Source organism: Arachis hypogaea, chromosome 2 (assembly GCF_003086295.3).
Source record: "Arachis hypogaea cultivar Tifrunner chromosome 2, arahy.Tifrunner.gnm2.J5K5, whole genome shotgun sequence".
Lineage (NCBI taxonomy): Eukaryota > Viridiplantae > Streptophyta > Magnoliopsida > Fabales > Fabaceae > Arachis > Arachis hypogaea.
The window spans coordinates 69,710,346-69,771,293 of NC_092037.1; the positions used below are offsets into that span (position 1 = coordinate 69,710,346).

The window sequence follows — 60,948 nt, forward strand, 5'->3', positions numbered from 1 at the left end:
ATATACTAACAATAATAATGATAATAAAAATAAGGGTTAAGTACTTTTTTCGTCCTTAATGTTGGAGGTGAAAATCAAAATTGTCTCCGACCTTTTTTCTTATTAAAATTATTTTCAAAATTACAAAACGTTATAAAATTGTCATTTTTACCTCAATTTTATTTTTTTAACCAAATTACCTTCAACAATTTTTTTTTTACCAAATTACCTTTACGTTGCATCTAAATTACCTTTACGTTGCATCCAAGTGCGCGGCACACTGGTACACTGTCAATTACCGCGAGGCCTACAGAATCTTCGCCTACAACGGCATCCTCTTCAATCACGAGTCTCCTTGCAGAGGTGAGAATTTCGGGATGCGCAAGATCACACGGGCCGGATCAAGATTGGCATCGAGCTCCATCACCCACAGCTGCAACAGTGCCAGCAGCAGTAGGTTCCCATACCGTCACTTCCTTCCTCTTCTTTTCGTTCTTCTTTTTTTATTTTTTTTATTTTTGAAGAACAAAAACATCATTTTTTAAAAATTTTTTTAATTTCTGTTGTTGCTGATTTTAGATCTGAAGTTACAGTTGATGATTGTTAAATTATTGTTAAATGTAAAATTTCTGTTAATTTATTTTGTGGTTGTTGTTGAAATTATTGAATTTGTTGTTGCTGAATTTGGTTATTGCTGTTGTTGAATTTAGTTTGTGGGTGGGTAATAGTGATTTAGGATGATGAATAAGTAATAGAGATAAAGAAGGTGTGATGGTTATGGGGACAGTGATGATGGTTATGGTGGACGTGGTGATAGCGATGAGGAAAGGAAGAGAAAGAGAAATACGTAGCGATAATGATGATGATACAGAAGTTAATGGTGAGGGGTAAGGAACATTTTTGGTTCAAGGAGGAAAGAAGAATTGAGATTTTGAAAACGGAGAACGGGATGAGAAGGGAACAGGAAAGAGATATCAGGGTAGGGGTGGGGGTTGGAGGGGTTTTTTGTTTTTGTTTTTTAGTATTATTTTTATTATATATTAAGGGTAATTTGGTCAAAAAATAAAATTGAGGTAAAAAAGATGATTTTATAACGTTCTATAACGTTGAGGATGATTTTAATAAGAAAAAAAGGTCAGAAACGATTTTAATTTTCACATCAGATCTTAGAAACGAAAAAAGTACTTAACCCTAATAATAATCATGATAATAACGATGACAGTAATAATAATACTATAGTTCTACTTACCAATAAAAATAATAACATTCTACTAAATAATAATAATAATAATAGCTAACTGTGAAATTATATATAAAAAATCTACTAATAACTTTAATAGCAACACAAATAAATAATTACTCTGCCATTCATACAGGACATAGTATAGTCCAAATAATATTACTAATTTTTTTTGTAAAATTTAAAAAAAAATTTACAAACACTTAGTAGTGTTCAAAGCATAATTTGCCATTTATAATTTTACATGAAATTTAAAACAAAAAACAGATACAGCATATTTTCTATAAAAAAAGATTAATTACAAGAAATCAAATACTAAACTTAGTCTAAGCTTTATTCAAATGAAAATTTAAGTTGAAAAAAAAACTAGTAGAACAAAACAAACAATTAGTTATAAACATGAACCTGATAATTTTTCGCATTGTACTTCTTTAGTTTTGTCACTTTTACTGCAACGTCAACATAAATTCAATCTGCAACATCTTTCACCCGTTTGAAGCAAGAATGTCTCAAATTCTTCTTCAGAAACAAGACCCCCAATAACTCCCTAAAACCTAATTGCAAAGCCAACTGCAACTACAAAATAAAATTTCCATTTTTTTCAACGTATTCTGATGTCATTTTCTTCATCAAATCATCCAGTACCAGAAATTTGAGTTGAACTATTACTATAACAATTTTTTGGAAGAAAAAATCCACAGAAATATGGATTGCCAACATAAGATGATGGTTCAAAAGTTGAAAACAGATTATTTGTTGGGATTGAACCTGACAAGTTATTATGTGATAAGTTCAAATGGCTCAATGAAGTTATAGCTGACATACTGTTAGAAATTGTGCCTGAAAGTTGGTTATTAGAAACATCAAAGGATTCAAGTGACTTCATATCACCCATCATCTCAGGAATCTTCGCTTCCAAATGATTGTATCATAGATATAAGCCATGCACAACTAGAAAATGAATTAATACAGACAGATTTAGTCTTTATTACAGACGAATTTTTGGTTACCAACGAAATTATCGATGGATTTTGTCCCTCTGTAAAAGCCCCGTCGGAAATTATTTACCGACAGATTTTTTTCTGTCAGAAAATTACCGACGGATTTTTACCAGTTACCGACGGATTTTTCTTCTGTAAATTCTCCATCCATTTCCCGAAGACGACGAACTTTCCGACGGATTTTCTATCTGTAATTACAGACGGATTTACCGACGGATTTTCCGTCTGTAATTACAGACGGATTTTTCGAAGGATTTTTCGTCTGTAATTTGAACTTTGAAAAATCATTTCACACTCTGATTACAGACAGAAAATCCGTCTGTAAATCCGTCAGTAAGTTAAAATATAATTTTTTTAGATTTTTTCATTGCAAAATAAAATTGTTTTCATACAAAATAAATATAAATTTAATACAAATTTTTATCGAATTTGTATTTGAATATTTATATTATTTCAAAAAATAAACAAATTCATCGTATTATCAAATTAAAAGAAAAGTATTATAAACAAACAAGTCAATATAATTCAAAATACAAACAAATTGATACATCAACTATAATTCAAAACAAATACCATTGAAAAAAAAGAAAATCTGTAAAATCTGTACCGTGACATACACTAAAGGTGTATAAAACAATCTGCTCTTGTAGCTAACCACTATCAGAATTGCCTAAATATAAACATAAACCTAGTCTAAAATTAAGGCCAAACTGAGTTAAAGTTGTTCAATTCTTCTAAGATCCATTCAATGTTTTCTCTTTCTCCTGGCGACTTGTTCAATTCTTCTAAGATCCAAACTGCATAAGTGATGAGTGGATAATTTATACGCTTTTTGGTATTGTTTTTAGTATGTTTTTAGTATATTTTAGTTAGTTTTTAGTATATTTTTGTTAGTTTTTAGTTAAAATTCATTTTTCTGGACTTTACTATGAGTTTGTGTGTTTTTCTGTGATTTCAGGTATTTTCTGGCTGAAATTGAGGGTCCTGAGCAAAAATCTGATTCAGAGACTGAAAAGGACTGCAGATGCTGTTGGATTCTGACCTCCCTGCACTCGAAGTGGATTTTCTGGAGCTACAGAAGCCCAATTGGCGCGCTCTCAACGGCGTTGGAAAGTAGACATCCTGGGCTTTCCAGAAATGTATAATAGTCCATACTTTGCCCGAGATTTGATGGCCCAAACCGGCGTTGCAAATCAGCCTCAGAATTTCCAGCGTTTAACGCTGGAACTGGCATAAAAATTGGAGTTAAACGCCCAAACTGGCATGAAAGCTGGCGTTTAACTCCAGAAAAAGTCTCTACACATGAAAGCTTCAATGCTCAGCCCAAGCACACACCAAGTGGGTCCGGAAGTGGATTTTTATGTCATTTACTCATCTCTGTAAACCCTAGGCTACTAGTTCACTATTAATAGGATCTTTTGACATTGTATCTGTACCTCATGACACTCTACACGTTTCTTTGTGTATTTTCCACAGCATGAGTCTCTAAACCCCATGGTTGGGGGTGAGGAGCTCTGCTGTGTCTTGATGGATTAATGCAATTACTACTGTTTTTCATTCAATCATGCTTGCTTCTATTCTAAGATACTACTTGTTCTTAAACCGGATGAATGTGATGATCCGTGACACTCATCATCATTCTCAACTATGAACGTGTGCCTGACAACCACCTCCGTTCTACCTTAGATTAAGTAGATATCTCTTGGATTCTTTAATCAAAATCTTCGTGGTATAAGCTAGAACTGATGGCGGCATTCAAGAGAATCCGGAAGGTCTAAACCTTGTCTGTGGTATTCTGAGTAGGATTCAATGATTGAATGACTGTGACGAGCTTCAAACTCCTGAAGGCGGGGCGTTAGTGACAGACGCAAAAGAATCACTGGATTCTATTCCGGCCTGATTGAGAACCGACAAATGGATAGCCGTGCCGTGACAGGGTGCGTTGAACATTTCCACTGAGAGGATGGGAGGTAGCCACTGACAACGGTGAAACCCTTGCATACAGCTTGCCATGGAAGGAGCCTTGCGTGCTTGAAGAAGAAGACAGTAGGAAAGCAGAGATTCAGAAGATGGAGCATCTCCAAAACCTCAACCTGTTCCCCATTACTACAAAACAAGTACTTATTTCATGTTCTTTTACTTTTCACAATCAACCTTGATAATTATTGATATCCTGACTAAGATTTACAAGATAACCATAGCTTGCTTCAAGCCGACAATCTCCGTGGGATCGACCCTTACTCACGTAAGGTATTACTTGGACGACCCAGTGCACTTGCTGGTTAGTTGTGCGGGGTTGCAAAAAGTGTGATTGCAATTTCGTGCACCAATAAGCCAAACAATTTTCAATTAAAAATCATAATCCATTTGCAGGAGATCAGATAAACATATTATAAAAAGAGAAACAGGTTCAAATTTTGAAAGTCAAATAATTTCCAAGACAATTGCAATTCACAATAATTCAACCTATGTAAAAACAGTGTTATAACTAAGGCAGTAAAGTACCACAAATAAAATAATTAAAAAAATGAATAAACATATTACAATAAATTCTTACACATTGTGCAATAACTGTGACATGTTCCATTTGTAGTTCTCTTACAATGCCTGTCTGTGCTAAATGATATTTACTAGATTAAACAAGGGTATTAAATTTAGTAATCATGATTTGGAATTGAGGAGCTATAGACATTACCTAATGGATAAAACGAATCGGTTAGATTAGAGCTTGCCTCAGATATGGTAACTTTGTTAGGCCTATTGTGAAATCCAAAACAAACATTAGGATCTTCATTTTCCTGCCAAAACTCCATGTCATCAGTCATAACATTTAACCAAGAAACAAAAAGAGTAAAAGAAATTAAACACTTTACTAAGAAAATAAATAAATAGATAAATTAATATATAAAAAGAATTATTGTAGATTTGAATGAGCAAATATTCTGCTAATATACTTGCAGATATTCTCAATACTCTGCCATAATATCCAACCAATTATGTTCACAGCTACACATTTTACAACAAGTAATTAATTGTTATCCATCCAATAATACAAAATGAAATGGGATCTTCAATATGAACTTTACTTTCAAATACATCTTATGGAATCCAGTTTCAAAATATCTTAAAACTTCTTTTCTAGCTTCTACCTCCTTTGACCACCATAGCATAACCACTCTCTTACATTGAACATAGACATACTAAGTCAGAAACATTTGGCAGCAGAAAGTTTCAAAAGAAAGCACTCACTTTTTTGACATACCTCCTTATTTGTGAACCATAAAATCCAACTCAATATTCTCGGGACAACATCAATCAAGGTTTTTCGAACATCACTTTCATTTACTGCAATGTTCACATGCAGAGGAATTAATACTCCCCATGAAGTATTTGAGTGGAAAATCTCAATAACTACATCAAATAAAATTTCCTCCTGATATATTCTACACTTAAGGTGCATAATGTAATACATGATACATATATAGACATAATACTACAAATTCACACCTCCACAAGCATACAGACTCTCAATGTTCCTAAGTAATACCACTTCTGTGTAACCTTCCAAGAAGTCAATAGATGGATTGTCTTCTGTGAGCCCAGCCTACACCAATGAACCAAAAAGCATCACTCAAAGAAGAAATATAAATGTGAAGAAGAAAAAAAAAAGAACCAGAATCTTTATAATTTAATCATTAGGATGAGAAAACAGATAGATAAAAATGATACAATATGAATTTTAGAGACCTGAAAAATTTGGTGAAGCAAGGTTCTAGTCAATGCTGCAGTAGAGTACTCATTGCATTTTAGCCTCTCATCTAAGATAGTTCTCCTAAGGCAACCAAAACTGCCAGCAACCTGGAAGTTAGCAATAAACACAAATATGAGCAAGCACACAAATATTTCTCTGAATATAGGGGAATTCACCTCAGATAATTAAAACTGAAAGGGCTTTAAATACGCCATAGGATAAAATAAATAAATAAATACACCAGAAAAATTGAACATGGAAATAAATTGATAGACCCAGAATATAAGGATCAATAATTTCTTATATGAAGGAAAATCTTGTAACATGAGAGTTGCTTAATTGGAGATTGTAAGACACAAAATAAATTTTGACTAAATAATAATATGGCATAGTAAATTTAGGAGAAAATTAAAAGATAACTACCCTTGTTCCAGACAGCAGAATGTTTAGGTGCACAATCAAGAAATTATTTTCATGGCCTATATCACAACTTCAGAGTAGCTCAGAGTAATTGGATTGGTGTCGAAATCCACACTTTGTTCTGGATTTATCCTTTTCAAGCCTAATTTACTCATTGAAGGTAGAGCTTTTGCAGAAGTCTTGGGAGTTGGTGAAGTAAGCAATTCGTCAACCTTGTCATCTTTATCCCAAAAAGTCTGCAAACTTCATTGTGTCTTGGGGCTGGATGCTGACAGGAGTCTGCTTCTTCATAGGAGCATGTTTTTTGTTTCCCACCTTGACATCATTGGAGTTGGAGTTTTGACCCGTCTGTCCCAACTTCCTACTTGAACCAAGTACATTCTTCTGCTGTCTTGAATCTTAAACTAAGTACATTTTTCCAAAGCATTGCCTCTAGCCTGAAATGAAAGAACAACTCCATTAAGATAAAAACAACTATAAAATACTGCACAAAATGAACCACTCTCTATGTGACGTTAAGATGAGTAAGTTTAGTGCAGAATGAGTCAAACTTAAAGCTGATATCAAAATCTCTTTTCTGAAATTCTGTGTTTTGTTTCTGGTAACAGTCTCAAGAACAAAAATCAGAGATAGAAATACACTGATTCGAAACTTGAACCACTCTCACAAGCCAAGAAAGGATAAAAGAAAACACAGCTGATTAAGTTTAAAGCATACCTTATCAAACACAAGCTTATCAAACAAAGATGCTGCTTTGTATTGTTAGAGTCAATATTAGTTTACATATGAATTGGTAATTAAAACTGTCAAAGAGATTAATTAGTGATAAAAAAATACTAGTTATATGCATAATGAAACAATGGTAGTTTGGAATATATATATATATATATATATTAACTAGTGATAAAACATACTAGTTATATGCATAATGAAACAATGTGGTAGGAACAGGTTGAATATGGTGGGAGGTATGAAACATGCTAAAAGGGTAAAGAGTAGAGTTCTGAAACCAGATTGCTAATGGACACACACGTCAGAATGCCAATAATAAAACAATTTTACGGCTTTTTTGCAACCAATTTTGCTATGCAATGAAACCATACACTTACCATCAAACTGCTCAAAGAGATCCTTGCTGTTCTTTGCCACATCTTCCTCTGCTGCAACACGAGCTGAAATCCATGAAATATTTTTCATTAGCCAAAAAGAAAAAAAAAGAACCGATAACAAAATTACCTAGCTGCAGCATGTGCTGTGTCAAATTCACCTGACAAAGGGCATGATTATCATTATTACTACTAATGCATAATGGCAAAGGGCCTTCTTTATGGAGTCAATTCTGGTAATAGGCTGTGTTTATGTTTGTATTATTATATCATATTATTATTACTACTAATACTACCACCAATATTTCTATTGCTAGTACTATTTGGGAAACAAAAACTAGGACATATTATTTGAAAACAATTAAAGATATTTAAGTGAATAAAAAAAACAAATAAACAAAATTTCATGTTCACAGCCTCACACTCACTCCACACACATAGATGAGTAGAGATTATAGAAGTTTCTGCACAGACACAAGAATCCAGTGTGACTTTGAAGTAAGAAACCTTCTCATAAGATAATAGTTTCTTAATTCTGGCATTCTAATGATCATATGAGATACCTAACATGATTCCTTACATTGGGAGAACCCTTTAATTTGTTTGGTTCATAGAAACCACCATACATCATTGTCAGCAATGACTACTAAGTCTTTTGGTGATTAATAGTTGTAAATAATCATACAGCTAAGAAGGTTCTGAGTATAGACATTTTTAAATGTATCAAACAGTAAGGGTTTTGCAAGTTGATGTGGACTCATTATCTCAATTGGTAAAAATATGGTTTTAGAAGAAACTAGTATGATTTTACTCCTTATAAATCAGATTACAAAGAAATAATTTCAAATACAAATACAGTAGTTCAGAGAGTGAAAATTTAGAGAGAGAACCAACCCAGGCTACAAGCAAGCAGAAGGCAACAGGATTATTACTCAACAGCTGATAGAGCTTATTTGTCTGCATAAATAGGATTATTACTCAACAGCTCAGAAAGACAAAAATATACAACTGAACAATGACAATAGCCAAACAAAGAACCAAACTTGCAAAATTTCCATTCAATTAAACCATCAGTGCCATTTTTACTAATGCAAAAAGTTAATTACCTCAACTTCCTTCATGCAAGAAGTAGCCTTCTAAACCTGCTCACTCTCCCAGCCTTCGATGACAGCATTGACGTTAAGATTTTTGCCAGTAAAGAATTTCATAAAAATAGTCGCGTTGTAGATATAGTCTCTAAACTGACAGAAATCCCTTCGTACAAACGTTTTGGTTGTCACAAGTAACAAACCCCTTTAAAATTGATAACCGAGTATTTAAACCTCGGGTCGTCTTCTCAAGAAATTGCAGGGAAGTATGTTCTTATTATTGGTTATGAGTTTGTAAATTGGGGTTTTGGAAGTTGGGCAATGGGCACAGGTATATTTTCAAAGCAATAAAAATAAATAAATAACTATAAAATAAACTCTTGGCAAGGTATAAAGATTGGAAGTCTTATCCTGGTTATTCTTATCAATTATGAAGAGAATTGAATTCTTCTCCCACTTTGTCAACCTCTAACTATGAAGGTAAGTTAAGTGGATGAATTAATTCAAATCATCAAGTCCTAGTCTTTCCTTGGAAAAGGCTAGAGTTATTGGAATATGAATTAATGAAATGAAGAAATCCAATTTTCAATCAATAATGAGTTTGATAACTCTAGAGTCACCAATTATTTAACCAAAACCAAAAGAAAAGAAAATTGCATCTACTGGAATAAGAATGTCTTCAGATTGAGAACAACAATAACATAAATAAAAGGAAGCAATATTAAACTAAAATATCTTAAATAACATTAATTTAAAAGAGTAATCTGTAACATGGAACAGTTCATAAATTAAATTGTGATGAATAAAAATAAAGAACCTGGGATTGAGAGTCACTCCTAAAACTAAGAGAAGTCCTAAATCATAATCCTAAGAGAGAGAGAGAGAGGAGAGAACCTCTCTCAAAACTAAATCTAAATCATGGAAAGTAACAGAAAATTCGGAGTCTCCTTCGATGGATGCATTCCTCCACTTCATAACCTCTGGTCTCTGACTTCTGGACTTGGATTTGGGCCAAAAAGGCTTCAGAATCCGCTATGAGCGTTTCTGCAATTTCTGGTGCGTCGCCTCTATCACGCATCCGCATGGGTCACGCGGTCGCGTCATTCGGAGTTCTCCTAGTCACGTGGTCGCGTCATTCACGCGTCCGCATCGTATGCGATTTGCTCAAGTCGTGCGGTCGCGTCAGTCATGCGGCCGCATCGATGCCTCTTCGCTATTGGCACGCGATTGCGTCGTCCATGCGAGCGGCGGCGACAGCGGCGGAGAGAAGAAGTAGCTCGTTGATGCCTTGACAGAGAGAGGAGAAGCTCGTTTGATAATGTGTGGTGTGAATAGAGCTCGATAGGGTGGGGATGTAACTCAATATTATCGACGGAAAATTTTAAATTATAGACGGATTTTTTGTCTGTAATAATTTAATAAACTGGAGTGTTTTGTCTATTTAATTACAGACGAATTTTCTGTCTGTAATTATTTTCTACGAAAAAAATTAATTTTTTCGACAGAATTACAGACAGATTCTTTTTTTTGTCTGTAATTTATGCTAATTCATTTTTTTCGACAAAAAATCCCTCTGAAATTCCGTCTGTATTTCCATAGGATAAAATCCGTCGGAAATATCCGTCTGTAATAACTAATTTTCTAGTAGTGATGCAAGCTAGTGAGCAAAGTAATTCCTTCTGGAATAGTTCTAAACAATTTGTTCTCAGATAAGTTTATGATGTCTACAAACTTCAAAAATATGATGTACTCAAGTTCTCTTTCTTTCATGATTCATTTACATCCTGAGTTTGTCATTGTTCTTCTATAGGAGGATCTACATATTTGTCAACCACAGTTGAATGGTATTTTAATATGTTGAGAATCATTTCTCACATATTGCCTATGCACCGAGGTATTAAACCTCCTAAATTATTTTGAGAAAGGTCTAAGATTTTGAGGGAGGATAGCTAGCACAATTGTAAAGGAATGCTACCATTTAACATGTTTTGTCGCATCCTTAGAATTTGTAGTGAAGAAAGGGTGTCAACAATAGATGATAGGATGCTACTAGAAAATTTGTTCTCTCCAACATCTAAAATCAACATATGCTCCATTTTTTATCTCAAATGTTAGAATCTCTCCTTGAAGATTATTATTGTTCAAATACAACCAATACAATGTAGAAAGATTCTCAAGTGAGTTTGGGATAACACCTGATAGTTTGTTTGATGACAAGTCTATGCTTTTTCATTGCTCGTTATAGTTTCAACAGTTTGAAATCTTTTCTGATAATTTGTTGTTTGAAAGGTCAAAGATGGACAATGATGGTTGGAACAATGAGTTGGGAATTGAATTATTGAACCATTAATGAAATTGTTTCAAAGAAGCTAAGGAAGGTATTCAAATGGGACATTGCATAGCCAATATGCTCAGGAAGTGAACCACTTATTTGATTGATAGAGAGATCCAAATATGTTAATTCAAATTTTGTTGAAGATAATTTTTCAATATCTATAATCCCATTCAAATTGTTTGAAGAAAGAGCTAGTAAATCTAAACCCACAAGTTTACCAAAATCAACAAGAATGTTTTCATGTAATTTATTTCCTGACAAATCTAAAAATTTTAAATTTACAAGATGACTGAGACTTTAAGGAATGTTTCCTATTAAAAAATTATTTAAAAAATCTAAGTGATATAAATTTATCACTTGTGAAAGATTATGAGCTATAGTGCTATTAAAATAGTTATTTGAAAAAACTAAATGCCTTATATTTACAAGAAGTGAAAGATTTTGAAGTATGATGTTATTAAAATAATTATTTGAAAGATCTATACTCCCTAGACTAACAAGCTGTCCTATATTATTAGAAAGAGAATCCCGAATTTGTTATGTGAAAGATCTAATTCTATAAATTTTATCGAATTTCTTAAAAAGAAAGCCATAGGACCATAAAAGGAATTATTTTTTAGATCAAGGTACCTTAGATTTTTAAGTTATTTTAACCAAGTAGGCAAGTGATCACTAAATTATCGCTTAAGTCCATAGTTTCTAGATCATATTTAGTGCATGTTGACAATTCGTTGGATCCATTTCAAATGCTTTTGAGCTTGTTTTCTGATAAAAGCAAAATTTTTTAAGTGACACATGCTTCTTATGATTGATGGAATGGAACATTCTATGGTCGTTAATTCATTCTTGGATAGATCAAGATGAAAAAGTGTCTTTAGCTCAACAAGCCATAATGAAATTGAAGTGAGATAGTTAGAAGACATATCCAGAATTTCAATGGAGGCTAAGTTCTGTATGACATTAGGAACTGAACCATGAACCATGAAACCCATTGCCTGTAACACCCTTACTATCAAAATGTCACGCTTCTGGCTATGCTACTCTGATAGCGAGAAGTATTACGACGACTTTATATATTTAATCAGGATGAACTGCTCTGATACCATAATGTAACACCCATACTATTAGAATGCCATGCTTCCGGCTGCGCCACTCTAATAATGAGAAGTATTATGACGCCTCATATATTTAATGAGAATGAACTGTTCATTGTAATACTTCTCACTATCAGAGTAGTGCACCCAGAAGCATGACATTCTAATAGTAAGAGTGTTATATTATGGTATCAGTGAAGTTTATCCTGATTAAATATATGAAATCATTATAATACTTCTTACTATCAAAGTGGCACACCCAGAAGCATGACATTCTGATAGTAAGGGTGTCACATTTTGGTATCAAAGCAGTTCATCCTGATTAAATAGATGAAGTCATCATAATACTTATTGCTATCAAAGTGGCGCAGCCAGAAGCATGATATTCTGATAGTAAGGGGGTGTTACATTATGGTATCAGAGCAGTTAATCCTGATTAAATATATGAAATCATTGTAATACTTTTCGCTATCAAAGTGGCGCGGTCGAAAGTGTGACATTCTGATAGTAATGAGTGTTACATTATGGTATCAGAGTAGTTCAAGCTGATTAAATATATGAATTCGTCGTAATACTTCTCGCTATTAGGTTGATACAGCCTAAAGTGTAACATTCTAATAGTAAGGGTGTTATATTATCTTTATCGTTTAATGCAGGGAATTAATGCTACTGGAATTCATATACAAACATACTCATGTAATTTTAGCTACAACGAAAAGGATTATTTCATATGCAGAAACATCATTAATGACTGTTGTGTTTCTTCTTTCCATGTTTTAGGAAATAAATTTAATGGTTTTGGTTGATGTTCACTCCAATTACACACTCCTCTATATAAAGTAATTAAACAGCTTCTTCATTATATTAATTTTTTCGAACTAACGAGCAACCTTACCAAGTTACCATGCTTGTTTTATTTATCGTGTTTGATAAGTTAACTTTTAACGAATTATTAATGTCCCAGGTTCTTCATTATATTAATTTCTTGAACTAACTAGGAACCTTACCAAGTTGTCATGTTTGTTTTATTTGCCGTGTTTGATATGTTAATTTTTAACAAATTATTAATGCCACAGCTTCTTTATTATATTTTTTTTCTCAAACTAACTAGGAACCTTACCAAGTTACCATACTTGTTTTATTTGCCATGTTTGATAAGTTAACTTTTAACAAATTATTAATGCAACAAATATGTAACACAACTAATTTTTAGCTTCTTATACTTCATATCACCAATATCTCTTTACATTTTTTAATTCCTTGTGGTAAAAATTATTTTTATTTGTTAAATCAATTGCATGCTAACTATAAAAAAATGAATATTACAACAGTAACTATGAAAACTTTTTAATTAGTTATCTGGGATACTTAATGACGATCTTTTTAAAAAAATAATCATAATCAAATGATTCTAAAAATATATAATTATATTTAAAATAAAAAAATATATGTTTGATTAAGGTTGTCAAAACTTAAGGTTTTCAAAGCTCAAAGACATGGATGTAAAAAAATCAAATTCATTCCCAACGAGGTAGAGATATTCAATGGAAGATATGTTTGTCAAATGATTAGGAATTTGATGAATCTCATATCTTGAAAGATCAAGTCTCTTAAGTTTTTCAAACCTCTAAAACCACGATGGATAAGAATCAAAGTTGCTCTCTCAGAGAGAGAGAGAGAGAGAGAGAGATTCAATGGAAGTTTTGTTTTTGAAAGAGTCAGAAATTCGACCAAGCCCACAAAATAAAAGATAAAGTGTTTTAAGCTTTTTAAAGCTTTGAAACTAAAATGGAAAAGAATCAAATTTTTTCTCCACGAGAAAGAGAGATTCAATGGAAGTTATGTTTCTGAAAGAATCAAAAATTTGGCCAAGCCCACAAAAAGAAAGATCAAGATACTCAAGTTTCTCAAAATTGTCAGACCATGAGGAAGATGGAGTTAGATTGTTCCCAGCAAGATCAAGATGCACAAGAGAAGTCATATTTTGTAACGAAGAGTTGACACTATACTAAACTCATCCCATCAAAGATTTAGGAATTGAAGTTTAAGAGCATTAGTGAAATTATTAAGAGGAAGGATCATATTTTCACAATTATCCAAGTAAATGCTTGACAAAGAGAGAAGCATCTTAAGTACTTAGAATAAATTGTGCGTATTATCCTTAAACTCTACACGGAAGGTGTCAAGGTGCTCCAATTATTGAAGTCTAGAGATCCAATCAATATCACCTACTTCTAAGTTATAATGGTTATAACCCAAGTCAAGGAAGTACATGTTTGTTTGATTTTTAAGATTGCTTACAATCTCCCTCAAATTTAGCATTTGAGAGAGATACCTCAAATAGTGCATAGAAGTAATGAAAGTGGGTATCAAACTTCCATAGAAATCATTTCCACTCAAGTCTAAATAAGTCAAGTACTTCAACTACAACAGAGATGAACTTAGATTTAGTGTTCTTATTCCATGATACAAACTTTCACATTGCATTGGTCGTCTGAAAGTGGGCTCAAACATGTATAGTAAGGATTGTTGAGATCAAGCATGACAACATGAGCAGTAAGATCGTCACGGCCAATGCCTTTTCATTGGCAACAGTGAACATCTTCCCATGATAAAAGCCTATTTGTTGGATCAAAGTTCAGAGATACATTTGAGTCTAGAAGAGCTTGCATGTAACATCCTTACTATCAGAATCTCATGCTTTCAGCTGTGCTATTCTGATAGCGAGAGGTATTATGACGACTTCATATATGAATGAACTATTCTAATACCATAATGTAACAGCCTTACTATTAGAATATCACGCTTCCGCCTGCGCCACTCCGATGACGATAAGTATTATGATAACCTCATATATTTAATGAGGATGAACTGCTCGTTATAATACTTCTTGCTATCAGAGTGGCACACCCAAAAGCGTGACATTCTGTGAACAATGGAAGCTAATAATAATACTAGTAGGATGATCACTCTTAATGGTCCTAATTATGATTTGTGGAAGTCAAAGATGCAAGATTTGCTTTATGTCAAAAAATTTTATCAACTAGTTTTTGGTACAGAGAAGCCTAATGATAAATCTGATGATGATTGGACTTTGTTGCATAGATAAGTTTATGGATACATTAGGCAGTGGGTTGACGATAATGTGTTGAACCATATTATTGGAGAGACAAATGCTCGGAACCTTTGGATTAAGCTTGAACAGTTGTATGATCGAAAAACTAAGAATAACAAGATGTTTTTTATCAAGCAGTTGTTGGCTTTGAAATATACAGATGGGACATCAATGACAGATCACTTGAATAATTTTCAAGGAATTATGAATCAGTTATCTTCTGTGGGTATCAAGTTTGATGAAGAGGTTCAAGGATTATTACTTCTTGGCTCCTTACCAGACTCGTGGGAAATTCTTAGAATGTCATTGTCTAATTCTGCTCCTGATGGTGTAATCTATATGGATCTTGCCAAGAGCAGTGTTTTGAGTGAAGAGATGAGAACAAAGTCACAAGGTACATCGACTACACATTCAGATGTTCTTGTTTCTGAGTCTAGGGGGAGAAACAAAAGTCGAGGTCCTAAAAGTAGAGATCAAAGCAAAAGCAAGTCTCGAGAAAAGTATAAGAATATTGAGTGTCATCATTGTGGTCAAAAGGGACATGTGAAGAAATTTTGTTGGCAGCTAAAGAAGGAGAAAGCCAAGGCAATTAATGACAAGAGCACAAATAAAGATGATGGTAGCAAGGAAGACAAGGTTAATGTAACTCATGATAATTTTCTTGTTGTTGAGGAGTTTGAATCTATTAACCTTGTTGATAATAGCACTAGTTGGGTGATTAATAGTGGTGTTTCTATTCATGTTACATCTAGGAGGGATTTGTTTACATCTTATACTCCTGGTGATTTTGGTGATATGAAAATGGCTCATCAAGTGTTGCAAAATGTACCGGTGTTGGACAAGTTTGCTTAGAATCCTCCAACGATACCAAGTTGACTTTGAAGCGTGTGAAGCATGTTCCAAATATTCGGTTGAACTTACTTTCTGTTAGTAAGTTGTGTGATGAAGACTTGGATAGCTCATTCTCTCGTGATAGTTGGAAGCTCACCAAGGGTTCCATGGTTGTTGCTAGAGGTACTCGACACTCTATTCTTTATTTAACTCAAGAAAAGATTGTGAAAGATGTTGTTAATGCTGCTGAGTTTGTTGATGAAACTAATTTATGGCATAAGAGATTATGTCATATGAGTGAGAAAGGTATGAATATGTTATCCAAGAGGAATCTTTTATCTGGTTGTAAGGTTGCTTTGCAAAAGTGCAACCGTTGCTTTGCTGGGAAACAAAACAGGGTTTCTTTCAAGAGCCATCCACCTTCAAGGAAGTCGGAGATACTTGAATTGGTGCATTCTGATGTATGTGGGCCGATGAAGACAAGAACACTTGGAGGGTCTATTTATTTTGTAACCTTTATTGATGATCATTCTAGGAAATTATGGGATTACACTTTGAAGACCAAAGATCAAGTTTTGAATGTGTTCAAGCAATTTCAAGCTTTTGTTGAAAGAGAAATTGGGAAGAAGTTGAAATGCATTCGTACTGACAATGGTGGTGAGTAATCAGGTCCATTTGATGCTTATTATAAAGAGCATGGTATAAGACATCAAAAGACTCCTCCAAAGACTCCTCAGTTGAATGGCTTGGCTGAAAGGATGAACAAAACATTGGTTGAAAGAGTTAGGTGCTTGTTGTCACAATCTGGATTGGCAAAATCCTTTTGGGGTGAAGCTTTGAGCACTGTTGTTCATGTCTTAAACTGGACACCATGTGTTCCCTTGCAATTTGAAGTGCCAGAGAAGGTATGGTCAGGTAAAGATGTTTCTTATGATCATTTAAAAGTCTTTGGATGTAAAATTTTTGTTCATATTCCCAAAGATGACAGATCTAAGCTTGATGTAAAGACTAGGCAGTGTATTTTTATTGGCTATGGTATGGATGAGTTTGGTTACAGATTTTATGATCCTGTTAGCAAGAAGGTAATTCGGAGTAGAAATGTTGTCTTTGTTGAAGACCAAAAATTGAAGGATGTTGACAATGCGGAGAAGCCAATGGTTCAGCCTAGTGATGATTTTTCTGACCTGGATATTACTCCCTCTATGCCTATAGTAGAAGATGGTAGAGTTGAAGTTCAAAATAATGAGCATAATACAAGTGCAGGTGAAGATGGAACAGTTGATCTGATACTTGATGAAGTTGGTGATGATGATCAAGATGAAGAACCAGCTTTAAAAATTCCTGTAAATGCACTCAGAAGGTCTACAAGAGAGAGGAAGCCTTCATCAAGGTATTCTCCACATGAGTTTGTTTTGTTGACTGATGGGGGAGAACCTGAATACTTTGGAGAGGCTGTTGAAGATGAAAGCAAAGCTCAATGGCTTGAAGCTATGCAAGAAGAAATAAAGTCCTTGCTTGAGAATGATACCTATGAGTTAGTGAAGCTACCGAAGGGTATGCGAGTTTTGAAGAACAAATGGGTATTCAGAATCAAGAATGAAGAACACAATTCTAAGCCTCTGTATAAGGTTAGATGGGTTGTTAGAGGCTTTAGCCAGAGAAAAGGTGTTGATTATGAGGAGATCTTTTCTCTTGTTGTGAGGATGTCATCCATTCATGTTGTGCTTGGATTAGCAGCTCTCTTGATTTGGAGATTGAGCAAATGGATGTGAAGATAGCTTTTCTTCATGGTGATTTAGATAAGGAGATCTACATAGAGTAACCAGAGGGCTTTGTTGTTAAAGAAAAGGAAGATTTTGTGTGCAAGCTTAAGAAGAGTCTTTATGGGTTGAAGCAAGCTCCAAGATAGTGGTACAAGAAATTTGAATCTGTTATGGGGAAGCATGGTTACTGTTCCAAGGGTTACCTGAAACTGTAGGTCGATCTCGGACGAGATCTGCGGTGGTGGTCGGCGCTGCTGTGTCCGACTTGTTGGATCTGGTGGAGCTGCTGATCCTTCGTCACTGGAGGATGGTGGTACCTGCAAGAGACTCCGATGATTAAGTTAGCACGTGCTTTAGGCAGCTTTTTTAGTAGAATCAGAGTATCAGTTATATCTGGGTGCTCCAGTGTATTTATAATGGTGTAGAGTGACCTTTCTGGAGATAAGATAGTTATCTTATCTTATCTTTGAGTGAAGCCATCTTATCTCTTTAGGGGAACTGCCTTATCTTTCTAGGCTTTGGCTACCTTTAGATTTTGGACCGTGTTCCTTTGTTTGGGCCTACTTGGGCCTTTGTAGCGATTTAGCCAAACTTTTTGGGAAGAGGTCGGGTGATCCTGACCTAAAGAGGTCGGTCGACTTTGTCTTCTATTAGCCCGGGTCAAACAACTCGACCCAGGGCATGAACAGTTACCGTAAGATAACTTCAGATCATTGTGTATTTGTGCAAAAATTTTCTGATGATGATTTTATCATTCTTTTGCTTTATGTGGATGATATTTTGATTGTGGGCAAGAATGTTTTGAGGATTAATGAGTTGAAGAAACAGTTGAGCAAGTTCTTTGCTATAAAGGACTTGGGTCTTGCTAAATAGATTTTGGGCATGACTATTACTCGTTATAGAGATTCCAAGAAGCTTTATTTGTCACAGGAGAAGTACATAAAGAAGGTGCTTCAAAGGTTTGGCATGAATGATGCCAAATGTGTTGCTAGTTCTTTTGCTCCTCATTTTAAGTTGAGCACCAAGCAATGTCCAACCACTGATAAGGAGAAACAAGCAATGGATGAAATTCCTTATGCCTCAGCTGTTGGAAGCTTGATGTATGCTATGGTGTGTACTAGACCAGACATTGCTCATGCGGTTAGTACTGTTAGTCGTTTTCTCTCTAATCCAGCTAAAGAACATTGGAATGCTGTTAAATGGATTATGAGATATCTCCAAAGTACAACTAACTTAAGTTTGAGTTAGATGTAGTGTATTCTCATCTTATGTTATCTCACTTAATTTCTCCCCAAAATCTCCCCGGTAATTGAGAGTTCCAACGACGGCCCAACAAATTAAACCTTATAATTGTTAGTGATCCAATAACTTTCAAAGTTTCTATGTTATATTAAATATTAGGTAATTGTTATTGTATTTAAAAAATAGTTTTAATTTGCTAAAAAATTAAAAAATTAATATTTAATTTAAAAAAATATAACAAATATTTTTTAAATATTTAAAATTTACTAAAAATAAATCAAAAAAATTAAATACTATTTAAATAAACACCATAAAATTAGCCTAGAAGCATGCCCCTGATTGGAGTAATTGAAAATTGAAAAAGAATGTCTCCCATCTTACTTAAGTAATTCATAGAAAATTCAATCATGATGACTAGTATTTATAGTTGGGGGGGGGGGGGGGGGATAAATATCAAGAACAGTGAGTGGAAAACTTAGACATAAGCAAACAGGTTTGACTTGAATGAATGCTGTCAAGTTAGATCTGAAAGGAAACTAAGTTAAAGTCAGGGACTTATCACTTATGCTCCATTAGTGCACCAAACCAACTGGTCTAAAAATAAGGGGTTTCATTATATTGCTCGTAATTTAGCCTTTTCTTTTCTTTTTTCTTTTTTTTTCAAACAACTAATGAAGTAGCGGTGATAGCATTGCTTGTATAAATATTATAGAATCAGTATGCTTTCTTTTATTTATGGTGATTATATTCATATTTTTATATATCGGTTTTTTAATTAAAATAAAAAATAAAAAATATTATAAAATCATTAAAATATATTATTTTTGATGATCACTTAGTCATAAACTCAATTTTTTTAATATAATTTTTTTAGTTTAATAATCTAAAAATATATTTTATTCTGTATTTTTTAACATTAAAAATTAATTAATTGTCAAAAATAATAAATTCTGATATAGCATTTCACTTAAAAAATATTAGCTGAAAAGAAGAATATGTCGGTCCAACCAACTACATGTAGTCTCTACTCATCCATCTCATATTTAATACTAGAATTATTCTACAAAAAAATTATTACGTACATCATATAGACATGAAAAATAAATCTGCTTAAACAAACATGTGATGAGTCTGAAAATTTGCATATCTCAAAATTTTAAAATTTGAGAAAAAGACAAATTAATTTCTGATTTTTTGGTTCATAAATATTTAAATTTTTAAGAATTTAAAAATAGATTTAACTTTTTGACCTTTTAAAATTTAGACATATCAATCTCTATGTCTAATTTATTCTATTTTAAAAATTCTCTCACTTATGTATCCTTACTAACCAGATTTTTTCTCTCTACTGGGCTGTTCAAGACCATATTTTAGCAATAAATGATTGAAAGCCCTGCCATGACGGAGATTTTAGTAACACTGGAAAAGATACATGCATCTTATATTCAAGCTATAGAGTTTACTAATAGCGATGTTCCTGCATGTTGTTTTCTTTTGCTTACCATTTTCTCTCACAGAATATGTTTTTGATGATAACTTCCAGTAGTAGGTTCAGCCAAATGATATTAAGAACAATATAATTCACTATACCGTCGTACAGTATCATATTAGTTATCTATCATAAATCAAATAATAGAGAAAAATGATTATATTACTAGATTTAGAAGAACCATATACTGTTGGATCAATTTCGTATTGGATTTAGTTAAATAGTGTTTTAAGGGCATCGATTAGAAAAAAAAATAAAAGTGACAGGTTTCAGTTTTTCCAATGCATAAAAAACTTAAAAAGAATTTACATTTGCATTACTTTTTATATTCAAAAATTTTATTTAAGTATCATTAAAAATTATTCTTAAGACACTCAATAGCAAGACTCTCTTATTTTCTAGTATTATTTTTAGTTTTCGGGAATGTTAGGAGACAATGATTTTATTGAACAATATGAACAATCACCAATTAAATAAAAACACACTACATCTCTAAATTAACCTTCTAAATTTTAATATTAAAATAATCATTCGTACACTAATAAAATGAACATCCGATATATCTATTATTTATATTGTTTAATATTTTCATTGTTCACCTATACTTTTCCTTTAGCTTTTTTTTTTGAAAGAAAGAAAGCTCAACACAATAAAGTGGAACATACACAATTAGAAAATAAAAGAAATCTGTCTACACAAGAGTTATCAATTATCTTGGCATCTCCAGTAATGCCATCAACACCCACATGGACCACTGGAAGTCCAATCTTGGTAGCTCAAAACCGTCCTACTTTGTATTTCCTCCACACTTGCTTCTTTATTCTTGAAATTCTATCATTTCGTTCCCACCAGACCAGATGTTTCAGATCACTGCAAAAAACTCAGTCAGTCACTTCTTTTGCTCTTGTTTCTTACTGTGCATTCCAGTTCAGCTTTCAAACAGCCTTTTTATGGTATCAGGAATAGTCCAATCTGTACGAAAAGACCTCAATCAAGTACACCACACCTGTCATGTAACCTCACTTTAATTTTTTATATAAATAGAATCGATGATTATATTATAAGTTCACTTTATGCATTTTTTTTTTCTACAAAAACTTACCAGTGTTCATAGGATGAGATGCCTTGTCTAATTTCACACCAAATTTGTAAAAATTCATACAAGAACGAGATGCAACATATTCTCCACAAAAGAGAAAATTGATTATAACAAAGCAAATACAAAACTTAGCCCAAGCCTTATTCAAATGGAAAATGAAAGGTAGCAAAACAAAACATACAATCAGCCATCAACACGAGCCTAATTCAGAAATAACCATTAATTATAGAAAGAAGTTCTCAATATTGAAGCAATGGGAATTGGCAGTATATAACACTACTTGTTAGTCCAATTGAAACAATTAAAACTAAATTAACAAGAAAACAGAGGAAACATTGTTTTAGCATTTATGGGTCTTTTTTTTCTTTGGGAGTATAAGTATGAACGAAAGCAAAATCTGGAAAGTTATATGAATATGAAAAATCACAACGGAAAAAATGAGGGGATCTAAATAAGAAGCAGGAACTATACTTATACTATACTTGAGTCTTGGAGCATTTGTCATATATACCAGTCGTAGTCCTTCTTTCTAGTATTATTTTTAGGGTTTTTTTTTTTCTAATTTTAAGTTCTTATATAAATAGAATATGAATTTAATTCTAATCCACCGTTGGTGAAATTGTTTTATACTGCATCTAATCATATAATGTCACATTAATAAAAATAACTACCTTTTATATTGACCGTGTCAATGGTCATCTAGGAGAATGATTATAATTGCACGTAAAATATTTGACACCGCCAGTGCATCAAAATTAAACTCAAAATATATGATAGTTTGGATTAGTTTTTAGTGAAAAAGTACTTTTTTTTAATAAATATTTTTATTCAATTTAAAATATATTTGGATACATCTTAAAAAAATACTTTTATTAAAAAAAATAAATTATTTAGGTTTTTCAAAAATTAGCAATATCTTACTTTTAAAAAGAACAAAAGCAAAAGATGTTTTTAATATTAATTTTTTTAAAAAAATTATCTAAATATTAAATAATTTTTGTCCGTTAAAAAAAGATTTTTTAAAAAGATAAAAAAAAGTACTTTTAAAAAAAAGCCAATTTAAATTGACCACATATAAAATTATATTATAAATTCACTTTGTGGAAATTTAGCAGATCTGCGTATGACGAAAACTTCTTTTCTCGTGAAAATTTGAATGAGTGAATGACCACAGTGTGCATGTTTTATCTCAAACTATTTTAAACAAAAATAATTATTTTGCTATTCATATAGGACATAGTATAGTCCAAATAATTTTACTAATTTTTTTCTTTTTGTAAAATTTAAAAATTTTTCTAGAAACACTCACTAGTGTTCAAACTTCAAAGCATAATCTGCCTTTTATTATTTCACATCAAATTTGTTAAACAAACAGATACAAGTCATACAACATATTCTCGATAAAAAAGAAGAATGATTACAAGAAAGTAAATACTAAACTTAGCCTAAGTTTTAATCAAATGAAAAATTAAGTTGAAATAAAAGATAGCAGAACAAAACATACAATCAACCATGAATATGAATCTGATAATTTTTTGCATTATACTTCTTTAGTTTTGCCACTTTTATTACAACTTTAACATAAATTCAATCTGCAACATCTTCTACTGATTTGAAGTAAAAATACCTCCAATTCTTTTTGAGAAACAAAACCCCAATAACTCTCTAAAATTCAATTGCAAAGCCAACTGCAATTACCAAAGTAAAATTTCCATTTTTTCAACTTATCCCTCATGCCATTTTCTTCATCAAATCCTCTAGTATTGGAATTTGAGTTGAACTATTACTAGAACAATTTTTTGACAAAAAACCTGACAAGTTATTATGTGATAAGTTTAAATGGTTTAATGATGTTATAGCTGACATGCTATTAGGAAATAGGAATTGTGTCTGAAAGTTGGTTATTGGAGACATTATAGGATTCAAGTAGGGGCGGAACTAAATAAAATATGAGCAATGCTAGGGCCAGCAGTTTTATTGAATTTTGGCCAGCATGTAACCAGCAGAGGAAGGTGAGCCATTGGATGAAATCTCACACCAATCTCACACTATCAAATCATCATTGATGGCTAGGTGATGGCTAACAATCACAAAAATTGCTGGCCCCCTAGACTTTTCCATAAAATATTAGAGGGGGGCAAAAATATTTACACAATAAAATAAGACTAAAATAAAATTTTAAAAGGGGCTAAACTGATATTTACATATAATTTATATATAAAAAATTAAAATTAGGGGGGCTATTGCCCCCTTTTTATGTATGTAGCTCCGCCCCTGGATTCAAGTGATTTCATATCATCCATCATCTCAGGAATCTTCCCTTCCAAATGATTGTATGATAGATTTAAGCCATGAATGAAATCTAATAAACAAAGTAATTCCTTCTGAAATAGTTCCAAATCATTTGTTTTTTTGACAAAGTTTATGATGACCACAAACTTCAAGATTCTGAGGTACTCAAATTCTTTTTTTTTTTTTTATGACTTCATTTACATCCAGAGTATGCTATTGTTCTTCTAAATATTTATCAACCACAATTGAATGGTATGCTGATATGTTGAGAATCATTCTTTGCATATTGCTTATGCACTGAGGTATTGAACCTCCTAAATTATTTTGAGAATGGTCCAAGATTTTGAGGGAGGACAGTTGACACAATTATTATTTTAGCCATATATAAATTATTATTTCATATTTGTAAGTTTTAAAAAAAATATAGAGAATTTGAGAAAATAAAAAAATATAAAACTAAACAAGTGAATAAAAATAAGAATAAAAAATTGATAATTAAGAGAGAGAGAAATACTTATTCATAAAATATAAAAAAGTTTGACAAATATCAATTTTACAGAGTTAGTAAAATAATTAGGTTTACTATTTAATATTTTCAATCATTTTTTATTTTTTTAATATTTATAATAATGATGTATCAAGTATTATTAATTAGTTTATATTTATTATACCATAAACAAAAATTTATTGGGAAAAAAATACTAATATAATAAATATCACAGCGATAAAAGAATAATTTGAAAAAATATTATATCAAGAATTTTTTAAGATAAATAGGTCTTTAACAAATAAACTTCTGATCAATTTAATGTTAAACCAATATTGTTTTGCCTAAATGAATAGAAACAAATAAATCCCGAACGAATATGAATTTAGGGACAAATCAATTCTTATCTTTTTTTAATTATCTATATTGGCACTTAACATTTACTTCACTAGTTTAATGTTCCAAATTAACAATTTCTATCAGTACTTGACGACGAAACTTACAGAAGAACCCGTTGTCTCACGAAAATAAAAAACAAGGATCAAAGTGACTTTTTTTTCATAAAAAATCACGTTATTTTTCATAAAAAAAAAAACAGGAATCGAATACTTTTCTTTTAACTTTAGCATGTTGGTACCTATCAAAGTGTTCTCGATCACGCTTTGTTTCTTAGTTTTGAACCATTTGAGAAATCTTCCATTTGTAAGTTCGGATTCAATTTGGTTGCATGTGATGATAATGTCGAATTTGGTGGATGAAGATGCATTATTACTTTCAGAATTTAAACTATGTAATTTATTTATCTAAACATTCATGGCACAAAAACAAATAAATTAAAAGCATCAAGTCTCAATTTGAGAAATACATTTATAAATTTTAACATATTTGAGCAATATAATGTCATATTAATAAAAATAAGGTTTAATTATTCTGTTTATTTCTATAGTTTTACGAAATTTTTAATTAGATCTTTATATTTTTTTTTAATTGGGTCTCTGTATCAATTTTTTTCATCAATTAGATCCTTTTTTGTAATAATTGGCTTAATTGTATAGAGACCTAATTAAAAAAAAATTACAGAGACCCAAATACAAAAAAATGTAGAGATTCAATTAAAAAAAATTAGTGTAAGGACTAAGGACTCAATTAAAAAGAAAAAATATAAAAATCTAATTAAAAATTTTACAAAACTATAGAAATCAATAAAATAATTAAACCTAAAAATAATTATTTTTATATTAATTGCGTGACCACATCAATAGTCATTCACAAAAATAAATATAATTGTATAACAATATAAAATATTTTAATTGTCAGTAAATAAAAATTAAACTATTGATTTAATACTAAAAAAAATAGATTAAAAAAAAGTAGGTAGTTAATAATAATGAAAAGGAGGTCAAATTTTCTACCTGAAGTGAGCTTGAAAATAAAATGCTCAAACAGTCTAACTCTAAGTTTTCTCTATATTTATTTTAAGAAAAAATTTTGAAAGACAATATTGCACAACACTAATATTATTGCAGTTAACATTTATATAAAAAAAGTTTAAACTCTTAAAAATAAGTCGAATCTAAATTAAAAGAACATCTAAAATCCAAACACAATAAAAAATAATCTTTAGTTGACTTTATTCTAGATTTGTTTGACAATTTACCTTTTAATATTGACTAAATGGATTGCTATCATATTAGCTTTTAGTATTACTCTTATTTTAACTATGGATAAAGTATTATATTTATTCCTAACATTTAGGCTAAATTAGAGTTTAGTTTTTAACATCTTAAAACGTTTTATTTCTATTTTAAAAAATTTTAAACAATTCAATTTAGTCATACTCTTAAAATTTAACATTAATAATTAATGAAATGAATAATGTAGACGTTAATAATGTTATTAGTTAAGTCATATTTTTTTTATATATTAAAAAATATAACCAAAACTTTTTTATAATATTTATTCTCCTCAATTTTTTTTTACAAAATTTTAAATCCTAACAATCAATCATTGTTTCAAAATAGAAAAAAAAATTATATTAATCATTATTGGTAGATCGATTTTATTTACATACTAAAATCGAATGTTGTTGACTATTCAATATGCGAATTATTTGTGTCAAATTTAATAATGGAACAATATTAAATCGCTTAAAACTTTATGGGAATTGAAACAGGACGTTTAAAAGTTTTTGAAATTGAAATAAAATGTTAAAAACTAAATCAGGATCCGACACAAATGCTAGGACCAAAATAATACTTTTTTCTTTAGTTAGTTAATTAATTAGTATTTTTATTACATTACGGGAATATAAATCTTTTAAAATTACGTTCAGTTTTATCCTAACATTATAGATTATGGCATAAAAGATTTATAGAATAAAACTACTTTTACAAAAAGATCGTAAGGGATAAAAGTCTCTGCTGGCTAAGAAGACTAGGATCTCTGTAGATAAAAAATCAAATAATAAGATTTTTAGTTATTATTTGCACGTAAAAGAGTTTGATTTATTACTAATAATTAATTTTAATATTCGTTATCTAAAATTTGAAACGATTTAATTTGTATATATACTTTTAATTAGATGTTAAATTTATTGCACAAATAAAATAATTAATTTTTATGTTTGTTATTTAAAAATAATATTTTTTCCTTTATGTATATAAAAATATAATTAGATATTAACATAAAAAAATTATATTGATAGTTATAAAATTAACTCAAAATCAATTTTTTTAAACAATTAAATCTTAATTTTAATTTTTAATCATAATATTAGTATTTTCTCTAAATTATATTTAATAAATTTTTGAAAGTAGAGAAATGAAAATATAAATTAAAAAGATAAGCAGTAAAAATTTAAACTAAATAAAAAATAAAAGAATATGTATATAATAATGATAATAATTTTTATTTGAATTGTATTATTTTGTTAATTTTATTTTTTGTACAACAAAAAGATAGAAAAAAGAGAGAATAAGAAAAAAGAAAGAAAAAGATAAAGATGAAGAGAAAGAGAGAGTTTGTTAATTTTAAAAGAAAAAACTCTTTAGTTTTAGAGAGAAAAATTTGATTTTAATTGTAATAAAAAAGTGACATATATATTTTGATTATAAAATTAGTAATATATAATAGAATATAGGTTTAATTATTCTATTGGTCCTATAATTTTGCTAAACTTTTAATTAAATTCCTATATTTTTTTTAATTGAATTCTTGCAACAAATGTTTTTTTAATTGGGCCTCCAAATTTTTTTTTCTTTTATTTGAATTCTTGCACAAATTTTTTTTATTTAAATTCTTATACAATTAAATTAAGGGTTACGGTCAATAAAGATTTAATTGAAAAAAATTGGTATAAATATCAAATTAAAAAAGAATATAAAAATTTAATTAAAAATTTTGTAAAATTATAAAAATTAACAGAATAATTAAATCTAGAATATAATAGATAATAGATTAAATTTTGTCATTTCTAGGAATACACCATATTGGGCAATTAAGAAAAAAGGGAGCAGGGACAAATGCGTCAATGCGCAAACCTCATCCTCCCGCCTTCCTTCTTTCTCCCACACAAGCCTACAACCCCACACTACTCCAAACCAGAAATCTCGTCAGTCATTACTCGCTACTTGCTATTTGCTAAAACTCATGTCCCCTTCAAAAATGACATAAAATATCTCAAACCCCTCCCCTGGAAAAAAAAAAAAAAAAACACAGTTCCATTTCTCGCACCACACACTTCGCAGTTCACACAAAACCTTCTTCCATGTCCCAAAATTAGGGGTTAAAAAAAAAAAGAAAAACCTCATTCCCAAAATAATGGCTACCATCTCCACATGCCTTACTGTCACACCTCATTCCCGCGTCTTCTCTCACTCCCGCAGTCCGCCCAGGAGCCCGGGCCCCTTTATGCAAAGCCCGAGCTTCCTCCGGACAGTCCCAAGGAGGCCTAGGGTTTTGGTGCCCGCTGTGAGGGCGGGCATCGATGTAGGCCGGGTTATCCGTCCCGGCGGAGCTGTGGAGACAGATAAGCTGCCGTCGGATGTGAGGAAGCGGACGATGGAGGCAGTTGACGCGTGTGGCGGGAGGGTGACAGTTGGTGACGTGGCGAGCAGGGCTGGACTAAAGTTGAATGAGGCTCAGAAGGCTCTGCAAGCTCTTGCTGCTGATACAGATGGCTTCTTAGAGGTAGTTTTTTGCTTTTTCTTTCTGTTGGGATAATGTTGTGTTTGTTGAAGTAATTAGTTTGTGAATTTTTTTAATAGATGGGGTTTAATTATTTAGAAGTTCCATTTGCTGATAAAATTGTGATAGTGGTGACCACTTATATTTGTTTTGCATGTGCATTTGTTAGCTGAGTTATTATATTATAGGCTAGAGTTCACAGTGGTTTTGGTGCATGGCAATGCGCCTGAGTGACAATCAAGACATACACGCATTGATTCAAGAAAATACTGAAAAGTGATATTGACGGATAAAGGGAAAGTAGATGGCGGAAGTGTTATTTTTATTTGTTATATTATAGTTACTCATGTGATTTTGAGCTGGTTAAGTAAAATTCAAATAAAATTCCTTGAAAAAATGGTGGCTACAGAATTCAGTACTTAACTTTAAAGGTAATATATTTAGTTCATGTTAATTCGTGCGAAACTGTAGTGGTTGAGTCATAGTCGAAGTTTCGAACTGTAACTTTGAAGGTAACAGTTTCAGTTAATTTATATTGCAATCAAGCATGTTTTGGTATTATAGCCAAAAGGTATGAATAACTGGATGTTGCAAAGTTATCTCTGTAGATGTAAAATATTTTTACATGTGTAGGGTTTAGTGTGAACTTGGGATATACTAACAAAACACTGGCTTGTTACTTTTGATCTTTTATCTTCCAAGTTTTTGATTGTGAGAGTACAATTGTGCCAAGATGGTCTCTGCAGGTTTCTGAGGAAGGTGACATTCTGTATGTGTTTCCGAAAGATTATCGATCAAAGCTTGGTGCCAAGTCGTTTAGGATTAAAGCTGAACCCCTTTTTGAAAAGGCTAAGGTATTGAAGTTGAAGATAGTTGTATACTCTGCTAGTAATTGTTGATGATTATTGTGATTGGTAATATATGGGTTTGGCTGTTTAATGATCTTTGACTTTGACAGGCTGCAGGAGAATACTTGATAAGGGTTTCTTTTGGTACAGCATTAATTGCATCCATTGTTATTGTTTACACAACAATAATTGCTCTGGTTACTAGTAGCAGAAGGTACTTCATAACTTTAATATGAATTTACCCAAATGCTTGTTGATCCATATCATGCGAGATTGCTTCATGCATAGTTTATCCGGAACATTTTTTTGGTGCCCATGCAATAATAATGTGGTTTTAAGTGCAGTGAAGAGGACAATCGTGGAAGACGAGGCAGATCATATGATTCAGGATTTACCTTCTACTTTAATCCAGTAGACTTATTTTGGTAATTTTTTTTCCTTACTTTGTTCCCTTTATTTGTTTATTCTTTTTTGCTTCTGTTGTATTGGTGGGAAGAATCCTATGTCCCGGTGTAGGACAGCAGATTGTTTCAATACCTTTTTTAACTGTATCATGTAACTGGTATTCAAAGTTCTGTAAACTTGCATGTTTCTTGTTGATGAAAAGGTTTTAATTCTTCCTATTGATTTTATATGTGCCCAAGTGAAAAAAACAAAAGTGAAAAGAAGAAAGGCAAGAGAGAAGGAGATAAGGAAAATAGTAGAGAGAGGTTTAAAGATATTGATTTGATCAACATATGTATTTCTAATACTTCTAATTACATACACATAAGATATTGATTATTAATTTCGCTTTGTGTTGATTTGAGAAAATTGATCATTCAATACAAGTGTTTGAGTTAATTATCTCGTTGTCACTAAGCATATATACTCTATGAAGTAGCACAATGCTTAGTAAGAAACCCATTTTCTGTGCCTAAGTTGAGTTGCTTCTGATCAAATTTTAAATTGAATATGATAAAATTTTACTCCGATTCAGTTTAATATCAGTTTGTAGCATGCTTACCTAGTTTCTTGCTACTAAAAACCCAGTTTCTTTGAGAGAAACTTAGTGACAGATTGTTATATTTTACCATGGAAGGTACTGGGATCCATATTACTATAGGAGGCGAAGGATACAAGCTGATGATGAGAAGATGAACTTCATTGAATCGGTGTGTGTTGCAAATGAGTTAATTTTGTTTTATCCCCCTTTTGGTAATATTTTACTGCTTCTGACAGAAGGACTCTGATGTTGTTTTTCTCTAGGTATTCTCCTTTGTATTTGGAGATGGTGATCCCAATCAAGGAATTGAAGAAGAGAGATGGAAGTTGGTAATAATTGAGGACTGAATTCAGTGGTCCGTTGCCTTTGATGGTTGAATTGTTTTTTGTTTCTTTTTCTCAATACATTTATTACGTAGGTTATGTCACTGGATGCTACGCTATTAATATGATACACATTATTTATAAAATGCAAGTTCTCTGTTACTTTGTTACCTTTTTATCATCCACCTAACCATGTTTGCGTCATCTGATTGCTATTGCTATTTATTTTATGTGCAGATTGGGCAGTATATATCATCTAATGGTGGTGTTGTTGCAGCCGAAGAACTTGCCCCATATCTTGATATAGATTCTGTGCAGGGACTTCAGGTAATTTGTATTCCCGACTGTGGTATTTTATTAGCCACAGTATGGAGGGTAGCTCCTTGATCGCAGAGTTTGTACTCTGTATTACATGTTAAACTGTCGAATTCCAAAACTAGAAAGCAACAACAGGGATCAACTTAATGACATCCAAACAAAGATCTTTTTTCATTGAAAAAATATATTTTTTTATCAACTTAATGACATCCAAACAAACACTAAAAAAAAGAATTTGCATGGAACCTATCCAGCCCACTTTTCTTTTACGTAACACATTTGATTTAAATTCATGACATCTTAAGTTCTTAACAGTAAAGAGTGTAATAGATCTCCAGTTGATCGACTTTCCTTAATTTGAATTACGGTGTTAAGATTCTCAGTTGCATTTTGAATAAGATAATTTAAATAAAGGCTCAATTGGTTGACCTTGTGTTCTACTATACTACTATACTTTCTTATTACCTGTATTGGGTTTCTTTTCTTTTCATTGCTTCATTTTTATGATATAATGTTTTACTATGCTTACTGTTGGTGTTCTACTGACACGGTTTATTTGGTTGGTTCCAGGATGATGAATCATATATCTTACCTGTGCTTTTACGTTTTGATGGTCAGCCTGAAGTTGATGAGAAGGTATTTTGAGATATTGTCATAGAATGAATCATAATCATTTGTCCCCCTTTCCATTCCTTTGCAATGGTGTTTTCGTGGTTATCTTTTCTACTTTTTTTAGTCCTTAAAACTTGAAAGAACTCCCTGTTGTGCATCCTGTGGGTGTTTTTGTTGGGGGGGTTGGGTTATACATTCACAAATTTTTCTAGATAAGGTTGCATCATATGAATATTACTGTCCATTTTTGTTTTACATAAAACATTTGGTTCTTGCTTAGTTGACAATTCCTTTGCCTCCCAAAAAGTATAAAGTATTACCTGACTTCATCTGGGAATGATTAACCTTTTTGTACTTCCATTTAGAAAACACAAAAAAAAAAAAATACTGAATTGCATGTTACTTGTTTGCAGGGAAATATCGTATATAGGTTCCCATCTCTACAGAGGACAGCTTCTCAAAAGGGTAAGCGGAAAGAATATGTTGGTAGAAAATGGGCAGATTGGGTTGGAGGAGTTGAGAAGTTTTTCAAGGAGAAAACATGGCAATTCAGGTTCTTTTCTTTTACTTTTTTCTTTGTTTTTTGACCTCAGGTATTCTCATATCATGAAGTCATAACAACATGCACAAATGTTCTATTTCAGTAAAACAAGCACATCAGAGAGAGCAATGGTTATTGGCCTGGGTGGCTTTAATCTGTTTGGAGTTATTATTCTTGGAACCATGTTGAAGTATGTTACTCCCTTTATGTGTTGGTTATTGTTTTTTTCTTATGTTTCTGCTTCTCACTTCTGTTTTTCATTGATCCAAAGAGATATGACAGTTGCACCTAGTAGCTTCATTAAATTTGTGGCAGACATCTTTCCGCTTCTTCAGGTATGATTAATATTCCAGTTTGAAATAAATTAAGTTCTTTGATTTCAGAAATGGATTCGCAAGTTATATTTTTTAGGTTTTTTTTTTTGAATTTATAGAAGAATTCTTGATGATGCTAATTTTGGGAATTTGATGGTAATGTCTTGCTGTAAATTTAGTATTTAATTCCATGATTTGATGCTGTTGCTTAGAGAAATATTATTTGAGACTTAAAATTTGAGGGTAATATGACCCAAAAAGAAAAAATAAAAAAATAGTCCTAGTTCTGGACTCTGCAAATTGGTGCCGCTGGAAAACATCATGTGTTGAACATCAATGAATGCTTCTCTTGCCTTGTTATGGCTTTTAAATATGAGATAAGTTGAAAGCATTGAAAATGTGAAATTATTGATAAAAGATGTTTGAGCGTTTGACAGCTTCTTTATGCCCTTCTTTCACTACCAATAGATATTTTCTTGAGCATGAGGGTGTTATTTTAATGTCTATTAGCACTGGTTTAGGTTTGTTGTCACAATAGATTGAATGATGAATTGATAATATTTTCAGATTTATGCTGGTTCCTTCTTTGCAATTCCCCTTGTCCGATGGTTTTTTATTAGGAAGAGGAATGCTGACATTGAAAAGAGAAATAAAATTAGGAAGCAGTGTGCAAAAGTACTCGAATTACCTGACCCTTCACTGAGACAGAAGGTATGGTTATTCATTTTTGCTCCCATGTAAGTTAGAACAACAATATATGATACACGAAACTGTTATCTTGCCCATATAGTATGTTGCCCATATAGTATGTCGATAAGTGTTTTTTACATAAATTTCTATAATATAATTGAAATTCTTTTGAAGTTCATGAAGGAAATGTTGTAGCCGTTAGTGGAAAAATAAATATGGATACAAGTTTTTGATTTCTTTTGTTTTTTATCCTTTGGTTACCATTGGCTATTATATAGTTTCTGAATGTTTCAATTGCCATTGTGTTACATTATGTTTCTTACATATTTTTTTATCACATCCAATATGTTATGTGCGTTTTCTTGATATGCCCTTTTGTGATTTGAGGAAACCAATGAATTGGAATAGGAGTGTTAAATGACAATTTCCTTTTGTCAGCGAAGTTTCTGAAGGTGTTTACTCTGTACTCAACATAATCTCTTAGACAATTTCCTTTGTTTTCATTTCAGCTTTTCAGTGCTAGGGACATGGCCCAAAAGACAGTCATAGGACAGGATCAAATTGTGTATAGCACTGACAAGGATTTACTAGAGCAAGAGTACGAGGCTCGTGAATGGGATAGAAAATTTCGGGAGCTAGAGAGATCCGATTAAGATAAGATTAACCGTAAACAGGTAAATTTTCTCTAATAATATAGTTCTGTTGATGGCATTTGCATCATACTAGAAATTTTGTTGCTTAAACTGATTGGTTCACAAGTTATATTGAAATTTCAGGCCATTGAAGCTCACATTTTGGCATTCATGAATTACCAATTGTAGCACAGCATCTATAATTCTGCCTTTTGTGGAACGATTTGATGCGCTCCCTGATGAAATAGCATTTTTTCTATGGTGGTCACTACAAGATATGGCAAAGAACTCATGAAATCTGCTATGATGATATTGCATCCTTTTGCTGCTTTATTCATCATTTCATTTCATAATTTGATTGGTGAACTATACAAGGGGAAATTGCGAAGGGTTTTAATTTGGGGAAACGTAAATTAAAATAAGCATGTCCTTTGTATTATGTGAATATATTTATTTTATACGTCAGAGTTGACGTTAATTGGTGTGTCCAGTTACAGCAGAATCAACTTGTATTATAATGAAGAACTTAATTCAAAAGGTTGGTGGCAAGATTGAGAACAATACTATCAGTTATAGGTACAATGGTTTATGGTTTCACAATTGACCTTTTTTTGTTGGTATCTTTTTCTGCTTAAGGGATAATAAAATACTGAATTCTAACGTCGGCGATATTGAATCTTAAACTAGTTGATAAGCTTCTAACGAGTTATTTCTCGAGTGGGCAATAACTTCCTAAAGGAAAATGAATCTCGATCACAATCGATTATTGACAGAACGACGTATTAAAAGCATCACTAACATTGAGACACACATCCAAAAGTACACAAATATATAAATAAAATATAAAAAACCATAATATGTTTTCAATGTAAATCCAAAAACATTAAAATTTCAACCACGGCAAAGTCGTTAAATCGTTATAACAGTAGTGGGAACTATACCACTACCAAATCAAATCAACAAGCTTGTTATTTGTCTTGATTCTGAGTATTTTGTATTGTCAAAGAAACTCCGAGTTTCCAAGATTTTATAGGAAAGCACAATATAACGTGCAGGGTATTATATTATAGTGTATTCGTTCAGTGCTTAGTGTGATTTTCTAGAGTGTCTTGGCTTAGTATATACTCATTAATATAAATAGTTATAAGATTTGGTTGTAACACCAATATTGTGAGTGTTTATGTCCACACAAATAATCATATCTCTGAACACTCTTACGAGTTTTTAATTTGAGCTCCTACAGTCGATAATAACTAAGTTAAATACAAAGGAATATAAACCATTTCAAAACGGTTTTGCAGATAGTCACAATAAGCTTGGCCACAACAAATATGGTAGGATAAAAACACTGTAATGGAGGCTATGTTACTAAGAAAGTTACTTAGATATTAAAGGAAAGTTGATTACTTAGATATTAAAGGTATCATCAGGCTATAAAAAGACTATCAAAACATAATACAAAAATGAGTAAGCTTGGATAATATTAGAAAGTTTTTGAACATTTTAAATGGTTAAGTTGATAGTATCAAAAGGATCAAAATAAAAGTGAAAAATGAATAAGTAACTAAAAGATAAACAAAGCCCCTAAAAGAAACACGATCTTTTTAGTTATTAATATATTGTGTTTTGTAGTCCCAAAAGAAGGAATTTATACATCAAAAATTCATAAAAAACAATACGGTTAAAACCAGAATATTAATGCCAATTGAATTAAACCATAAATACAGATATTAGTACAATATAGTGGTCAATCAAAAAATTAATCATTGTAAAAGCTAGATCAAAAGGCAAGTGAAAAAATAGATACAGTGGGACGTATAAGAAACAAAGAAAATACCAGCATTGAGATAGTAGTTTAGATTTTCTTAGTGAGTGAAGATGTCTACCAAAATATCCAACCAGTAGAGATTTCAGCAATACATGTGTAGCTAACAAAATACTGTGGCTGACCATGTGTGGTTAAAAAAACTTTAAACTAGAAGTTATATGTAGGACTACTGTTAAAATGGACCAAAACTTCTCATTCATATCTAAGTGTAAAAGGAAGACTATCATGGATGACAAGAGAAAGAAGTTGGAGACATCACAATCGGACTCTCAGAGGACATTGTACACTCGAGTACCTCTGCAGCAAATCTTCCTTAGCTCATCTTCACAAGAATCTTGTGCGTAAATTTTGAAGAAAAAATAGTGGAATCTGTGCAATGTTCATCACTATATAATGTCTACTCAAATAATATCTTAAAGACAAAAATTTGATAGTATTCTTAATAAGATTCATGATATTCTGAAGTGTATGGAATATACTATGTAACAGTGTATGGGATATCAATATGCCTCAAAAACATAATAAAGATGGATTTTTGTTTCAGATAAACTTGAATAAAGGCTGATTGGAAGAAGCTCAAGGTCTTCTATCTCAAGTGTTACAGTAGAAGAGCAAGAACAAGGGCATAATGAAGCAGCGAGTAACATAACATTTGAAGTTCTTTAGATTAGCAAATTGTCTTACAAACATGGATTCACTTTATACTCAATTTCTATGCAGAAATTTTAGAAACAACAAGAGAAACTCGTTATGGAACTCATTATAAGAATAAGGAAAATTATGATATTGCAAGACACCACTACACATACTCCGACAGCTTAGGTACGTCCAAAAGGTCCCTATCAATCACTATAGCAATTGATCATGAGTGTCTGGGTGGCAGTGGGCAGGGTGCTCATTTGAGAGGTTAGCTATCTTGATATGGTTGACTCATTTTGAATTTTTCCAACAGGTTGAACTATTTTTCGTAATAATAAGTTACAACTAGACCTGGACATGTAAATTTTCCAACAGGTTGAACTGTTTTTTGTAAAGTCACAACTTGATTACTAGATCTGAACATGTAAGTTAAAAAAAATAGCAATTCCAGACACAACTATGCTCATATACGGAATTTTTATGAAGTCAGCAGATAAAAATTTTGTGGGATGTAAAACTTGGAAATGACATTTATTGTGTTAACCCTGCAGGTAACATATGTGTAGAGACGACAAAAATTTGCAGGAAGGAAAGGGATCTTAAGCTGGCTAAAAAAAAAATATGAATACTCGATCAGGTTAGTTCCAAGCTATTTATGTTGAGTACAATCATTTTTAACGAGACTGATGCAAATGGTTTGGTCCAAGTGAATATGGTTTAAAAGATAGATAATTTTGAGTGTACTATGCAAATGCGTATAGTCGTGGGCATCAAATCTTCTCACACAATGTACACACACTCAGATGATAATCTTCCTTTATTTAGGGGTTATTGCTTCGAGACTATTTAGTTCCTCGACTATAAACTAAATACATACACTCAAATCCTACTACCATTTTTACAATTGAAAAATTTTATCGCAGAAACATATCCCAAGGTGAATAAGCGAACTCCAACCTCAATTAGAACCATGGCAAAAACTAAGTTGCCACAAAATTTTAATTCAATCTCAAATGGCTCAGGTCATGCCGAGGTTAGCTCCATGGACAAAAGCAACGCAGCAATGGGTAAAAAAATATATATACAATATATAGTAGCAGAAATTAGAGATAGGATTCGTTATTAATTTTGTGTTTAATAAAAAAATCGAGAAAAAATGTCTTAGCTTCAACTTTAAAGTGGTTATGTATTGGACTTACTTCATATTCTTTTAAACTAACTCTGCATAAATAATAAACTAAAATTATTTAGCAAAAATGGCTATTATTTTAAATAATCCAAAACATCACCTAAAAGTGATTCTCACAGACACAAAAGCTTGGATTCTGCAGTTTTTTATTCGAAGTAACTAGTTTAACTAATTTAATTTTTAAAATATATTTTTTTAATAATGTTGTAACACATCTTTTTGTTGAACAAAATGGAAAAGAATATTTAGTTCCTAGAAAGTTCTTTCAAAATAAGATAACTAGTGAAAAAAGGTTAGCTTTAACTGATAACAAATTTTTTGTAAAACCAAATGTAAAAAATTATTGAGCATCCAAAAGTATCTTTCCAAATTTGAAAAGAATGCAAAAATGTTCCAGCTTCAACTTTTAAGTGGTTATACATTGGATTTAGTTTATATTCCTTTAAACTAAGGTTGCCTAAACAATTAACATTAAAATGTCAAATATACTATTTACTTGATAGACCAAAATATAAACACTGAAAATAATTCGCACACAGATTTAGTTCGGTAATGATATTTTTTCAACGGTAGGTTATCAAAATTATATTTAAAAAGATAGTTTTTTGAATTTGTTGAAGTTTATTTTTGTTAGATCAAAGTAAAAATACCCTTTTAATTTAATGAGCATAAGCAACAACATTTGTATTTCATCAATTAGTTTTACAACAATCAAACACTATATGCATAAACGTAATAGACTTTTTAAAGGAAAAATCTAACCAAGTGACATAAGATAAAATTTTTCGCAAACTATATCTTGACTTCATCTATTAAGTAGCAAATCGAGTAGCTATTAATGACGCATGCACAAGCAGGCCTCCAAATAATCATAACGAAGGTATAAGGCAGAAAACAACCTAAACTAATATGCCACAAGTATGTATTGAATTTCAAGTTTTGGACAATTTGGCTAAATTGTCTATTATCATGTAGAGTACTGACACATGGGAGATGCAATTCATGAATGTCAATATTGCCATGCTTTGTTTTGGTACGATAAAAGGTCACAAAAATAATACAACACATCTACCCTACATATACTCTCTGTTGCAGAGGAGGACAAGTTGAAATTCTTCAGCTCCAAGAAGCACCCAAAGTTTTGTATGAGTTGTTATATGTGGATGACATCAAAAGCAAGCATTTCTGTGAGAACATTAGGACTTATAACTCTATGTTCCAATTCACCTCAATGGGTGCCAAGATTGATTGAACTATAACAAACAGCAAAGGGCCATGCACGTTTATTCTATATGGAGAGAATTATCATCTAATGGGTAGCTTTATACCCGAAGAGGGGTGCATGGCAAGATTTGCACAATTATATGTGTACAATACCCAAAATGAAATTCAAAATCGTATAGCAGTGATAAGGTGCGTAACAGAATTAACATATGGCCATGGTTATTATGTGTTGAGTAAATCAGTAAGGAACTATTCATTTAACTAACATAGATTTTGAAAATGCTTTGACATGATATAGAGAAAGAGACAACAACAAAATACATGAAGATATTGTCAGAGATTTGAAGAAGATGTTGGATGATAACGTGTTGGTGAAGGCATTTCGAATGGTTCGGGAGTCTATAGGATTTGACTACACATCCACGGTGAAGTTGAGGTTGTTTGGCAAACGGGGCAAATATGGTAGGCGGTATAACCTACTATCCTCTAATGAGGTTGCTGCACTGATAGTAGACGACTTTGATTTCGCCAAAACTGATAGAGACATTGTGGTTGAGACACATAGTGGGAGGCTACAACGAATAAATAATCAGCTAAATCCAGCCTATTTGGCGTTGTAGTACCTTTTATTGTTTCCATATGGAGAGGATGGTTACAAGGAAGACATTCCTCTAAATAAAAAAGCTGGTAAAGAAGATAAGGGTAGGCAAGAGGTCTCAATGAAGGAGTTTTTTGCATTCAGGATCCAAGAAAGGCTAGCCGATGCATCTTCATTGCTTTATTCAAGAAGCTTATTTCAGCAATTTTTGGTAGACAGATTCTCCATGATTGAGTCAGCCAGATTAAATTACATTCGGCTTGATCAAGAAAAGTTTAGGTGTGAAATATACAAGGACTTATCCGAAGCAGTGTTAAGTGGAGAAACTAGACATGCGTCAAGGGGAAAACGTATCATCTTACATTCTTCATTCATGGGAGGACCTAGGTATATGATACAAAACTACCAAAATGCAATGGCAATTTGTAGGGTGGTTAGCTATCCAGACCTTTTCCTTACATTCACATGTAATCTGAAATGGCCTGAATTAAAAAATTTTCTTAAGAATAGAGAACTACATGCAGAAAACTGACCAGACATGGTATGTAGAGCCTTCAAAGTTAAGTTGGACAAAATTTTCCAAGACATCAGAAAGAACCAAATATTTGGGCGGGTTAGTGCAGGTAAACAATGTCCCGTAACCTATTCCGTAATATTAATATGCATGTTTTTTAGCTTTTCCAGTACATGTGTATGTTCGTTGTGGAGATATTTTGATTTTTAATTCAACCAATCATTTTATACAATAAATCTCTAACTTCTTCTATCACACGTTTTTAAACAAATCCGCACTAGAAATTTCTATTTCCAAAAAATAGTTTAACATATATACACAAAACCCTTTATAAATTAAAATGCATGATGTGAAAATTTTTTTATAAAAAGAAAATACGAAACTGTAAAAATAGGGAACTAAATTACTGTAGAATTAACCTGCAGCCTAAGATGGCTACATTTTTTATATATTTTAGTTCCAGTGAAGTTTTTGAAACTTTATAAATTGTGAATTCCATTCAATTATACAAAGTTTGCTAGATTTGTATGAATAAAGGGACAATCATTTATGAAATTAACCAGCATTGTCGTTTTTCATCATATAACTGTGTAAAAGCATCTCCTGTATTAACTAATGGGAAGTATTAAATGTCTAAGAACCTGTATACATGTGTATGTACATATTCTCCTTTGCAGTTGTGTATACAATTGAGTTTCAGAAGCGCGGTCTCCCTCACACACATATTCTGTTGTTTCTACATCAGGATGACAAGTTTCCAACAGGAGAAGACATAGACCGGATTATAAGTGCTGAGATACCCAACAAGGTTAATGATCCAATATTTTACAAAGCAGCGAAAAAGCACGTGATGCATGGTCTATGTGGTAGTATTAGGAAAGATTCACCATACATGGAAAATGGTCAATGCATGAGGCACTTTCCTAAGAGATTTGTTGTGAGTACTACGATTGATGAAGATAGTTATTCGATTTATTGGTGTAGGGGCGATGGCAAAACAATCACCAAATCAGGTGTGGAACATGACAATCGATATGTCGTGCCTCACAATAGGAAGTTATTATTGAAATATGGTGCTCATATAAATGTTGAGTGGTGTAACTAGTCAAGATCGATTAAGTATCTATTTAAATATGTCAATAAAGGCCACGACCGTGTAACAACTTCATTTTACATAAGTGCCACAAGTGATGCGGATAATAATGAGTGTGATGAAGTTAGTATGTACTATGATTATAGGTACATATCCCCGTGTGAAGCTGTATGGAGAGTTCTCGGGTATAGCATTCATTATATGAACCCTTCTGTGGTAAGGCTAGGCTTTCACCTTCCTGGTGAAAAACCAGTGATATTCAAGGACGATGAAAACCTGGATGACGTTGCTATGAAAGAGTCTGTGAAAGAATCCATGTTCTTGGGATGGTTCAAGGCAAACAAAAATATGCCGAAGCTCAATGTTTGACCTATGTGGAATTTCCTTCTAAGTTTGTATGGAAGGCTAATACTAGAAAATAGTTTTTAAGAAAATCTCATGTAGTTATTGGCCGTATTTTCTTTGTACCTCCAGAATCAAGAGAGATTTACTACCTAAGACTACTTCTAAATTTAGTTAGAGGACCTACCAGTTATGAACAGATTAGAACTATTGATGGTGTTGTCTACTCGACATTTCGAGATGCTTGCTATGCATATGGACTTTTGACTGATGATAAAGAATACATAGATGCTATAAAGGAAGCAAGTCACTGGGGCTCAGGAGAATATTTAAGAAGGCTTTATGCAACACTATTGTTTTCTGACTCGATGGCTAGGCCGGAGCATGTATGGAAAGGCATACGGAGAATGCTATGTGATGACATTCTTCACCGACAAAGAAGGTTACTTAACAATCAAGGTATGCCGTTATAGTTATTATTATTAATTGCAGAAAAATAAGCATTCTTATCTTTGTATCAGTTTGTCAATGCTATTAATGTTACTAGGCAACTATAAGTATAACTTTATCAATAAATATTAATGGACTTATGAATGTGCCAAATTTTAACATATTTTTACTTTGCAAAATAAAGCATGAATATCATACAAAACAAAAAGACATGGACACAATTTCCAAAATTAACAATAAACATTACTAACAAAATAATATACACATGGAACAAAACAAATTCTTTGAAAATGACATGCTTACCTCGACGTGGTTGAGCCACAAATTATATCTAAAGATGACTATGCACAAATTGTCTCGATGGTCATGAATGCTTATATGAAAGTGTACAATAGGGTGTTTCCTTTTTTCTTATTCTGCATCTTGTTGTATATATGCCATGCAAAAAATTCAATTCTATTAAGCATTGAAGATATCATAAGAAGGTGAAAACATATTAATATATAGACATTATACATCCAAATAACGGAGTTCAAAATATCCAATATAGATGTGGGAAATATAAGTATCAACTACATGAGGTAAAACAAATGTACATTTAACTAAATAATGATCATGGTCATAATAAAACAGATGTAAATGTAATTGGTGTATGTATTTTATTGCAAAATTTTATCTTCTACAAAATCATACTATTACTTACAACAATGTATACACTTTGTTGAACAGAGTTACAAATTGTAGATGAAGAATTATGGGATCTGACGTTGATAGAAATTGAAAAACTACTCAAGAGTTATAACAAGAGCTTAAGAGATTTTCCATCAATGCCATTACCTGATATTGATACAAGTTTGATGAAAATTATGAATGGGGGAAACAATAAGTTGATTTCTGATGAGTTTCGGTACGATAAACAAATTTCGACTACTGAACATGAAGTGTATGTACAACAACTTACAAACAAACAAAAGAGAGCTTATGAAGAAGTGATGACAGTAGTGAATAGAGGGCAAGGTGGTGTTTTCTTTCTGTATGGTTATGGTAGTACGGGAAAAACATTTCTTTGGAAGACACTTACTGCTGCTATTAGGTCCAAAGGTTAAATCGTGTTGACAATTGCGTCAAGTGGCATAACATCCCTCTTATTACCCGGTGGTAGGATGACACATTCTCGCTTTGCAGTACCACTTAATTTAGATGAATTTTTAACATGCAACATAAAGCAAAATACTTCGTTGGCTGAATTAATAATCAGAGCTAAGCTTATTGTGTGGGATGAAGCTCCTATGGTCAATAAACTTTGTATTGAAGCACTCAATAGAATCATGAGAAATATTTTGAGGTTTAACAATATTACAAGCTTGGAACAACCGTTTGGAGGAAAGACAGTGGTTTTTAGTGGTGAGTTTCGACAAATACTACTAGTAATACCTAAAGGTTGTAAGCAAAAGATTGTCAATACTACAATTAACTCATCATATATATGGGATAGTTGTAAACTGTTGACTTTGACAAGAAACATGCGCTTACAAGCAGACAAAAGCAATTGTGAAAACAATGACTTAAGAGAATTTGCTGATTGGATTTTAAGCATTGGAGATGGTAGGTGTGGATCATCTATAGATGGTATTGATAAGATAAAAATTTCAGATGATATATTGATACATGATTAGGATTATCCTATTAGTTCGATATGTAAAGCAACTTACCCTGAATTATTTTGCGGTTAAAGTTGTGTTTCACATGTAAAAGACAAAGCCATCCTCACACCGATACTACAACTAGTGGATGAAATCAACATCTATATGATGAGTTTGAACCCATCCGAAGCTCAGACTTATTATAGTTCTGATACAGTTTCTGAATCTGAAACAAATAATGATATTTTGGCATCAATTCACACACCAAAGTTCCTAAACACTATCAGATGCTCAGGAGTACCAAACCATGCGATATCTGTTAAGGTAGGGACACCAATCATGTTACTAAGAAACATAGATCACTCATCAAGTCTATGTAATGGCACACGATTAGTTGTGTCCAAACTTGGAAAGCACATAATAGAAGCAAAAAGTTTAACAAGAAAAGGAGCTGGCCAAAAAAGTGTTTATTCCTAAAATGACCCTAACCCCTTCTGATCATAGGATACCATTTAAATTTCAAAGGCGACAATTTCCTATCATGGTTTTTTATGCGATGACAATTAACGAGAGTCAAGGGTAGTCGTTGTCACATGTTGGATTGATATTAGAAAAGCCTGTATTCACACATGGACAACTATATGTTGCAGTTCAAGAGTTACAAATAAAAAAGGGCTCAAGATCATAATATGTCATGAAGAAAATGAGAAGAAGGAAACAAACAATGTGCTGTTCAAAGAAGTATTTAGAAACGTTGTTTAAGTAGCTTTATTCTGCGAGTACCACCCATAAGGTATGTCCTAATTGCATACTTCTTAGTTCAACATCCTCATATGTTTTTAATAGAATGGATATGTTCTAATTTCATGGTTTTTAGATATGCGTATCAATTTATAATTCTTGGTTGTTGGTTAGTAAATCAAGTTTTTACAAGTCAATAAAAAAAGCGAACATATAGGATCAGTAAGGTATTAAATGTAGCATTCCATTAGAATAAATTCCATTCGAACATATATATATATATATATATATATATATATATATATATATATATATATATATATATATATATATATATATATAATTTTACTTTTAAAAGTCGTAATATCTCACCACCTCTGTTTTATGATTTAAGAATAAGATTTTATGAGGTAGGGTGTTACATCCTTCGTATAACTTCATAAAGACAGAAGTGCATTTTGTAATGTGCATAAAGAAATTCACAATGATCTCTATATGCGATGGCAAACCCTTCTTATAACAATATACCACAAATCCGTCATAATTAACCTAACAGATCATTCTTTTTGCATGTGATATTTTCAAAACCAGATATGTTAAGTAGAAAAAGAGAGCAAGGATCCAAAAAATGACATGTTGGAATAAAAGTTCCCAAACGCTTGCAGAAATAGCTCTAATCCTACTATATTAGCAAGTCAATCAATTAGATTGGCATTAAACATGTGAAAAATATATGCTCAGATATCGTTCATTCAAATTCATCCACGAAACTCGTCACAATTTGTGATTTTTTCTAACTACCAATTAAAAAAGGTAGCATTCTCTTTCTTTATTTCAGGTGAATTTTATATTAAACCCCAGAAAAGGAGTCACACAAGTAGAATAATTATATAGTATCCCCTTAATCTGACCTCCAAAGATGGTGCATTTTGGTTTTTTATGACTTTACAAGAGCCTTAGTTGGCATTTCATAAGTCGAGTCATGTTAACTTTAGTGCGTGTCGAAACAAAATATATGAAGTCTAAATTTAAAATTTGTTAGAACAGTGAGGATATAACTTTATTATCCATTATTTGATAAAGTGATTTTCTTGAAAATGTCTTTTTATAATATTGAGGTAATCACTCTATCAGAATTTAGCATCCATAATATGAAAAAATGATCTATGATTATGCAGAAAACTATCTAAAATTTCATAACTAGGTTACCGTTCAAGAGTAATATATATATATATATATATATATATATATATATATATATATATATATATATCAACACCTGCTTGGTAAAAAACCGTGCTAGTGAACACACACGCTAAACCAAAACTCGACATTATATGAGTGCTAACCCATTTTTATTTATATATTTGTTCCTTTATACAATAAATTAGAAAATCTTGGTTATTTATATATTTGTTCCTTTATACATTAAATTAGAAAGTCTATAGCAAGCTACCGTTGTGTCAAACAAGAATGGACAGACACAATGTTTTAAAAGGATATCTTCTTTCAGATATTCATGCACTAAAAGGAGGGTAAAAGCTTCATTATAATACTTATACAATACATTTCGCAGATCTTGAGTATAGTTGGTTTGGCAATTCCTAAGCTGCACAACAATTTAGAGTAACGATGATCAAACACACGGATAATTTAGAGAAAACTAGACTAAAGTTTCACTGCGCTAACAACTCATTCTTCAAGAGTTATTTTAAAATACAAAAGATGATGGCTATTTAATTTAGACCGCTGCATAACTATATTGCATACATGTCAACTCATTCTTCAAGAGTTATTTTAAAATACAAAAGATGATGGCTATTTAATTTAGATCGCTGCATCACTATATTGCATACATGTCAAAACTTTATATCACGAGACCATATCAAAGTTGTCTTTGTCTATACCAGCAACTTTTGGCAAGCCTTACATTAGAAGGATTCTTTGTTTGAACTTGTGTGCTTTATATAATTTTCATTTGATAAAATAATATAAATGGAGAAAAAGGAAGGTGATTATAAAATATTTTAAATGGAAAAACACATTTTTTAAAAACCAATTGACAAGTAGAATTAGAAATTCAAATCTAATATCTTATTGAAGTTCACATTTCCTTTTCATTTTATCAGGATCCTCACCCAAATTAACATTTAAGAATGCCAATAGCATCATAAAAGAGAGAGAGAAAAAAGGAAGTTTAACATTACTAGAAATAAGGAAAAACATGTCTCCAACAGCATCAGAGCTCCACAAATTTGATATAAATTTAGAATTTCATTTTATCTTTTGAGCTCCATTCTCACTCAAAGGAACCTACAACAATATCAACAGTGAAAATATCATCAAAATTACTCTTCAACCGAACTAACACACCAATGCACACAAGCCAAAACTGAAGCACCAGGAGATTATTCTTTGCGTTTTTATTCAACTTCAGAAAAGAACATTGCATTTGTATACATTCTCGCAAAATAATGGAAAGTGATTATAATAGAGTATAAATGGAAAAACATCTGTTCGAAGCGAACACAACTGACATTAGATATCAAAATCTCTTATTGAATTTTAGAATCCCTTTTCATCTCTTGAGCAGCATCTATGCTCAAATTAACGCTCAACAATACCAACAGCCATAACAAAATTATCAAAATTACTATTATGAGCATCATAGAAGAGATAGATAAAATTAAGAAAAATGAACATCCATAGAAAACGGAAAACAACCTGTCCAACACGAATATAAGTAGCATTGAACCTCCACAGATCCGATATAAGACCACTATCTCTTTTCATCTTTTGAGCCCCATTTTCACTCGAACGAACCTTCAACAACGGAGACAACGAAGTCATCAAAAATACTCTTCACCCAAACAAACATACCAATTCACATAAGCAAAAAGTAACACCACCATAAATTAAGTTTAAAATAGCTGAAGCTTAATCAGATTACAATTTTTACCAACGCAGGTACTAATTATAACATTTTTTCAATGGTTATTTTTACAAACAAAAAATTGTTACTATCAACTTATATCAGAATCAGTTATGTTGGATTGGTGACTAGTATACTATTTTCGATAATATATTAGCAATAATCAAGACTAACAAGTAAATTAATAAAGAGATCACACATCACCTTGATTAAGTTTCGGTGATCTTTTTCCCCACTATTTTTTATGCTCGACGAATCTGATCAATTTGGAACACATAATTAAATTCAAATATTATGAAACCATAACACACATACAAAAGTTAATGTTTTTTACAATTATAATATGGAAATGTAGATCCCAAAAGAATTTCAAGCCGATCACTGAATCGCACCTTATGCATACAAGCTTTTCCCAAAAACTATGTTCAAGCCAGACTTGAGCAAGTTTTTTCAACATCTTTAGTGATATCGCATTCAACAATACATGATTGATTCTAAAATATCAATATCGAAGGAAAGAAAATGATTTCTTCAAAGTGATCATAATTACAAGTATCTGCAGCTACACATTATATATATAGTGGGTCATCTTGATTTAGTGGCACCCATGCGGTGATATGATAGGTTAGAATTAATTTTCATTAAATGTTGGGAGGTTGAGATGGTTTTAGTAGCTAATATGATATAATCGAGACACAGCTGTGATCTATTAGAAGAAGAAAAGAGGACATGTGTAATCTTTTATCAAAACTTATTACAAATAATTGACATCAGTCAAAATGTCAAAATGTCTTTTTTTATAAGCTAATTGGGCTTTTTGTTATTGCGGTAACACATGACATAAAGAAAATATAATGAATTAAAGAGTTGACACCTAAGTGAGTTTCATGCATTGTCATTCTCATTTTGTGTGCAAATGTATTTTAAAATTATCATATACTATATTAGTACATATTATATTACTATTTGTATTGGCATTATATTATTATATTACTACAATTATTATAAAATTATTATATTTCTACAATTATTATATACTATATTAGCTAGTTCACTATACATTGATGATTATCATATTAAAGAAAATTCATAGTAAAATAACTATTTACTATATACTATATTAGTACAATAGAATATTTGTAGTTCAAAATATTAGTAGGACCATTATCCTGGTTTTTAAATAAGTTTGGAATAAAAAGAATGAATAACTATAATACACTAACTGTTAAATGGTATTTTTATAATTTAAGTATATAATTAATTGAACAAAATTTACACAAAAATAATTATATATCAAATAATTTATATAAATATAAATCACAAATTAAACAATATTATAAATTATTTTCAATTGTCCTATGTTCCACTTTATTTAGATAAGAAAAATATAATCATACACCAACAAATAAAATAATGAAATTAAAAAAATTTTAACAAAAAAAATAAGTAACATTATAATGCAACTAACTAGACATTTATTATTTGTAAAGAAGTGAAGCTTTTTGACATACATTAACATATTTAAATTGAAAGATTGACTTTTATCATTACACATGTTTATATCATTGTGTTTAAATTTAGACTTTTTCTTTATTTCTTTAATATCAATTTTTTATGTATGATTAGCCATATAGATAAATTATATAACCGTGCGTAGCGTGGGTGGTACTCTAGTTTGTTAAATAGGCACAAATCTACGTGCTGACATCATTAGTGGTGGCAAATTTCAATCAGCAGCTAGCAAACTCACATTGACATCATCATCGTGTGGCGAATCCCAATCAGTAACTGACAAAAAAATCGATTGCCACAATGATAAAAGAGTGAAAACTAAGTAATATGTTTCAAAATAGTGGCAATTTGGTAATTAGTTCTAAAAATAGTGGCAAATAGATAAAAACGTTAAGTTCTGATTCACCATGGCCCAAATTCAGCTTTCAATTTGGAGAGTTATGCCATATAACTGAATTAGAGAAAACACGGGTTACCAATTCATCTATTCAACTGGATGGTTAGGTTGATATTTGCAACAAATTATGAAATTACACAAGAAATATGTATTATGAGTTGCAAATAACATGCTCAAAATATAATCTTTCTTGTTTTTGTTGATATTGTCATATATAGTAGATTTAACGATGATGATGATATTTATTTGATTAGAAGCAATAACTCTTCTAATTTTACTATAAGATTTTAGACGTTATTTTATATGTTTTAAATTAACAACATCAACAAATAGGACGAATCTAAAAAAACTATTAGGAGAATTATAGCGTACAAAGGTTATTGTATACAGATTTGAAGAGATTTCTTTTTATTAAAGGTTGTGGTGACAAGTGGAATGATGATCATTGCAGGGGAGTAGCTCGGTAGAGGTGTCAGAGTCACTGTCGGGCTGGACATTGTTGGAGCCGTGCCAAGCAGTAAGAGTGAGGGAAGCTCGTAATGGGCTTTGTATGTGGACCTGTAACCATTATTGTATATGCATTGGAGCAAAGATTTTGGACCAAGGGTGTATGGCCTATGGGCTGTTGGTGGGTTTAAGAAATTAGAGTGTTTGCATGGTTAGAAAGGAAGGGAAAAAATAGCTTCAGGAAAAAGATGAGCCTGCCGAGCAACAAAAATGTTTGAATTGAATAAAAATTAAAAATATTTAAAAATAAGTATACAAATTTTGTGATTAATTTGACTTTTGGAACAAAATACCAGAAAAAAAATTAACCTTGAGAAGGTTAAAAAGTTATGAATTTGAATTAAGATATTTAAAAATCGATGTATAATAAAATCATGATAGATATACACAAACGTTCGGTACAAGTGAATTGAACTAAAATCATTTTTTATAATTATTTTTTATTTTTTATTGCTATTATTTATAATAATTTATAAAAATAACGTTAAAATTATTTTTTGCTTATTTTTAGTATTAAAAATTAATTTTTTATAATTATTTTTACCAAAATGGTATTTTTTTAATTTTTTTTACAATTTCAAAAAACTTACACTAAAATGTGAACCTGCCAGGGGTGAGGCTTTAGTTAGGAAATTAGGGCTGCGCACATGTGATGCCCCTCTATAGCTCGCATGGGGCTGTATTTATTATCATGCTGTGGTAATCGACTTATCTGCATAGTCTGAGAGTGATACTGCTGCTATAGAAGTGTGAAACGGGCTTTTGTTTGAACTGGTTTGAAAATTATTCCGTAGAGGTTGAAGTTTGCTTTTTTTAGATCGAGATTCGTGAGAGGATGGTAAACATCCTTTGAATCACTATTCATATCCGTCACTCGATGTTCACCTTCCAATGATCTAAGAGCAACTGGTTGATACTTCCTTTTTCGGATCTATTGATGGATCTTCTGCCCTCTTGCCTTGATGCTGTTCATCGAAGATAGCGCTTATTGTGCAAGAACCGAGTAGGAACTGCTGCATTAACAATAACAGTATAATTCACGCAGTATCGCCAAAACGTAGAAACGTGAAGATATGTTGAAGTGAATAGAGATAGATGCAGTTTAGATGTGGTGTTTCTATTTATTGCAGGATCGTACGTTTTATGTTGGACGTATAGGGTTTAGAATCAAAGTGAGGAGGACCGGGCCCATTGAGTGGACCCAAAAATGAGTAACGATGCGATTTCGTTAGCTCTCAGGTGTTGTAAATGTTGAGAGCTGGCAAGAACAGGTTCGGTTAGTCAGTTGGTTCACTTGTTCATGCATTCAAACGCTACTTAACCGGTTGAACTAGTAATATCAGTCCGACATAAGCTCTATGATATGAGATACTCAGAGAACATACATATGAAGGTTTTTTTACTAATGTTTTAAAAATAATGAAGGTTCAACATATTATAATGCACCAGTGTTAACCTGGTTATTATGAACTTAGTATCGGAAACATTAGTTTTTTTTGGGTGTCAAGGCTTTTACAGTTTGATATTTATATCATAGGTAATAAATTTTATTTTAAACACTAGATAGTTAGTTTATGTTTGTTATATTGTTACATACCGGTTGTTTTTATTAAAGAATAATATCAATAAAAAAATTCATCAAGGTGTTAACAATGATGAAAAATAAAATGTATCGCTACTTAACATAAAAGTGAGACTAACATAGCTCAATGGCAAGAAGAGTATGAGGGCACAAAGAAGACCGAGAATCGGGACACAAACTCATAAATCGAGGAACATGCTGTCTAACGGGTTGCAAATTAGCATGACGCCGGAGAGTGTTGGACGTCTTTCACGGGGCACGACCGGTAGTTGCTCGATTTGACCGGTTGTTATGGCTATGGGATTTGGAGACCAGTTCAGACGTGTTCGTATTTAGGTCGACCGATCTTCCGATCGAATGGATGGGTCCTGTTCGGTTATCGTCAATCATGAATTACTCTGACAAGTAGTGTATGTTTATGAAGTTTATGTGTATCTTAGATGTCGTTTATACATTGTTAAATTGTGAATGGTTTTTCCATTGGAACCACGGTCAAAATATTGGAACTGTTAAACCGATCAGTTGGTTAATATTTTTGCTCCGATTAGTTTGACTGCCAGGACCTTTGTGGAACCTTGGTTGAATGTTAGGCCGGTGTCATGCTGTGTCAGTGTCAGAGTTGTAAGAACCGAACCAGTAATCGAACAGGAAATGATCACTAGTTTATAGGTTTATTGGTTCAACCGATGAGTTACTGGTTGAACCGTTAGAGACAGTCCTGCTTCAATAAAAAAATAAAATAGTCTAAAACCTAAAATTAAAATTAATATATATATATATCTTCACTAATATTTTAAAAACAATCAAGTTTTAACAAATTATAATCAATAAATTATAATTTAGTTATCATTAAAGAAGTACATAAAATTCTAATATTTTTTCATAATAAAGATGTTTTATTTTTATTTTCACATTAAAGTAAATATTTTTCTTTTAATAACTAATTAATTAGTTTATATTTATTATGTTGTTATATACCATATGTATTTATTGAAAAATAATATTAATAAAAATTAAACCTCGTTCAAATCTAATTTAGTGCCACTATGATTGATTTTCATTTTGGATTAATCTGGCTAAGCAATTAAATTTTGATCCGTTTTAATTTAAACTCCCAAATTATCCCTTCATAAACGGATAAACTGGACTGCTAAACAATCAACGGTTCCCTATGGGCATCCTCTTTCATAACCCTCCTGGAACGTGGAAATAATGCATCCCTTCCCACACACTAACACAAACTTGTTTTGGGAGGCCTTAGCATGAATCCCTTTTTTTTGCCAAAGCCTAAACAGAAAATGACTCACCCACCCATCCACCTTGTGTCTCAACAACTCAAACTAGTTAACTGTATCAGCTAGGCTCACTCTATCTAAGCCTACGCAAAACATCAACGCTGACACCCTCCTCCATTTTGAAAACTGAACGTCACATGTGTCTTTTTCAAACAGAAAAAAAATTCTCTTCACAACTTTTTCAACTTGCATCTGTACACTAGAGCATTCCAAATTATTATGGGGGCCAATCAGGATGGGACTAGCCAATCATGTCATGGCTCATGTTTGATGATGGTATAAAGAAACAATACATGGTATAAACTAGATGTTGAAGTAATAATTGCACGATCACTATCAGTCAAACTTTTTCTTTTCTCTTCTTTTTTCGTTTTTTTTATTTTTATAAATAAACAATTACATAAAAAATATCAAAAACTCCTGCATAGTATAAACATTGCAATGATGTGACGTGGTGTATATGCATAGTTAATTATGACTTTTCAAGTTTCTTTATTTATTATTTTATTTAGTTTTTCTTGTTTTTATTTTTGTTGATCTAAGTTTAGGCTCATTTTGTTCGTTATGGAAAAAATTAAAGTGTAACACCATAAAATGGACATGTAGCAAAAATTTTTACTGCTATGGTGTCGGATACAAAACGTTACCTACGTTTTGAGTTTTTTCTTTTTTTTTTTGATTTTGAAACTTACCAAACGCAAGCTACGTTTTGAGTTTTTCATTTTTTTTAATTTTTGTGTTCGCTATATGCAGGTTATGTTTTTGGAGCCACAAAATTCAAATTTTTTTAAAGCCCACAAACGCAAGTTGCATTTTGTGAGTGTCAGAAAGCTTTTCTTGGAGGCCCCAAAACGCAGGTTGTGTTTTATACATAAAATAATATTTTAATAAAAAATTTCATCCATCTTCACTTCTTCTCTTACTCTTTCTTGCATAAAATCCATAGTGGTGTGCTTTTTTGGCAATTAGCTGTGTCAAAAAAGTCAGGTTAGGTGAGGTTAAAGTTATGGAAGGTGTTGTAAATGTGTGAGTGTATTATAACTGTGAGATTATACCAAACACACACGAAGGAGTGACTTTTGTTTGTGAATGTCCCTTATCGTTGGCTATTCCATGCACCATGGGTTTTGTGGATTTGCAAAATGGTCTTTGTGATAACATACAAAGTCACATTTTAAAAAGGGTGAGCAACATTTTATACAGAAGCCTGTACAAGTATTTGGTGGGCTGATACATAAACCCTAAAAATATTATGTATTAGGAATGCTATTCAAACCCAATTTCACATGCCGATGATTGAACTGTACGTTGAGTTTGAATAGCATATGGGAATGGATGCGGTTCGCAATGATGTCAACGTTGATAAAATCGGGGATATAGATTGGGAAGAAGATAACAATGACAGTGAAGAGGAGTTTGAAGCCAACTATAAAGTCGATAACGAAAACGATGATGAAGACTTGGCAGATAATCTCGAAGTACAAAATGAGGGGAATGCGATTGTAAGTCAGATCCCCTTTGGAGTTCCATCTTTTATACGGACTCTGGATCTCGAAGCCATGCATGTATCAGAATTTCCTGAGTAAGCAAATATTGATATGTTATCTTATGGTTATTAATTAAAGTTACACTACCATCTTGTCTGACTGATGGTGGTTCGCATGTCGTAGGTAAAGGTGACGTTGCGGTGGAAGATGGTGAGTTTAGTATCGGAATGGAATTTGGTTGTAGGGATTCAGTGATATCTGCAATCAAAAGCTACACTATCTCTAGAGGAATTGATTATACTGTTTATGAGTCTGAGCTGCAAACATTCTATACGAAATGCAAGGGTTATGGTACAGGGTGCGATTAGCTTATCCGAGCTAGCTTGATTCGAAAGAAGGGGTGTTGGGAGATCAGGAGATACAATAACAAATACACGTGCACCATGGACACGATTTCACAAGATCATACCAAGTTGGACTCAGACACAATTACAGATGCCATTAGTCCGTTGTTTGAAGCGGAACCCCCACTCCCATATACGTCTACCATATAAACTGCACATTAGTACCCACGAGGCCGATAAGTAAAATTATTATTCTAAATAAGCAGCCTAAGATAAATGGTTAAAACTTACATCGTCGACTCCCATGTCATCGAGTCCTCACCTAAAATGCACAATAAGCTTCCATATATATCGTGTATGCCGGCGCCAATGACTCCACCTAAACAAAATTAGAACAATTGCAATAAGAACAACAACAACAACAAAAATATTATTAATAATAATAACAATAACAATAACAATAATAATAATAATAATAATAATAATAATAACAGGTTCTAAAATTACAAATTTTCCATCTACAACTTAGATTTCAACTTCGTGTCAACAAACCTCACAGTATTTACTTAAAATGTAAATCTTCAATTTCAAATAGTAAACCTTATGCCTTCAAAAATTTAAGTTTAAAATTTCAAATTTAAATAATAATAAACTAATAACAAGCCATAAATCCTACATTTTAAATTCCGATCTTGATTTTTAAATACCTAACTTTAAATTCTCTACATTTATTTTTAAATTTTAAATTTTAATTTTCAAACTCTAAACTAAATTAAGTTCCATTTTTCTAATTAATATATCCTGAATACTAAATAAATATACGGATATTATCCAAACGAAAGAGAATAAAGAAACTTACCTCTTCATTAATGCCGCCGGCAACTTGAGCAACGTTGTTGAGCCGGTACAAGCGCCTTTCATCCGCCATGGCTCTACTTGAAGAGATTGATCCAAGAAACTCAAACTAAACCCACCCTTTTCTCTCTACCTTCTCACTACTTTCTCTCTCTATATCTAACTTTCAAAATTTCCTCAAATGAAACTCGCTACAGCCTCACACGATTTTTATAGTGAGGCCAATCCTTCATAAACTGCTACAGGCTCTCGCGGAATCTTTTAGCACCTTATTCTTTCATAAACCACTACAAGGTGTAGTGTTTTATGTACTTACAGCATCCAAACGTAAACTGCGACAGGGTGTAGCAATTTACGTGCACTTTAATCCGTGTCAGGGTGTCGTGGCTTACATATAAATAGAAAAATTGCAATTGTGTCTGGTGTTTTGAAATGTTGTAATCTGGTAAGCTTTTTCTTCAATTATTTTAAATACGTAAATTGCTCTTTTAAAAAGTGTTAGTTAAAAAATATTAGTCAATATCTAAATTCTAGTAGTGTTAGACACCATAGCATTTACCATTGGATTTTCAAAACCTATCTGATTCCTTTTTTTTCGAGAAATAAGGTCTAGTTAGGGAAAGAAGATGAACAATAAATTTTGTAGAGTAGTAGAGAGACTTTTTGCGGCTATGTGTACTGTAGAGATTTATGTTAGAATTGTATGTTTTTAAAGACATATTTTTTTAATTTGGTATTTGTGTATGCCTGTTTAATTTCTAAAATAATCCCAAGAAACAATAATAAAAAACAAACGAGAAAGAAATTATTGGAGTAAGACGAAAACTATAATCTAATTAACATAGTTAATAGTTCTCCATTATTCCTGTGAAGCAATGTCAAACATGGAGTTAAATCTCAATTTGGCCCCAAAAATTTGGCTTGCGACTCAAAATGATCCCTACAATTTCATTAGCCTCAATTAGAACCCCTAAATTTGCAATCATGACTCCGGCTTGCCTCTGCGATCATCTCTGCTACCAGAAAGCTAATCTGGCACAGTGTCATGACACAGTGGACTACACGTGGCCTATTAAGTGCTGAGTGGGATTGCTAATAGTTACATGACTTGGAGATATAATTTTATATCTCAATCTAGCCCCTACGATTTAAATACATCCCTAGACAATGGCTCAAAACCCCTAAACTAATAATTCATCATCATCTTCATAGGGATAATTGGGAGCAGCAGTCAACTTTCAGGGAGCTCAAGTAGGTCACGTTCATATGGAACGTGAGCAACGACCACCAATCGCATCAGAGCAGGGAAGCTTCCTCAATGGTGTGGGTGCAGAATGCACCCTGTTCTTCATTGGTCTGGTATAGACGCCAATCTTGAGCGACTTTTTTTTTTATTTCCCAAACTACAATCTGAGTTGTTGAATCATGAGAGCTTATTGGAACCTCCTTATTAATTATATTTTATGTTAATTTTTTTCCTGGTATCGGTGTAGATCGCAGGAAAGAGTTGGTTTGGGCTTTTCGTATGGGCAGATGAGGAGGATGAAGCCATTGTTGGGAGAGTTGATTCTACAAGAGATGTTGACCATTGAAAAATGAATTTAAGCTAGACCATTAGGGATTTGGAAGCTGATGTTAGCGTTTTAAAAATATGAAACTGTATTTTAAGTTTGTTTGTGTTTTCGATTGTGGTTTTGTGTATTGGTTATGGCTTAGTTGTAGGAAAATAAACCATGTGAAATTGTTCTTGATTGTACAATTGAAATTGACTTGAATGCAATAGATATGTTAAACATCACTTTTTGCCAGTTTTATTTTCAAGTTGGCTAATATGGTAATGTTGAATATTATCAATTTTTGCAATGTAGTGGTATGAAGTTGCAGTAAAAAATAGCACCTAATTGAACATAAATTATTATAATATGCAAGTTTCAATTTCAACTCGGCCAACATAGTGATGTTGAATATTATCACATTCTTCAACGTGCACATATCAAGTTGCAATTAAAAACAACACCTAATTTAAGATAAATAATTAAAATAACTAATAGGCAACTTTCATTTCCAAATTGATAATAAGGTGATACTAGCACTGATAGTTATAACAGTCATCAGCATTGATGTCTATCTAGTATCATCAATATACAAAATATTAAAATCATTCAAAATAGAACCACTTATTCAAATCCAAACTTAAACATTCTATATCAGTTTTACTGTTTCTAACTTGTACATAAACTAATTCTAAAATACAATCATCAAGATGAACCCAAGTTTAACATAATTAAATACTACAAAACAGAAAGCTTCTCATCACTTCTTCTTTGGAGGTATGATGCCTGGTGTAGGGAAAAACCTCATGACCCCTGCCAATCTTGCTGCTGTCCCAGAACTTTCTCCCTGCATTGGGTCCATATTTGCAGCAGGTGAGCGTTGAGGAGATCTTCTCTTTGGGGGCAACTTCTTTTGCCTTGTAGGTTGAATTGGAACAAGTGGAGCAACCTGCAAGATAATGAGTCAGTTCTGCTACAGAAATGTGTAAGCAATAATTATTGTTTATTGCTTTGGAGTGAGTTGGAAAGTCAAACCCCTTTATTAATCAATGGTTGTGAATAACTGGGTTGTGTGATTTCAACCTCTGAAGCTGCAGTATCATTATTAGCATTGTTACCGGCATCATTTCCAATATCATTAGCAACAACATGTCCATCATTGCTAGCAGTATTCCCATTATGTCCATCAGCACCAACATCGGTGGCAGCATCACCAGTATTTGCAGCAACAGCTTCACCAGTATTTGCAACAGCAGCAGTAGCTTCAGCAATGGCTTCATCGTCAGCCTTTCTATGACTGTAGCTTCTTTTAGTGTGGCCTTTTGTCCCATCATAGGTACAAGTAAACTACTTGTACTTTCTGTTCAACTTAGTTGCATGTTTTTGCCTTTTTTCTTCCTGAAGGTTCCTCATCGGCATCTTTTCTTTTCTTCTTTTTCAAGGTTCTAGGCTTTCTCTTTACTTTAGGAGCTAGAGGCTTAAGGTATTGAGATTTTTCCTATAGTGCTTTTCCTGGAATTGGATTCAATGAGTGCAAGTATATAGTCCTATAAGAATCCATAGTCAGCCATTTGTGACAAAAGTCTTCAGGATCTTTGTTTACCCTTGACAGTGTAGCACATGCATGAGCACATGGCATACCTACAATTTATGTGGCTTGTTAATGAACTTTACACAATAAGCTCAAAAACATAAACATAAACAAACTCATATATTAATCAAATTTTTATAGTATTAAAAGTCAATGAAGAAAATCTCATGTCATACTCCTTATGTACTCCTTATGTACTCCTATTATAATTAATTACCATCATAAACAAATTTATATATATTAATCAAATTTATCTAAGTAACAGTCGGCTGAACAACATAAACAAATCAATATATATTAATCAAATTAATACAGTGACATAAACAAATACATATATTAATTAAATTTGCCACAGTAGTTAAAGTTAGCTCAACAACATAAACAAATATATATATTGATCAAATTTTTAAAGTACATATATTAATGAAAGATGAACCTGTTATTTGCCAAAATCTGCAGGTACAGATGCTCTTTCCCAAATCAACTGCCATGTTAGTCGGCCACCCATGAATTTCAAATCTTTCAGCGTTCATCTCCACTCCAAATAGGAAGCCACTTTCCAGATTCTTTCCTGATCTTTTGTAGTCTGCTATGCTGAACTGGGGTAACATGCCTATGTAATTGGCTAATTTTACTTTGTTCTTTGCAATTGATCTCATTGCAAATATCCTAACCTCCTCTAAAAGTGTTATAATTGGCTTTGCCTGATAATCTTAGAGTTAAAAACCTCACATGCATTACTTGTGATGTTATCAATTTTTGGGTCATGCCTAAAGAATGCCTTGGTCCATGATGCCTTAGGCCATTTGTCCAAGTAAGCCCACGCTTCTTCACTTCGATTCTGAATCCATTCCATTTTCTGCTGAAATCCATGCCTTGTAGTTTCTCTAGCACACTCCCATAAAATACATAAAATACCTTTAAGTTATGAATCCTTCCATTTCTTATTAAAGTTCCTCCATAAGTGCCAGACACAGAACATGTGGTGGGCCGTCGGCATTACCTCCCATACTGCTGGTATAATCCCCTGCATCATTTAATTTTTTTAATATCGTGATTCAAACAGACCCCTCAAAATATATTAATGAACTCAATAAGACCCCTTAAATATTTTAATGAACTCAATTAAACCCTTCATCAAGTTTGGAAAATTAAATAAATGAATGAATTTTTTTACCTTTTGCATGTCTCACATTATGCACCATCTATGATTTGGTTCACCAACATCATCAACCAGTAGCTCCAAAAACCACCTCCAATTCTCTTTGTTCTCTATCTCCACTATGGCCCAAGCAATGATGTAAACATGGTTCTTAGCATCCCGGCCAACTGCAGAGAGGATTTGTCTTCCAAACTGTGTCTTCAAAAGAATGCTCCATCTAGGCCGATTAATGGTCGACACCCAGCCTTGAATCCCTTCTTGCATCCATCAAGGCAAACATATATTTTTTCAAAAATGGGATCTGAATCGAGTTGGGGACTAACATCGATCTCAATAGTGGATCCAGGATTACACATAAGAAGAGTCTCTGCATAGTACCTCAACCTTAAATACTGTGCAGCCGCATCACCATATACAACATTTCGTGCATTTTTAAGGGCTTTAGTCAATGATGATTTGTTCAAATCCAAGTCACATCTTCTCTTGAAATATGTTGCTGCCTCTCCATCTTTCAGGTTTGGATACTTCCTAAACTTCTTGACTAATTTTCCTACAAGCCATTTTCTATTTGCAGCTCTATTTTTGCTCTTTCTGGGACATATATGATCATTATAAAATGTCTTCATCTGCCAACATGTCTCCTCATGATCTTTGCTTGCATAAGCCACCCACTTACATCCTTGTTTTTTTCACTTACAGATTGCTCTTGTCCTATAGCTCTCATTCCTTTTCAATTTGATCTGCTTCCCCTCTTGTATAGTGAATTTCCTAACTGCTTCAATGAAGTCTTGTTTAGTGTTGAACTTCATTCCTACTTGAAGGTTGCACTCTTCGAATCTAACTCCCTTATTAAATTGTGGGAACACATCATCACTATCATCTGCTGTGTCCTCATCTTTGCTGTTTGGGAGAGTTTTCATCTCTTCTGAGTGCCTGTAGTTATTTCCATCCGACTCATCAAAATATGGATTATAGGCATCATATTCTCCATCTTGGGCAGTAATTTTATTTTCTAACACTTCTACAAGTCAACCTCCTCATCAGAGTTCACCATTAGCATATCTTCTTCCAATAGCATTTTTTGTTTTTCCTTGCTCCAAGCAGACCCAGATGCATGTTTCAACTTATGATTCTTCTTTGTCACTTCAAATCCTCCACTGTCAGTCTCAGTTTCAGTTGAGCTCTCAATAGCCCCTGGCTTGTAAAGAGAGTCTTCAGCACTCTCGTATGAATCACTGCTACTGTTGCTGTCATCTTCATTGCTATGTTCATTTTATTGACCTTTAGGTGTTGATATACTAGCTTAAATGATCACAGGAGGAGTGGATTTGACAGTGGTTGCTTTGGCAGTTTTTGGCTTGTTAGAATTTGGTGTGAATTTTTTAGTTGTGGGCTTAGATGACTGGGACTTTGGTTGGATTTGCTTGACAGTGGTGGGTTTACATAAGTTGGGCTTGGAGATAGTGGGCTTCGTAGTGGTGGGTTGGGCTTGGATGTATTGGGATTAGCAGTGGTGTACTTAGATGAGTTAGGCTTGGATGTAGTGGGCTTGGCAGTGGTGAGCTTAGATGAGTTGGGCTTCGATGTAGTTGGTTTAGCTTCATTGGTGGTTGTTAACTTTGTTAGGGCATTAGCTGATACATTAGATAGGGGTTTAACTCCATTCGTCTTTACAGTCTCACAGATCTGC

The 60,948-nt window shown here is 32.3% G+C and overlaps 2 protein-coding genes and 1 long non-coding RNA gene across 5 annotated transcripts; 2 read left to right on the forward strand and 1 right to left on the reverse strand.

Moving 5' to 3' along the window:
• Positions 1-27,810: 27,810 nt before the first annotated feature.
• On the forward strand, positions 27,811-34,380 carry LOC112747486 (uncharacterized protein At5g03900, chloroplastic). Of its 2 annotated transcripts, none has more exons than XM_025795530.2 (14): positions 27,811-28,520; positions 29,264-29,371; positions 29,476-29,579; positions 29,710-29,790; positions 30,447-30,519; positions 30,614-30,679; positions 30,911-31,000; positions 31,562-31,627; positions 32,017-32,156; positions 32,248-32,334; positions 32,416-32,479; positions 33,026-33,169; positions 33,658-33,822; positions 33,908-34,380. In XM_025795530.2, the coding sequence occupies exons 1-13, from the start codon at positions 28,152-28,154 to the stop codon at positions 33,799-33,801; spliced, it is 1,536 nt and encodes a 511-aa protein (XP_025651315.1). In that variant the 5' UTR covers positions 27,811-28,151; the 3' UTR covers positions 33,802-33,822; positions 33,908-34,380. The 2 variants fall into 2 exon arrangements, with proteins under 2 accessions (XP_025651315.1, XP_025651308.1); XM_025795523.2 differs by having other exon boundaries at positions 33,925-34,380.
• Positions 34,381-40,421: 6,041 nt separating this feature from the next.
• On the forward strand, positions 40,422-42,763 carry LOC140177099 (uncharacterized). The gene is made up of 4 exons (XM_072209605.1): positions 40,422-40,869; positions 40,918-41,228; positions 41,408-41,666; positions 42,387-42,763. The coding sequence occupies exons 1-4, from the start codon at positions 40,422-40,424 to the stop codon at positions 42,761-42,763; spliced, it is 1,395 nt and encodes a 464-aa protein (XP_072065706.1).
• Positions 42,764-45,572: 2,809 nt separating this feature from the next.
• Positions 45,573-47,604, reverse strand: LOC112747501 (uncharacterized). Of its 2 annotated transcripts, XR_003174912.3 has the most exons (4): positions 47,366-47,603; positions 46,766-47,230; positions 46,249-46,354; positions 45,573-45,650 (listed from the first exon to the last, which is right to left on the reverse strand). It is a non-coding gene; the product is annotated as an uncharacterized lncRNA (long non-coding RNA). The 2 variants fall into 2 exon arrangements; XR_003174909.3 differs by lacking the exon at positions 45,573-45,650 and having other exon boundaries at positions 46,114-46,354; positions 47,366-47,604.
• Positions 47,605-60,948: the final 13,344 nt, after the last annotated feature.

What these genes read in the sequence shown, in the direction of transcription:
- LOC140177099 (XM_072209605.1), top strand. Translation starts at nt 40,422, where the DNA reads ATGTGTATGTACATATTCTCCTTTGCAGTTGTGTATACAATTGAGTTT. An exon ending in TCATATAAATGTTGAGTGGT is followed by an intron (nt 40,870 to 40,917) that starts GTAACTAGTCAA and finishes ATGTCAATAAAG; the next exon opens with GCCACGACCGTGTAACAACT. An exon ending in AAAATATGCCGAAGCTCAAT is followed by an intron (nt 41,229 to 41,407) that starts GTTTGACCTATG and finishes AGTTATGAACAG; the next exon opens with ATTAGAACTATTGATGGTGT.
- LOC112747486 (XM_025795530.2), top strand. Translation starts at nt 28,152, where the DNA reads ATGGCTACCATCTCCACATGCCTTACTGTCACACCTCATTCCCGCGTC. An exon ending in AAGAAGAGAGATGGAAGTTG is followed by an intron (nt 30,680 to 30,910) that starts GTAATAATTGAG and finishes TTTTATGTGCAG; the next exon opens with ATTGGGCAGTATATATCATC. An exon ending in ACCCTTCACTGAGACAGAAG is followed by an intron (nt 33,170 to 33,657) that starts GTATGGTTATTC and finishes TTTTCATTTCAG; the next exon opens with CTTTTCAGTGCTAGGGACAT.